Source organism: Aethalodelphis obliquidens, unplaced genomic scaffold, assembly GCF_003676395.1.
Source record: "Aethalodelphis obliquidens isolate GAN/ISIS:26980383/991018 unplaced genomic scaffold, ASM367639v1 scaffold26, whole genome shotgun sequence".
Taxonomy (NCBI): domain Eukaryota; kingdom Metazoa; phylum Chordata; class Mammalia; order Artiodactyla; family Delphinidae; genus Aethalodelphis; species Aethalodelphis obliquidens.
Genome location: NW_020837970.1, coordinates 20,733,773 through 20,800,624, shown reverse-complemented (window position 1 = coordinate 20,800,624; position 66,852 = coordinate 20,733,773). Strand labels below are relative to the sequence as shown.

At 53.9% G+C, this 66,852-nt stretch overlaps 5 protein-coding genes across 15 annotated transcripts in view; 3 read left to right on the top strand and 2 right to left on the bottom strand.

Annotated features, from left to right (window-relative positions):
• Positions 1-4,026, top strand: part of FAM219B (family with sequence similarity 219 member B) — a 4,149-nt gene extending 123 nt beyond the window's left edge. Inside the window, exons 1-5 of one of the 2 annotated variants that reach the window (XM_027123634.1) lie at positions 1-103; positions 307-394; positions 1,103-1,180; positions 1,621-1,669; positions 3,156-4,026. The exon at positions 1-103 is cut by the window's left edge and continues 123 nt beyond it. In XM_027123634.1, coding sequence (XP_026979435.1) covers positions 1-103; positions 307-394; positions 1,103-1,180; positions 1,621-1,669; positions 3,156-3,320 — 483 coding nt within the window. In that variant the 3' untranslated portion in view covers positions 3,321-4,026. Of the gene's footprint in view, positions 104-306; positions 395-1,102; positions 1,181-1,620; positions 1,670-3,152 lie in introns of both variants that reach the window. The other variant, XM_027123633.1, reaches the window with a different exon arrangement.
• Positions 4,027-6,782: 2,756 nt separating this feature from the next.
• MPI (mannose phosphate isomerase) lies at positions 6,783-14,451 on the bottom strand. 6 transcript variants are annotated; one of them, XM_027123629.1, is made up of 8 exons: positions 14,383-14,451; positions 13,771-13,898; positions 12,259-12,459; positions 11,374-11,515; positions 10,846-11,028; positions 8,954-9,127; positions 7,839-8,047; positions 6,783-7,500 (listed from the first exon to the last, which is right to left on the bottom strand). In XM_027123629.1, the coding sequence occupies exons 1-8, from the start codon at positions 14,396-14,398 to the stop codon at positions 7,282-7,284; spliced, it is 1,272 nt and encodes a 423-aa protein (XP_026979430.1). In that variant the 5' UTR covers positions 14,399-14,451; the 3' UTR covers positions 6,783-7,281. The 6 variants fall into 6 exon arrangements, with proteins under 6 accessions (XP_026979430.1, XP_026979431.1, XP_026979432.1 ...); XM_027123630.1 differs by having other exon boundaries at positions 12,259-12,475; positions 14,307-14,399; XM_027123631.1 differs by having other exon boundaries at positions 14,307-14,399.
• Positions 14,452-19,152: 4,701 nt separating this feature from the next.
• Positions 19,153-40,553, top strand: SCAMP2 (secretory carrier membrane protein 2). Of its 2 annotated transcripts, XM_027123624.1 has the most exons (10): positions 19,158-19,327; positions 30,343-30,411; positions 30,844-30,942; positions 31,513-31,641; positions 32,912-33,029; positions 33,560-33,688; positions 34,380-34,539; positions 35,660-35,761; positions 38,642-38,759; positions 39,016-40,553. In XM_027123624.1, the coding sequence occupies exons 1-10, from the start codon at positions 19,271-19,273 to the stop codon at positions 39,148-39,150; spliced, it is 1,116 nt and encodes a 371-aa protein (XP_026979425.1). In that variant the 5' UTR covers positions 19,158-19,270; the 3' UTR covers positions 39,151-40,553. The 2 variants fall into 2 exon arrangements, with proteins under 2 accessions (XP_026979424.1, XP_026979425.1); XM_027123623.1 differs by lacking the exon at positions 31,513-31,641 and having other exon boundaries at positions 19,153-19,327.
• A 103-nt stretch (positions 40,554-40,656) lies between these two features.
• ULK3 (unc-51 like kinase 3) lies at positions 40,657-47,845 on the top strand. Of its 4 annotated transcripts, XM_027123622.1 has the most exons (16): positions 41,130-41,342; positions 42,022-42,162; positions 42,247-42,367; positions 42,931-43,035; positions 43,537-43,680; positions 43,860-43,942; positions 44,471-44,626; positions 44,797-44,902; positions 45,107-45,147; positions 45,365-45,467; positions 45,604-45,668; positions 45,755-45,833; positions 45,909-45,949; positions 46,316-46,363; positions 46,519-46,585; positions 46,706-47,071. In XM_027123622.1, exons 1-16 carry the CDS (start codon positions 41,241-41,243, stop codon positions 46,720-46,722), a joined length of 1,419 nt encoding a protein of 472 aa, XP_026979423.1. In that variant the 5' UTR covers positions 41,130-41,240; the 3' UTR covers positions 46,723-47,071. The 4 variants fall into 4 exon arrangements, 3 of the variants coding, with proteins under 3 accessions (XP_026979422.1, XP_026979423.1, XP_026979421.1); XM_027123621.1 differs by having other exon boundaries at positions 40,657-41,342; positions 45,755-45,949; positions 46,706-47,845; XM_027123620.1 differs by lacking the exon at positions 41,130-41,342 and adding an exon at positions 41,371-41,911 and having other exon boundaries at positions 45,755-45,949; positions 46,706-47,845.
• A 3,184-nt stretch (positions 47,846-51,029) lies between these two features.
• Positions 51,030-55,432, bottom strand: CPLX3 (complexin 3). The gene is made up of 3 exons (XM_027123625.1): positions 55,165-55,432; positions 53,896-53,983; positions 51,030-52,179 (listed from the first exon to the last, which is right to left on the bottom strand). The coding sequence occupies exons 1-3, from the start codon at positions 55,326-55,328 to the stop codon at positions 51,955-51,957; spliced, it is 477 nt and encodes a 158-aa protein (XP_026979426.1). The 5' UTR covers positions 55,329-55,432; the 3' UTR covers positions 51,030-51,954.
• Positions 55,433-66,852: the final 11,420 nt, after the last annotated feature.

Sequence of the window (66,852 nt, the reverse complement as noted above, 5' to 3'; positions counted from 1 at the left end):
AGCGGCATTGGAGTCCCCTGGCTGGGGAAGCGGACCCCGGCGGCTGTGGAGAAGCGGGGGCCGTACATGGTGGCGCGCGCGCCTTCCAGTCAGGCCAAGCTGCGTGAGTGCGGCCCGATGAGGGGTCTCTGCTTGGGCGGGCTGCCGCGTCCCGGGCGGGCTCCGGAGCGCCGCTGGGTCGACCCCGGAGGGGCTCCTACAGCCCGCTCCCGCACCCGGAAGTCTGTTCGGAGAGCGGGCTCCTGGCGTTTGGGAGGCACGGCGGAGTGGGGAACACTCCGCTGACCCGGTCCCTTTGACTTCCAGAGAAGCACCGGGACCTGGCTAAGGCAGTTCTGCGGAGAAAAGGCATGCTGGGGGCCGCGCCGAACCGCCCCGACTCTTCAGGGAAAAGGTCTCAGCAGGCGCCACCTCCTCTGTGCAAGCGTTTCCAGAGAAGGCCTTAGTGTAGTCTGGGAGACAGAGTACCCACGCTTAAGGCCCAGCTAGTGATGCTCCTAAGGCCAACCTGTCCGGTTCACTGTTTTAAAACGGGAAGAGGAACGACCTTGTCTTTCCCTTCCAGGATGTGATGACGTCAGGGAAGGAGCTTTGGAATAAGAGTTTTCGTCAGTGCCTAGGATCATTCATTGTCTAAATTAGGGGGGAGCATAGTGGCTGGGATCCCCAGAAGTGAGGATGGAGAGCAGTGTGGAAACAGCCAGGGCTGTATTTTCTTCTTAACAGACGGTAAACTCTGAGGGCTGGATGGGACCTTATCCAGGGCCTCTTTCACAAAGAAGAGCTAAAGCAGGTGAAGGAATTTGTCTAAGGACTTTGGATTTTCTGTTCTCTGGTTAAATAAGGTGGGGAGATGGGGCTTTTCCTGATTCATGAAAGAGGTGTGCTTTTGCTCAGGAGCAGCAGGGGGAGTGGTGTGGGGAAGTGCACATTCTGAGGAGCTGTGCCCAGATACATGGCAGGCAGTGGTGGCTGTCCAGACAGAAGGCAAGTCAGGAGTAGTGCAGTTTTTTTTTTTTTCCATAAGGGCGAGGACTCTGGCTTTCCTTGTGAAATGCTGGCGTTTCATCTATGCTTGGTCTGTCCCCCCATCTCCCCTCAGGTCAGTGAAGTTTAACAAGGGCTATACTGCTCTTAGTCAGAGTCCAGATGAAAACCTGGTGTCCCTCGACTCTGACAGGTGAGTGCCCTCCTTGAAAATACCCCCTGGGGAGTGACTTGGATAAAATTTCAGATCACTTGCTTCGCTTATTCCCTGTCTCTTCCAAGACCTTTTGTGCATGTTCCAGGGCTGCTGCTTCAGAGCACTATCTCTTCCCAGGATGGCTTGCTTAGAGGACTCATAGGTGATCTTGCTGCTCTTGGATTTGAAGCACCAACCTTGTCTGGGGGAATCATCCTGCCCTATTATGTCTGCACTGTTAGTGACAGTGACCCTGTCCCTGCTGGAGCCAATGGAAGGAGCCATTTATACTCATGGCAGATTATGGGTTTGAGTTCTATGGTGTGTGGTCTTTGCTTCACAAGTCCTCCAGACTCCTTTGCATGCTGTGCACCTTGCCATTTGTAGCTGTGCTCCACGGGCATCTCCCCGAACTGACTGTCTTCCTTTTCTCCTAGTGATGGGGAGCTGGAATCCAGATACTCCTCCGGGTATTCCTCTGCAGAGGCAAGTCCAGAGCACCTTTCTGTGGTGGGGCCAGGCTGCAGGCAGTGTCACTGCCGCTGCCAAATGCTTGTCTGGTTCCTGCTGTATGCATGGCACTGTGCTAGACTTCCAGTCTGTTCTCCAATCTTCTACTCTGCCCTCTTCTTCCAGCAGAAGTTTAGGTGTCTGAGGAGTGCTGTTGAAAGTCCAGGAGACCATAGACCCTTAGGGATGGAAATGACCTCACTAGTCTTCTAATCCAGGCCACCACTTAGAAAAGGAATCCTCTTGATAAATCCCAGCTAAGTGTTTACCATCCTCTGCTTGTTTGAATGCTTCTTGTAATTGGGTAGTGAGTAGTGAGTACTACCTTCAAGAAACCTTGCTGCCTGTCTTCCCCCACCGGCACACACAATTCAGGTAGCTCGTAGAGAAGTCTTCCTTGTTAATTGGAAGTGTCTCCTGCAGCCTGGACTTAGCGGTCCTAGTCCTGCCTCCAGCATCACACAGTAATTCTAGTCTCCCTTCTTTTGATTGTCTTTTATCTGAGATTAGCATTTCTGTCCCTCCCCTGGCCATCCTCCACCAAGCTTGCTTTCTTCCAGGCCGACTTCTGTTCCTTCAGTTGTTCCATCTATGGGAACTGAGACAGAGATAGATACTCCTGGGCTGGCCTTTTGGACAGTTTCCAGAGTGACTGGCCCAGACAGAAACACGGGGACGTAAAGTTCTGGCACGTGCGGCTTACTGCCTTTGACAGAGATGAAGTGCTGGGGACCTGACTGTATACCACTGGTATTTCTTCCTTATTCTCCTGGAAACCCTTGGCCGCCCCCTGAGTTTCTGCCAGAGAATACAGGCAGTTTGAAAACTGTATCCTCCTTGAACCTCTGGGTGCCTAAGATTGTTAAAAAAAAAAAGAAAAAAAAAATTAGCCAAGAACCAGAGAAAGTCCTACACTCTGCAGTCTCATTTTCCTTCTGCTCAGTGGAATTGGTGAAGCCGGGCTGACAGATGCCACTTTGCAAGGAATGAGCTCTGTTGGCATCAAAGGATGACATGGCTAACTGGCAGTGCAGAATAAGCTATTCCCCACCCCGTTCAACTCTAACCCATATTCCTCTACCCTTCTACCCGATTATTCTGTTATCATTGTTCCATATTCTTCAGCCTTCATAGGGACCAGTCTGGGTTCCCAGTGGGAATGGTCAGGTCTTGACTTTCAAACATAATCTGTAATCTGATATTTATATCAGCTTTCTCAGGATTCTTTAGTGAGGGCAGCTGCCCTGGCAGCTAGTGACAATGCAGCCTGGATAGTACTGGCTCAGGCCCCTGGATGTCCCTCCCTGCTGGGTGAGGCACTTCTTCCTGTAATCCCGGGTTGTGTGGGCTTGGCCTGAGGGTGGAGCATGCATAGTAAGGAAATGCGGGTCTGCCTTTTGGGCAGCAGTTATTTCTGCCTTGTAGCCTGGCTTATAGTTCTCTCCTCTCCTGCTCTTAGCAGGTGAACCAGGATGTGAGCCGGCAGCTGCTCCAGGATGGGTACCACCTGGATGAGATTCCAGATGATGAGGACTTGGACCTCATTCCCCCCAAGCCTATGACTTCCTCCACATGCTCCTGCTGCTGGTGCTGTCTTAGGGATGCTTCCTCCTGTACCCTCCAGTAGACATAACCCCCTAAGATGGGCCCTGCTCACCATGACTGCAGAGTCCTGTTGGCCCTTCATTGGTCACAGAGTGCAGTGGGAACTGCTGTCAACCCCCGAATCACTGGAGACACTGACCCTCTGGGAAAGTCAGTGACCGCAGTTACCCCATACCTGGTGCTTCTCAGGCCAGAGGCCCCCATCTGGGCCACAGGGGATAGGTGGGATTCTGCAGTTTTCCTCTGCTGTTGGAATGGTTGGAGAAACCACTTTAATAAGGGAAGGAACAGAGGAATTCTGGTTCTTATGGTGAGTGACAAAGTTGGCTAAGAGAAAAACTTGCAGACATCTTTGTCACCATGCCGTATGGAGGGGAAAGGAGAGCTCCTGCGCCCAGGTTGTGCTGGATATGTTGTGTGGAGGCAGAGAACAGCACTTTATGGCTTGCAGCTGGGAGTCTCTGAAAAAGAATTTAACTATTTGGGACCAATCCAGTTCAAGAAATTCCATATGCTCTCCTCCTCTTCCTAGCTCCAAGATGGGTTACCTATTTGACCTTCAAGAGAACATAAAGCAGGGCCCTTTGAAGGCCCTCTTCCAGTTGTTCCTGTTTGACTGTTCAGCAGGTTGCTTAATGGCACAACCTGATCAAGGCTTCCAGAATCCCTGGAAGCACAGCATTCCCATCTGGTCCAACTGTCTGGGTGAGCTTAGTAACTTGGTCCGTCCATCCTTAGAGAAAAACTGCTCTACTGTGTAGACAAAATTTGTCTTTCCTTGGTTGCCATTCTTCACCTTGGTCTTAGCTAGTATCTTCACCCAGTCCTTGAGCTAAGGTTGGGTGAAGGTTCTGGAGCTCGCCCCGGAAGCCTGCACTTTTTGCTTACCAGCAGAGGGAGCTGCAGGAGTAGTTAGGTGCCTTCCCATTTGTTTAACTTTATATTTTCCCCCACCCCCGCCGCACTGCGGCTTGTGGCAGTGTTGGTTCCCCGTCCAGGGAGGGATGAAACCCAGGCCCCTGCAGTGGAAGCGCGGAGTCCTAACCACTGGACCGCCAGGGAATTCCCCTATTTAACTTTTTACACTTGAGTAGCAGCAATGGGTGAAAAGTATACTGGTGCAGGGCTTCCCTGGTGGCGCAATGGTTGAGAGTCCACCTGCTGATGCAGGGGACACAGGTTCGTGCCCCGGTCCGGGAGGATCCCACATGCCACGGAGCGGCTGGTCCCGTGAGCCATGGCCGCTGAGCCTGCGCATCCGGAGCCTGTGCTCTGCAATGGGAGAGGCCACAGCAGTGAGAGGCCCGCGTACCGCAAAAAAAAAAAAAAAAAAAAAAAAAAAAAAAAAAAAAAAAAAAAAAAGTATACTGGTGCAGATATGTGGGCTTTGACAGAGACAGAGACTCACAGACAGGATGAGGAGGAGGGACCTGGGAAAGCTCCCACGCCCCCCCCCCCCCCCAGGAAATAACCTTGCCATTGCAGAGGGCCTCCCTTCACCCTAGGGAAAGCCATTCTGTTGCATCCAGATTCCTCTGACCACAGCATGGGCCTCACAGTGGATACTCAGGATTGGGCTTTACAGTAAACCTCTGGGTTCAATACAGCCTTTCAGTCCCCAGTATGAAAACACCAAAAGGCCGGCATCATCTCCTGTGACCCCCAGTAGATAGCATCTCTTGCTATACCAGACCTCTCTCTGGAATTTAATTTTTTAGTGGTTCTCTTTTTTTTTTTTGGCCTTACCTACAACCAAATGGGACTGAATGGACGTGGACAGGGTTCCCAGCCTAAGGGGTAGGGTAGTCAGGATTGAGGTGTGACCCCAACTTGGGAACTTGCCCAGTCTGTTGCTTCATTTGGTTAGGACAGAGTAGCCTGAGTGTTTGACAGCTGCTGGGGGTGAGGATGGCAGCAGGACCCCAAGAACCAGGCCCTCCGGTGGTTGCTGTCGTAAAGCCACACTGGTGTATTTGGCCACACCTCTCCCCCGGAATGTTTCAGAGCTGGTTGACCCTGTGTGGAAGGCATTACCGTCGTAGAAAAAGTTGCAGGAACATTGTACAGCAAGGAAGGGTAGAAATGGTCGATTGCTTGGGGCTAGAAGCCACGAATGTCACGAATAAAGGCACCAAGGTGTCTAGAACCAGACTGCCTTAATTAAAAGTGCTGGGTGTGTTGCAGGTGACAGCGCTCTGAGGAGACAGGGAGGTATTCAGGCTTACCTCACAGATGGGAGTGGTACTGTATGGTGTTTACTCTACAGAACTCTTGGCTTAGGCTTCTATAGCTCTGTAAGTTTGTAAGAATAAATACAATCATGCTAGTTGAGCCTGAGTCTCTTGTGTTGCAATAGGATTTTTAACAAAGGCCTAGACCAGGGTCATTGCCCCTTCTGAATTCTGAAATGAAGAAATAGCCTAATAGCCCCAACCGTTCTTCTGAGGACTGCCTCTCCTTTCTCTTGTTCCCAATAGGCATAGTTTTCAGGCCTGCTCATTGGAGACCACGGATGGAATAGGCCTTTGCATATCACTTCTCATTAGAATGAATTCCCTTTGGCAGACCCTTTCTTCCCAGGTTTTGTTTTGTTTTTCAGGGTTTTTTTTCAGCTGAAGAAAATTTACTGGAAGCCAGAAAAAGCCGAACAGATTGGCTAGAACTTTTTTGAAGGTAGTTTCCTGGAATTCCATTGTACAGGTTTAGTGTGGGCAGCAGCCCAGAAAGATTCTTTTGTGTGAGATTAATCCGTTACCTACAGGAAGGAGCTACTAGCCTGGGTCTCTGCTTAGTCTGGGGTGATAGCATCTAAGACTGCTAGTCAGAAACTTCAGTGGCAAAACACACAGCTGTGCAACCTCCTGGGTGTGTCCCACCTCTAGAGGGTAGGCATAGGGAGAGTAGATGCTCTCATAGATACTTCCTGCCCTTGTAGGAAAAAAGTAGCTTGATTTCTCTTCACAACACTAATTAGATTGTCCTGTCCTTTAGTCCCTGTATCTACAGTGACTTAATGTGCTCTAGAGAAGTGATTGACAACCTTTGTGAAGGGCCAGTCAGTACATTTGGCTTTGCAGGCCATACAGTTCGGTGCACCTACTCAACTTTGCCATTGTAGCCTGAATGGAGCTGGACGGTATGTAAATGAAAGGGCGTGGCCAGATCCAGCCTGCTGGCCTTAGCCTGATGATCCCTGCCCTAAAGCCAACTAAAGCACTGGAGAGAAGAACCTCTGCACTGACAATGCCTTTCTTTAGACCCATATTCCACTGTGTGCAGGGCTGGAGGGCCCAAGGTTTGCCTGCAAGCTCTGCAGCTGAAGCTACAGCAGGCTATCTCTCCCACACCTTCCTTTATAAGGCCTCTGGAGTCTAGCCTGCCTACCTCAGGAAGCTGTCTGAAACAGGAATAAAGCAAAAACTGGACAACATCCAGGGAGGGCTCTTTCAGCCCGCTTCAGGGACTGGAATGGCAAAGGCTGAGCACTCTTTAGCCCACAGGCCTCAACACGGGTGATCTTTAATTGCTTTGACACAGCAACATTAGTCCACAGGCCTACCCTTTTCCCTCCTTCTCTGCACTGAGGAAATGGGCAGTCCTGGGGCCAGAACCCTGTTCTTCCAAATTAATTACCTATCTTGCCGTGACTGATATTGAGCTAATCATAGATTTCACCACCCTGCCTAACGCTATACGCTGGAACAGCTGCAGCTTCGTGCATCGGGGAGAGCCTGGCTCAAGGGTGGCAAGAATACAAGGGGAGTATTAGCCCTCAGTTCTCACGTGGGCCCCTCCTACCAGGAAGAAGACGGTTCAGCCTAGGCCTGTTCAGGAGTCACTGACTTCAAGCTCTTCTACCCCAGCTCTTTCAGGGTATACCCAAAGAGCCCGGAACAGGGAAGGGATTTGGGCTGGGCCTGAGGAGGTGAGGCTGGCCAGGATGTAGGGTGACTGGCAGAGAAGAGCCAGGAAGGCTGTGGCCTCTACAGCAGGCAGCAGGCACGGAACATCAGCAGGTCCTTAGGCAGCGTGAGCTTCAGTGAGACACTCTCATTGGCCCCAATGAAGAGCACCCCGCCACGCTCCAGGGAGATTGTGGCCTGGGCTGTGCGGGTGCTGGCTGTCACTGTCCCCTGCACCATCAGGAGGATACTTGCAGAGTCCAGCGCCAAGACCCTATATTCAGTGACGGAGCCAGGCACCTGGGCAGAAAGAAACAGCAAGATGGAGCAGGGTTTGAGCTGCTGTTAGCTCACAGGGGTCCCAGGACAACCCCAAGGACAGTGAGAGGGAGAGCTCTGCCACCTTCTCCCCCACGGCTCGGGCTTTTGTCAGCACGGAGGCCCTTGTCTGGTCCCTGGTGCAGAAAGCCACAGACAGGCCCTGTGGCCATTCTCCCATCACGCGAGCTTGGCAGAAAGGAAACCCAGCCCCAGGTATACTCCACATTGTGGCCCTTGCCAGTGTTCTTCATGCCACACAAAAAACACCCACCACAAAAAAAAAAAAAAAAAAAACACCCACCACAGCCCTCACTCACCTCCATCTTCATAACGGTGAAGTCTGGAACAGGGGGATCATAGATAGAGAGGTAGGGGTCTTCCTGACTCCGTGCTGGAGGAAAAAGCCTGTCCTGGCTGGGGCTGGGGATATAGCTGAGCATTTCACACAAAGTTGGCACATCGATGAACTTGGGCGTCAGGCCAGCACGCACCGTGTTGTCCGAACATGCCATGCACTCCACGCAGTCTGGGGACAGACAGTTGTCATGTGGTAAGCTAATGAAGGATGCCTTGGAATTTGGCTCTCCAGGGCAGGGCCTTCTAACTTGAGTGCCATGAGCTCTCTGTAGAATTAGATAAAAATATGTGAATTGCGTCTTCTGTGAGAATGGGCTGAGATAACAGATACCAAAACAGGTGACACGTCACCCACCATTGTCAAGGGGAGTCATGTTTATCCCCTGGAGGAGCCCCAACCCTCTAGAGATTTTATAATTTCCCTTTCTACCACAGAATCCTGTCCACGAGTAGATAAATGGCCAACAGTCAAAATGTGACACCGTTCTGTGGCAATGTGTTTTTTTGGGTTTTTTGTTTTTTTTGCGGTACGCGGGCCTCTCCCTGTTGTGGCCTCTCCACAGGCTCTGGACGCGCAGGCTCAGCGGCCATGGCTCACGGGTTCAGCCGTTCCGCGGCATGTGGGATCTTCCCGGACCGGGGCACAAACCCGTGTCCCCTGCATCAGCAGGCGGACTCTCAACCACTGCGCCACCAGGGAAGCCCGGCAATGTGTTTTTTAACATAAAATCTCTGCAAAGACCGGACAGACATGTGAAGGCAGGGAAGAGAACAATGCCCTTGATCCAATATAGCCTGGATTCAAACTGTGGTTCCCACACATATTGACAGGTCTTAACATGAGGGCATCATGACCTCACAGGGGTGGTGTGAGGATCCAAGCAGTTGTCCAACTGAAGCTGGCATTCATCGTCCCTATTGGTCACTTCCCTGCTGACCCCAGGAACCTTGGGAGGTCAGAGCTGGATGGGACTTTAAAAGTGGTCTCCTCGACCACCCCCTCCTGTTTTGTCCAGATGGTGAAACAAGGCCTGAGGCGGATGGCAGTGGGGCTCACTGCTGAAATGCGGCTCACCTCCTTTCAGGTAGGCATGGGGCACGTTGGCCTCCAGAAACATGGCCTCCCCCGGCTTCAGGGTAAGCAGGTTCAGGAAGTAGATGGCAAAGCATCCGATATCACCTGGGTACTGCTGGTGCAGCTGCAGCAAGAGTTCCCCATAGATGTCCTCCATGTTGTTTCCAGCAGCCACTGAGGGTCACAGAGCAACCCAAGGCCACTTAGGAACCCTCAGTGGTGTTCACAGCCCCACCCTGGCCAAGGAGAGTCCTAGAGAAGATCCTACCCAAGGAATCCAGAAACTGGTGGGCATATTCTCCTCGTCACATCCTCCACCCTTTGGGGGCCAGCCTTCCTTGATATTCCAGCCTACACAGATGGCCGTTTTCCCCATTTTGACTATCTATATAGTCATATGCCCACCACTCTACTAGGCACTAAAAGGGCTAGAGTGTAGTCCTTTTAGACAGTGTTTCTCAACCTCAGCATTACTGACATTTGGGGACAGGTAATTCTTTGTTGTGGGGACTGTCCTGTGCATTGCAGAATGTTCAGTAGCATCCCTGGCCTCCACCCACGAGATACCACTGGCACCCCAAACCTGGGTTTGACAACCAAAAATGTCTCCAGACTGTCAGTGTCCCCTGGTTCATAACCTCTGCTCTAGGAGTTTAAAATCTAGTTAGGAGATAACCCAAGGGTTCCATGTGGGGTGACCAACTGTCCCAGTTAGCCCAGGCCCTTCCCTTAACACTGAAAATCACTCAGTCCCAGGCAAACTGACATGGTTGGTCACCCCAGATAGCATGAGGCAGGATGCAACCAAGGGCTAAAATGTGTCCTGGAGGCTGAGCAGGGGAGATGAGCTCAGCCTGATCAAGAGTGGTGGCAGTGGGAACTGGGGGGAGGAGGGGAGGGTGGTGAGCTGGGCTTCCTTGACTGTGGAGAGAAGGGGGAGGGTGTCTCTAAGTAAAAGCAGAGTGTGTCAGTGCCACAATGAAGAGACCAGTTGGTCTGGATTGGAGGGTTGTTTCGAGTCTTCATACAGACACGTGCTGAATGCCTACTCTGTGCTAAGCACTGTGGGGACACACGAAGGTCAAGGAGACAGGTCCCTGGCCTAGAGAAAACTCCAGTTTTAACAGGTGTGCATGTGATGATATCTACACACAGGTGTTAAGGGCTATACCTGACGTATGAACAGGGTGCTATGGGAGCTCTGAGCAGAAGTAATCAGCTCTACTGTGAGTGCAAGAAGCCCTAAAGGGAGAGGCATGCAAGCAGAGAAGACAGCAAAAAACAAAACAAAACAAAACAAAACGTAGGATATGCTTGGGTAAAATAAATAGTTCCCTGTGGGTCAAAGGTAGTAGGGGAAATGGGGAGAAACAGAACCAGAAGAGCTCTGGGCTTGCCTGGAAAAGGAGCTGGGGCCTCAGCACATGTGCCATATATGCTCCCAGCAGAAGAGTCCATTCTGCCTTGTTTTTCACTGCTTGTATTGACTCTCCAACCCAAAGGTGACACAACCATACCCATCACAGTCATTTCCTGAACTCTCCTTAGTTAGCACAAGGTTGGGCACAGAGCAGGTATTTAAGGAAAGATCTACTGGTTGAGAGCTCTGGACTTCAGGCCTTTGGAGGAGAGAGAGGATCCCTTCATCTCCTTCCTGCTCTCTAGCCCCAAAGTATAAAACACTCCATGGAGAGCAGCTAGAAGCAGCACTCAACCTAGGGCCTTGTTCCACAAAGACTGCGAAAGAAATGCTAAGTCACTAACAGGCCATCTAAGTCAGGCCCGTTTTGGTGCTGTACTTGAACAAAGGGGTTGAGAACCCTATCCCCACAGCCTAGTGTCTGTGCCAGAGGCCCAGGACGGAGCGTTGCACCCAGGCCTGAGACACCTACCGTGCTGGGAGATCCGCTTCACCAACAGGTTGAGCTGCTCCACCACTACCTTCTTCTCGCTCTTCATCAGGTGGGAGAAACAGCTCTGCAGAGCAGAGGCCACAGTCTGGGAGTCACGGCTCAGGCTCTGCTTCAGCTGTGTTGCTGCATTATCTCCAATTAGAAATTGGAACTCGGGCACCTCTGCAGGAAGGTCAGGCCGGGGCCCATATCAGGAATGGTAAAGATGGAACGGGCAAAAGTGGGAAGCTGGAGGAGGCCTCCCCATCTCATCCCTAACCAAGGAGCCAGGCAATGCTATGCAAGCTTTGCAGTGAAAAGCGACTGCTCACCACCAACCCTCAGCAATCACACCTGAGCCTGGTCTCATGGGCCTGCCCTCGGAGTGTCAAGAATTCATGAGGCCAACCAGCCCCTCAGTTCCTGTGACATGCAGCCTCTGTTCTCTGCCACTGTTCCAGCTCTGCCCTGAGCTGCCCATGCATCCTAGGCCAATATGCATGCTCTCAGCATTTTGCCCAACCTTACTTGTCAGAAAGGTCACAATCTCCTCAATTGGCCGGAAGCCACATAAGCCCTGGAAGGGGGTGAGGGCAATGGCCATCTCTGGCTTATGGTTGGCATCGGGGTAGTGCTGTGGAGCCTGGAGGTGCAGCTTCTCTGCCAGCTCCTGTGGGATGGCCAGGGAAGAGGAGAATGGTTAAGGTGCAGCCATCATCTAGGAAGACACCAGTCTCACCCAGACCTTGCTCTCGACACTCCCCAGTCAGCTTCCTACCTCTGGCACTGAGCCCAGTCAAGGCATAATTCAGAAACTCAGGGCTCAGCCAACCCAAGGCAGGCATGTGGACCAACTGTGGGGGAGAGGTGGAGCAGGCTTTAAGAGGACTGCGAATCAGGAAACCCAAACACCAAGCCAAGCTCTGACACTAACAAGCTGTGTGACTTTGGGTAAATCCCTCTCTTCTCTGGGTCTGACTTTGCTCATCTAGAAATGAGGAGTTTGGACACACAAATGCTTAGGCTGTGACTCACAGGCTTGTGCAGAAAGACATGGGAGTGGAGCTGAGGCAATGACTAGGGTACTTGCCCTGCCTTGGAAGGTAAACTCTTTGAGAGAGCCAGGTGGAAAAATGGCAGATATGAATAGTCCTGGGTTAGCTGAGGGGAGCCCAGGTACAAGTGTGGAGAAGCTCTCCTGGCACAGGCTGGTCAGCTGTCCACTTAAACTTAGCTGCCACATGTGTCACCAGCAATTGGCTTGGCAGAGCTAAATTGGGAGTTGAAGGCTTGGATTTAATTTGGGGCTGGAGCCTGGCATGGGCAGGGTAAAAGCAGCAGTAAATGTTGTGGGAGGGCCTTGACATAAGTTCTTCTCTACCCTGACCTCTGTGCCCTACCCTGATCCTGTACCTTGTTAGGGTGTGCCTGGATAGACAGGGCCGTTTCGACTGAGAGCACTTTGAAGAGAAAGGGCAGCTTGCCATTAAAGGTGTCCTTGACCTTCGAACCCAAGCAGTCCTGGTTCTCAGCAATCCACTGGCCTAGGGTCTTCTGCAAGATGCTGTTGTCAAGGATCTTGGCATCTCCCCGGGGGTGGGCCCCCATCCACAGCTGTAAAAACAGGAAACTTGGGAGGGAAAAAGGAAGAAGCTGGCACCACCCACTGGCCTGCCCCAATCCGTTACCCTGTGCTATCCACAGGGCAGCCAAGTTCTGAAATGGGACTCCCAAGACCGGGTATAAATGCTCATACCATCACAGACATACATGAGGGCAGCAGACCCAGAACACCAGGAGTCAGGAGACCCAAGCTCTAGTCCAGGCTCTGCCTCCAACCAGCTGTGGAGGCTTGGGCTAGTTATTTCCTGTCTCTGGGTATCAGTTTCTCCATCTGTCCAGTGAGGAGAATGAAACCTGCATTGTCAATGTCACTGAAAAGCTCTGACTCTCGGGTGGCTCTGTGAGGGGTTAACATTCATTTATTCTAGTCTCAGAAGTAGAGGCTAAGCCTTCCTGTGCTTTGGCTTTTTCTCTACTAAATGGGCAGGAAAAAAATATATTTTAGGTTATTAAAAATGTCAAACTTGGGCTTCCCTGGTGGCACAGTGGTTGAGAGTCTGCCTGCCAATGCAGGGGACACGGGTTCGTGCCCAGGTCCCGGAAGATCCCACATGCCGGGGAGCGGCTGGGCCCGTGAGCCATGGCTGCTGAGCCTGCGCGTCCAGAGCCTGTGCTCCGCAACGGGAGAGGCCACAACAGTGAGAGGCCCGCGTACCACAAAAAAAAAAAAAAAAGTCAAACTTAGTCAAAGTAAATTGTCAAGGAGGGCTGAATTAAAATTCAGTAAGTGCTGGGACTTCCCTGGTGGTGCAGTGGTTAAGAATCCGTCTCCATCCAGGGGATGTGGGTTCGATCCCTGGTCTGGGAAGATGCCACATGCCACGGAGCAACTAAGCCTGTGCGCCACAACTACTGAGCCTGTGCTCTAGAGCCCGCGAGCTACAACTACTGAAGCCCGCGTGCCTAGAGCCCGTGCTCCGCAACAAGAGAAGCCACCGAAATGAGAAGCCCGTGCACCACAACGAAGAGTAGCCCCCACTCACTGCAACTAGAGAAAGCCCGCGCAGCAACGAAGACCCAATGTAGCCATAAATAAATAAATAAAATATAATAAAATAAAAGTCAGTAAGTGCTGACAGTTCTTGGGAAATTCCAGTCTATTATGACAAAACCTCACTTCTTCTAGTGCTACCATGTGGGTTCATCAACCCGCACAGATCTCAAAAGCCAAGGAGGCCTCCTCTCTCTTTCCTGTCTTCCCTTCCCAGCTGATTCACATGACTTGCCTGGGGCCCCTTGAGTGGAGGAGTACCTTGGTCCCACCTGCTGGTAAAGTAGGCTAAAATACAGCCCGGGTCTCACCTCTGCATATGGTTTGTCCTCTGAGATCTGGGCCAGTGGGTCACTGCTAGCCAGCAGCCGAGCCACTTCACTGTTGGAACCCATCTTCCCCCAGGCATACTGCTGCACCACACAGGAAAGTGGGAATACTGGGGGTACAGACAGAGCGTCAGTTTCCACTCCACTCCTGAGGCCTGACCCTCCTGTCGCGGGGAAACTACACCCTAGCTGAGGGATCTGTCTGGGGGATAGCGTCAAATGAGGGGTTTGTAGGTTGTTAGTTGAGACCCTTCTGCAGGCCTCGATGTTCCCATCTCTAAGACCGGCAGTAAAGATATTCTGCCGACGTGAGGCAGATAGTTGCGTTAAGGTGACGGGGAGAGGGTGGCAGGAATCTATTTCCACCGCACCGGGTCTCGAAGTAACCCACGCGCAGCCCCCTCCCCTCAAGACCCTCCTTCGAGGGCTGCAATTACGGCTCAATTCCCATCGCAGGTGCCCTCTCCTCTGCCCGGCGCCCATCCATCTTTCCGCAGAGCCCCGCGGGTGGGTTCTACCTGGTATATCAAGGCGGGAAGGGTCCGAGGACGCGACCCACCCCCACGCTCGCTGGCACCCCAGCCAACAGCCCACCTCTCTGAGCGGCCATCTTCGCGGCACCAGCCCTGGCTTCTAGCACGTATACTTTTCCCGGCAGCACCCTCGGCCCCTCTGCCCCCAGACCTTCATGGGAAATGTAGTTTCTCGAGAGCCTTTTCGGAGACCCGTGCGCCCGTTGTGGCCACTCCCTGCACTCTGAATCCCTCTCCCACCCTCCAGCTCTCAGAACGAATACCCTCCAGTCCAGAGGCTTCCAGCCCGCAATCTTAGGTCTCAGTATTCATTTATTCATTCATTCACCAGGCACACATTTATTGAGAACCTGGTAAATGCCACGGACTGTTCTGAGGGCTGGAGATACATCCGAGAACGAGATGACGATTACCTTGCCTTTGTAGAGCTTACATTCTTGTGAAGGAAAAACAAAGGCCCTAAGGTGGGAACGTGGAAATGTGCCTGTCATTTTACGGAGTAAATAGCAAAGAGGCCAGAGTGGCTGGAGCAGAGTGAGCAGGAAGGGTGGAAGTGAGGTGGTTAGAGAGGAAAGGCAATGGGCAGAACTTCGTAGGCTATTGTCACGACTTCAGGTTTTCATTAGCCGGTTTGAGCAAAGAATTGTTATGATCTAATCAGGAACTCACTAATGCTTGATGATGATGGCAAATGTCACATGCAAGGCCCTTAATCTGAGTTTCAGTTTCTTTCTCTGTAAAATGGGGATAATAATGCTGGACTGACAGGCTTGTTGGAGGGTGAGATGGGATGATGTGGGACTCCGGAAGGCAGTCAGTGCTTGGTGCTCCTCTGATTCTTCCTGCCCTAAGTACTGCAGGACTCAGAACCCTAGCTTCTCCTCCAAGCTGAGCTGTTCACAAGTCACACAGAAGTCAAGGGAAGTCACCAGGAGTCCTGCATTGTGAAGGCTGGGCTTGGCCTTGGCTGTGGAGTAATCTTGCTATATTCTGGACAGAAAGGCTCTGACATACGGATCTCCTCAGTCAACAGCCCAGGAAGAGGGCAGCCAGCTGGAGGGGCCCAGGAGCATAGCAGCCAAAGCTCCAGGGAACCTGGAGTAAGGGCCTATAATCCTGACTCTGCCTCCTCTTTCCTCCCACACTGATTCCCATGGCCTCTACCACACATGTCCAGGGGAAAGAGGGGTACTGTTTTCTCTGCAATGTTCTGCCCAGCTATGGACATCGACCTCCCTAACGGTCCCCTGGCTCAGATAAATCAGCCTGCATTTCAAAGGAAGCTTCACCATACACTAAGGAATAAGAAAATGAACCATACAAACAGCACATCTCACATACCTCCTAACTTTGAATACCTCTCCTTCCTCTCATCCCCACTCCTCCAGCAATATGAACCTTCTGGGAGAAGAATGAGGGATCAGTCTAGGCATAGGGAGTTCTTAGAGCACCTCCCACTATCACCATCACTGAAGTCAAGTTAGAGTCCCTTCCTCACAGTACCTCTGCACAGGGAAGGAAGAACTTAGATTGTTGGGACAGAGCCCCCACCCCTTACCACCCTCCCTACACACAGAAAAATATATCTAGAAGGGAAACTAGGGTGTTTGGAGAACCTAGAACCTTTCACCCTTAACTCTTGCTTGTCTACCTCTAATAGAACTGATCACACTTTGTTATCTAGCGATGATCTGCTTTCCTCTCTCTCCTTCTAGACCATACGTCTAATTCAGCTTCTCATTTCTGCCAGTGCCCAGCTGATGCTCAAGCAATAATAGCAGCTAACATTTATTTGTTATGTACTAACGATTATGCTAGCCCTTTTCAAGAATTCTCAGGACAACCCTATGAGATAGGTACTGTCATTAGCCCCATTTTCGAGATGAGAAAAATGGGTCTTGGAGAGTTAACAGGTCCAAGAGCATAGAGTTCCAATCTGCTATACCTCCTCCCTTGTTAAACAAGTTAATGACTGAATAAATGTATGATGTCTCTCTCAGAGGGAAGTAGACAGATCCCAGGGGTCTTCAGAGATAGATGGGTGGACAAGCTTCATGTTGGTGATATCAAATTACATTCTTTCTTCAACAGTCCAGCAATGTACAAGGCTGGGCAGACAAGGAGGAGGCAGGACAGCCTCATGTTGTGTGGACTGCTCTCCTCTCAGGCTGAAGACAGCAAAGATCTCTATGTGTTGCCTGTGATACTGTGATAGAATAACTGGCTCCTGGCGAGAGTTCCTAAAACCTTTATAATTTCCTAAGCAGTAAGAGTACTAGGGGCATCTTTTGTTCTAATGCTTGGTCTTTGACCCTGGTTCCTGACACGGAGCTCCTAAATCCCTTTGAATTTCCTGGGTGATCAGAGCATCTTTTATCCTAATGAGACAACTGTTGGTGGCCTCCTGGATAGCATCAGGATGGGGGCTGGTCACTAGAAAGACTAAGCCACAATTAGAAGCTTGGAACTTTCAGCCACACCTCCCATCTTACAGAGAAGGGAGAGATCGAATTAACAGTTGATCACGCCTACATGATGATGCCTCCATAAAAATACCTGAGGGCTTCCCTGGTGGCGCAGTGGTTGAGAGTCCGCCTGCCGATGCAGGGGATATGCGTTCGTGCCCCGGTCTGAAAGATTCCACATGCCGTGGAGCGGCTAAGCCCGTGAGCCATGGCCGCTGAGCCTGCGCGTCCGGAGCCTGTGCTCCACAACGAGAGAGGCCACAACAGTGAGAGGCCCGCGTACCGCCAAAAAACCCCAAAAACCCAAAAAAACCTGAACTACTGGTTTAGAGAGCTTCCCTGTTGAACACATCTCCTTACCAGAAGGGTGGCAAACCCCAGTTCTACAAGGACAGAAGCTCCTGCGCTCAGAGCCCAGACCTCACCCTATGTATCTCTTCAACTGGCCATTCATCTGAATTCTTTATCATCTCCTTTATTATATAATAAGCCAGTAAATGTGTTTCTCTGAGTTCTGGAAGCTATTCTAGCAAATTATTGAACCTAAGGAGGGGGTAGTGGGAACCCAGGTTTATAGAGGTACAGGTGATGACATGACACCCGGACTTGTAATTGACCTCTGAAGTGGAGGCAATCTTGTGAGACTGAGTGCTTACTTAACTTGTGGGATCTGACCTTAACTCCAGGTAGATAGTGTCAGACTAAATTGAATGACACCCAGCTGGTATCAGAAAATTGATTAGTGTGGGGAAAAAAACTCCACATGTCTGGTCACAGAAATGTCCTGTGTGACCAGTAAAGGAGAAACATGAGAGGTTTTCCTTATACTGCCCTAAAAGGGGTAGCCATGGTGGTGGTGGTGGGGGGTTATGGGTAAGTAGTTTCTAAGGGGACACAAACATAGATCCCTACCATTCCCCCACTTCAGGACATTTCCTGAAAAAATCTTGAGCTGGACCCTAAGAAAAGTGGATGAGGGAAATAGTAAAATATTTACTAAATGCTTATCATCTGCTTGGTACTATGTTAGTGCCAGAAATACAACAGTGAGCAAAACAGATGCTGCTTCTGCGCTTGTGGAGATTACAATCTGGTGGGAGGGACAGACATAAATAACCACCTTTACAAGCATGTAATTACAACCTGCAATAGGTATTATGAGGGAAAAGCACGGGGTAATAGAAGAGCTTATGTTGTGGGGGAAGAGTGCTCTAATCTATGGTGGAGAGAGACCGCTCCTGAGCAAGGGGCCTGTATGCCTAGATTTGAAAGATAAGCAGGTGTTAACTAGGGGTTGAGGAGGGCATGGGCTAGGAGCATATCAGGAAGAGGGAAAGGCCAGTACAAAGGCCCTGAGGCAGGGAGGAACAAGGGAAGTTTGAGGAACTGAAAAGCCACTAGCAGAGCTAGAATGCACAGCAGTGTGGGATGTGGTGGTGGGGTAGGCACAAGAAGGAATAGGAAGGATTGATAGGTGGGGCACAGATCTTGCAAGTCCTAGAGGCCAAACGAGGAATTTGGGCCTTCATGGAAAATAACTGAAGGATTTTAAACAGAAAGTTCCGTAGTAATTTTGCCCCCTTTGAATGGATCTCTAGTTACAACATGAACAACAATAGACCAATTAGCAGCCCTGTACTTGTCCAGGGTAAGGGATGACAGTGGCTGGATTCAGAGGCCGCAGAAATATACAAAGATATGAATAAATAACATGGGTTTGCAGAGAGTGAATCAGCCCCCATGCTTGATGGTTCTACTGCTGAACTCCCTCATTCACTTAATAAATGCTTGATGCCCAGGTTAATCCCAGCTCAGGCCCTAAACCTGTCTGGGCTCAGGGATCCTCATCCCTAAAACGATAAAACTTGACATCCGGGGGCAAGGCCTAAGACAGGCAGGGCTCAGCTAGTGTGGGGGACAGCTGCACGGTCGGTTCTTCCGAAAAGAACCTCTCTGCTCGGCCCCTACCACCAGAACCGTTTCCTAGCCTGGCGAAGTCCTCTCGAGTCAGGAACTCCATTCCCCGCTCCCGCCGTTGGCTCGAACTTCTGTCCCCTGCCTGAACCAGTGCGTGCTTCCCAAACTTGCCCTCCAAGAAAGCAAAGGGGTTAAGTTTCCAACTTCACTTAGGGAGTTCCCAATACCATGTTGGAACCTATCTGACCGAGAGGCTGTTGGGAACGGCTCCAGCCCCTCCTCAGTCTCCCAAATCCCTCGGGGGCTCCCCAACCCCTGAAGCACAGGCACAGCGAAAAAGCCGATGGAAGCGGAACGCCCTCCCGCAGCTCCACAGTGGGCTGAGCAGGAGGGCGGAGCGGACTTCTGTGATGTCACATGACCACGCCCCTCTGAGAGGACGCTGCGCCTGCGCTAGAACGGCTGCCTCGCTCCCGGAAGTGGAGGGTCTACACGCAGAGCGCCGCTGGGTCTGGGTGCCCGGAGGCAGAAGTGCTCTCGGAGCTTCCCCGTCGGTCCCCGACCGCCATGTCGTCTTTCGACACCAACCCCTTCGCGGACCCAGTGGACGTAAACCCCTTCCAGGTAGAGCCCTCATCTTACAGCGCTGTCTAGTGCCGAAGGCCGCCGCCCGGGCCTCTTCGCCACAGCCGGGAGACGTGGCGTAGGAGGGACGGGCCATCTGCCCAATGGGAGAGCGGGCTTTGAGGGATGGCCTATCGTAGCGTCTGGGGGGCGGGACTAGCAGCAGGTGGACTAGCGGAGGGGGCGGGGTGCTGTACTCGGGGAAGAGGTGGGACTGTCTAGCTCCCGGGAAGTAGCCCCTCTAACTGGACACTGCTGGGGAAGGGGACTGGCGCAGGCACGATCAGGGAGACCCCCAGCTTCAGGGAGAGAAGCGACTTCACCTGAGGGGGATGTGTGGCTACCATGTCCCGCAGTCTTGGAGAGACACCAGCCTTGAGTCACTTTAGGAGAGGGGGTGACAGCAACATAATGAGGAGGTGGAACCCTCTAGTGGGATGGAGAAATGTGAGAAAATCCCAAGAACATCACCCCCCGCAACATACACACACAGCCAACTAGTCTATAAGGTATAGGAGAGCCCCTGAGATTTGTCAGGAAAGGAAGGCTGGTAACCCAAGCTGAAATACGGCCTTGATAACAATTTTACACCTTGGCCATGGATCTAGTTTGGACTGGGTTTTGGCTAGATGTGAGAGCCCAGGTTAGGGAGGGAGGAGAGGGTGTTGAAGTGCAATGAATGTTGGTCTGATGGCCCTCTGTATGGTGGCAGGGTAGTTGAGATGCACTGACCTATGAGCTGGCCTCACCTTTTGAACAATAGACCGAGGAAGAAAGAGACTTCCTATTTAAAGCCAAAACTCTTCCGCCTTTGAGCTAAGAGCACAAGGCTATTCTTCTCCATGATGAAGGATTGGGACTCCTGTTAGCTCCACAGTTCCTATGCCTCTTGTTTCATGTCTGCTCAAAACCAGTTCTAGGGAAGCTTGCTTGTGCTGACTGGTGATTTATGAGCCCTGAGCTTTCTGCTTTGTCAGGATGTCACCAGGCACATGAACTCATCCTGCTTGTACTTTATTTTGGTCACTGGCAACTGTAAGTTTCCTGCAGGTGTAGGGGAAGTTCTTGGAGGGGTCCTTCCTGCAACTCACAGCATGAGCTTTCCCACCTTGAATCCCTTCAGGAGTTAGAACAAACAAAGGAGACTAGAATGAATGTCTGAGAGTAAAAACTTTATGTCTCTTTCTTGGTCTCAAGGTGACTTAGACACTGGGAGCCTTCAAGGCAAATTTTGATAGCTTTGTAACCTCAGGGAATTCCTAACATTCCTCATGTAGCTTAATGCTTCTTTACAGAACTATTTGGAGGACTTTATCTCTTATGTAATGCAGTCATCTCTATTTCAGTAAAGAAAGAACATTTGCATTTTTTTCCTTCTGTCAGTGTCTTCAGGTAACTGTTTTGCTTTAGTTATAAAACTGCTGTATGTTACTGGAGTTTGAGTTTTAGTGAGGATCTAGTAGCCTTTTGGTATGTGTGCTGTGTAATGATGTGCCTTTTTCTTTCTTCCTTTTTTTTTTTTTGTCCTCTCAGAATCAGAAATAAAATGTCTGCTGCCATCTGACAGAGGCAGTCAGCTGTCCAAAGATGCAGAGAGCTTGTCTTCAGTGCTAGCAGTGGGACAAATAGTTGGCCTAAATTCTGCCCTGTATAAATAGCAGCTTGAAAGTCTTAAACCGTATCTCCAACCCCAGAAATGATTGTGCAAACTGTGGTAGAAGTAACTTCTGCATTCAAGCAAGACAGTCTGTCCATCAGGCAGCCCCAGGATATGGCAGGACAGGAAGCAGCTGTGGTCCTGTAAAGAGCAACATCTGGAGGGGAAGCCTGTGTGGGAAGAAGAGAGCTGGCTGGCTGCGATTCTGCTCCTCCTGCCCTGGGTTGGGTTTTCCCTCTTGGCGCACAGCTGTGTGGGGAGAAGGAGATTAGGGTGTGAGGCCCCAGATCTCCTTCTCCTGGAAAGCTGCCCTCCCTCTCCTTGTGATGGTAGTGTCTGCTTCCCTGACGGCCAGAGCTGGGACATTGGGAGGGTGTAGCCCTTGGGTGACTGGGTGTGAACCCAGCTTCATTTACCTAGGGTGTTGGCACAGAGCTCAGGAGAGAGCAGGTGGAGAGGAGATAGGCTCAGAAACTGTCACACCTAGCCGGCCCTCAGAGCAGAGCCTTTTTGTTTTTCTCCATGGTGGATTACAAAAATGTACTTAGTGTTTGGAGTCCATGGTTGACTTTTAGAGCTGGGACATCCTCAGAAATCTCTTCTAACCCTTTAGTTTAGAGATGAGGAAACCAAGAACCCAGGGAGGATGGGACATACCAGAGTCACCAGCTAATTTGAAGCAGGAAGGGACTCAGATCCAGGTCTCATTCTCAGGACAGTGCTGTTTTAAAAGTTTTAAACTGCCTTGGTGTTACTTAGTCCAACAAATTAATATTAAGTAAGCTTTTTTGTTGTTGTTCAGTGGGTGGGGCTGGAATAATATGGATTGTATTGTGCTTTTTTAAGATGGTACTTTAATGCAGCATGTGTTCTGAGTAATACCAGTCCTGAAAGGTGCTCAGGGTTCTGTGGTCCAGTACGTTTAGGAATCATTTTTCTTGAAACTTGACCAGGCTTTTTAGTTTGTTAAAGGCTCCAAGAAATCCTACAATAAAGATATTTGCTCAACTTTGTTTGACCCAGCCTTTCTCAGAGTTATTCAGCCATGAAATCCTTTTTCTGCTAACTCTTGTAATATCCCCTGAAGCTCCTGGTGCGCCTTTAAGCTGACTTCCTTATAAATGTTCTTTAGGTATACCCTACTCTCATCCCCACCCCAAACTGTGGGCATGGGTTTTTATGATCCCCTCCTTGTGTATAGTTACAGTGGGATTATTAGAAAACTTCCTGCACAGTAACACTGTGAGTGGAAAATTGTCACAAGAGTGCAGAAGAGGTTTTACCAAACTCCTAGGAGGAAGCAGGAAACTGCAAGCCAAGTGTGGCTGATTTCCCAACCTCCACTGGCACTGCCTAATCCCTCTGTGAATTATGGCACATCTGCTTTGTACCATCTGGGTATGCAGGTCCTTCTTTCCAGCATGTCTGTTGCCAAAATTTTCTCAGAAAGTCTTGGGTGATGAAGAGGTTGAGGGCTACAGGTAGGCATTGTACTCCCCGTTTTCTTTTTCAGCAGTCCACTAACAAGCAGCTCACCCAGGCAAATGCCTGGGCTGCTTTCCTACTTGGCGTATCTGCCAGGTTACCCCAGGCAGTCGGCATTGATCTCAAGGAGGGGGAGTGGACTAGCTGGTGGTGCTGAACAGAGAAAGCCTTTCAGCGTTCATGAGCTGCCAAATCACACCATATCACTTTCACACGTTGCCTCCTTGCAGTTAAAAGATAATCTCAGTGGTGTGGCTGCTTCCAAGGATTTAAAACGTTTCTCTCCTGTGGGAGGAGAAAGTGGTGGCAGAAACGTGATTTGGGTGTGAACAGAGTTACATGAAGTTCCCTGCACAGACACTGAGGGCTTTGTCACTTCCCAGAGAGGGTGGGCTCCAGCTTGACTGTACCTTTGGGAATTCTCAAAACCACCAGTTGGACCTGGTAGAACTTTCCTGTGGAACAGGAGCATTGTCTCGAGAAATTTGAAAATGGCAAGCTTCATATAGTTTAACTGTCCCCAGACAGCTGCCCAGATGGGGGTGGGGGGGTGAGGGCGGTGTCCCTGACTTTATGGTTGGCGCCTGGAGCCAGGCTGGGTGTTCGAAAGCACTTGGCCAGAGACACAGCTGAACTTTGACCCTACACTATTAAGTTTTCTTTGGAGCCACTTGGTGTAGGATGATCCTGGGTTCAGAGAAATGGTAATATTTAACCAGGACAAACAAGGGGTACCTGCTGCGTCTTCAAGAAAAGAGTGCCATGCACATTAATTAGCAAGGTGTGACCCGTCCAGCAGTGCTCCTTTGAGATGCTGACATGTTTTTGCACATCACTGAGCCACTGCTGCTCCAAGATCCTGTGCAGGTGACCAAGATAAATGGGCACATGGTCTGTCAGAGCTTGTAATCTGGCAGGAGAGCTAAGAAATGCTCGCTGTTCATGACAGCATGCCGTGGTGCGTAAAGGGCAGTCAAACTTGCCAAAAGGATCTGTGAGGGATCTGAGGAGGAACGAGGCAGAGTCCCGTGGTAGGAAGGGCTTGAGCTGAGAGCAGAAAGCCTGGCATATGGCAAGAGAGGGTATCTCAGGTGAAGGAGCGCCAAGAACTTAAAGTCGCTTCCACGCACTGTCACCCCCGCAGTCCCAGGCGCCTCCTCACTCTTGGATCCTGTGGTCTCTCTGGGAGCCATGGGCCCACGATATGCCTGCTGCTTGTGATGCGCAAGCTCATTTGGCCAGTCTCTCTTGAAATTCTCTCTGTCCTTGGCCTTTTTACACTGGTAACTCTCACCTCCTTCCGCCTGTTTTCTCTTCCTGTCTTATACCTTTAAGGGTGTCCTGGAGTTCTGTCCTTGACTTTGTTCTCGCTGTATACCTTTCCAAGTAAGTCTTTCCACTTTTATGGCTTCAGAATAGCATCTGCATACCAGCAGTCCCAGATCTAGAACTCTAGCCCTCACCATTCTCCTGAGCTTCAAACCAGTACTTCCAACTCTCACCTGGACATTTTTACCCATTCCACCCAGATGCATTTTTAAAAATTAATTTATTAATTTATTTATTTTATTTATTTTTTGTCTGTGTTGGGTCTTTGTTTTTGCGTGTTAGCTTTCTCTAGTTGCGGTGAGCAGGGACTACTCTTCATTGCAGTGCGTGGGCTTCTCGTTGCGGTGGCTTCTAGGTGCGCGGGCTTCAGTATTTGTGGCACGTGGGCTCAGTAGTTGTGGCGCATGGGCTTAGTTGCTCCGCAGCATGTGGGATCTTCCTGGACCAGGGCTCAAACCCGTGTCCCCTGCATTGGCAGGTGGATTCTTAACCACTGCGCCACCAGGGAAGTCCCGAGATACATTTTATACGTCTCTCCAGTGTGACACAGTACCTTCTCAGATCCTCTCCCCACTCCCACACACCTGCTCCTGAAAATCCTGTTCCTCTTCTCCCATGACCGCCTTGTTCAGTGGCCCCCTCCCCTCCCCTCCCCTCCCCCCCCCCTCCCCTCCCCCTCCCCCCTCGCCCTCCCCTCCCCTCCCCTCCCCTCCCCATCTTGTCTTGTCCTGCAGTAACTCCATACCTCGACCATCCCGGGGAGTGGCCGAGCCTGTGCCACCTACCTGAGAAGGGTCTCTGGAGCCCGTACCCTCTTCTCCATCTCCAGAGTCATCCCTTAGTTCAGGCCTTATTATCACCCACGTGGATTCTTGTGTCCCAGCCAGTCTTCCCACCATCCTCCTTCCCTACACATCACACTCTCCTCACTGCTGGCAGAGGTGATCACTGCTCACAATCTCTAGTTGTCCACGTTGCCCACAGGGTGAAGTCTGAACTCCTGCAGTATGGCCTGACCTCTTCTGCAGGCTGGGTCCCTGGTGCTCCTCTCTGTATATACGCACTTCGCCCCACTGCCTCCAGAACCTTCTCCCTGAACACACGCAAGCTCTTTTTAAAGATGCTGTGTCTTTGCAAATGCTGTTCTTCTCTTCCTCTTTAGTGCTTGCTAAATTTCTTTCCTCTTTCAAGATCCAGTTCAGATGCCACCTCAGTGACGCCTTCCCTGAGTCTCCAGACAGCTTCCTCACTCCCTCCTCTGCGAGCCTATTGCACTTGCCTGCACCTTGTTCAGCACTGATAACGTGCTGTCGCTTCTTGCCCTGGCTTCTGTTGTGTTCTCTGTGCTATTTGCTTCTTGGGGGCAGGAACCAAGGCTTTTTCTTTGTGCCCTTGCCCTGTGCTGGTGTGGAATGGTTTGTGTAGGGAGTAAACAGACCGAGGTGGAAGGAGATGGCGGGGGCTCCGTTTGATTGAGGACAGGCTGTGCCGAGAGGAGAGCTGGTGCCAGGTCAGGGAGGGCCTCAACGCCAGGCCGGGGACTTAGACTCACTATTTTGGGTGCTTCTGTACATCACTGCTGTGGCAGGGAGGGAGGCCCCAAGGTGCATGTTGCTTATTTGGTGGGTTCTCAGGCTCTCTTTTTAAAAATAAGTGTGTACGTGGTGTACGTGTGTGTTTAACGTAAACATAACATAATCACATTATAGAAAATTGGTAAAACAAAGTAAATCATCCATATTTCTACCAGTCTTTTACAACCGTTGTTATTTTGATGTATTTTCTATATGAGTACTTCTGACAGAATTGTCATTTGATATTCATATAACCAGGCCTTTTCTCTATTGCTGCCCTGTGTTCATAGCTGTGATTTTTAGTGTCTGTTTAGGCCATTGAGGGGATGTGCACCAAAATGCACTTGTGCTTGCTGTCACTGGATATTTAAGTCGTTCCCTGCTTTTTTTCCCCTGTTGTAAATACTGGTGCAATGAATACATTTGCAGATACAGATTTTTACATATTTTCCTCATGTTTCCTTTGGATGGCTTCTCAGGCTCTGGCTCAGAGAGTACCAAGGTTAACTGTGGCTCTTTGTACACCTGGGACCCAGCCAGCCGATCCGGCAATGACTGCCCCTTCTTGTTCTATGACACACAGCCTTGGCGCTAACGCAAATAGGACTTCACAGAGGTTCCAAAGTATTGGTGACTCTCTGCCTCCCAGAGAAAGTGGCCGAGTTTCTTTTAGTCCATGAGGTATTTATTTAATGTATTTATTTGGAGCCTGAAATAAATCTCACATTGGGAGCCTGGGTGGAGTGTAGGGTGGGAAAGCAAGTAAGAGTCACAGTAAACTCGAGCACAGCCAGGACCTGGGAGATGCATGGAAAGGGGTTGCCAAACTAGTGAAAGCAAGTGTGTTTTTCAAGGCCCTTCCCCGGCAGAGTTGCAGCCTAGCTGTGCTGCGTCTTTTTCTCAGTCCCTCACACCCCAGCTCCACGGAGTGTTCCTTTGCCCCGCAGCTGTGGTGGCCTGAGCTTTCTGACTGGGCCTTTGCTCCCCTTCCTCCCCTCCTCTTGGAACTGTGCCTTTCTCCAAGCCCGCCTGGGCCTCCTCTCCCCTCCCCTCCCCTCCTGTTTTTACTCCCGTGCTGTGTGCACGTGTCTCAGCTACCAGATTTTGGTCTCCGGAAGGGCAATAGCCGCGTCCTTTTCCTCTTGGTGTGTCCCTCACACTGTTTGTGACTGCTTGCTGAGTGAAAAGAACTGAGATCAGGAGCATTCTGTTTGTTATAAATTCAGTAAAGGGCATTAACCAGTTTGAGTCCTTTGGGCACTGAGGGAGTGTCAGGTTACTTCTTTGTAGTTGAAACTTAGCTCTCACCATGCTTTTAAATAACTACTTGACCCACTTGTGAGCCAGCTGATGCTGGGTGAGGGGGAAGTAAGGTTGCTGCTGTTGACTTCTTACTTGTGACTTGGAGTAAAATCTGAGGGTCCTCATTCAGGCCAGTCAGTGTGGTCCTTACTTGCAAGATTCTCTGCCTGTGTCCCACCAGGGGTGTTCGCTAGGAAAGACTGCTCTGAAGTCTGGGAATAAAGAGCCGAGCAGAAGCAGTCGTCCCAGTCACTCACGGTGCCCTTGTCAGCATCCCTCGACCCCTCAACCCCACGTTGACTGAACACCTTCCGTTGGTCAGCCCCCAAGCCAGGCTTTGGGGACGCACTGCCCACTCAGGTTTACCACTCGTGTCTTTGGAGACAGACAGACTTGGATTCAAAATTGGGCTCAGAGACTTCCCTGGTGGCGCAGTAGTTAAGAATCCGCCTGCCAGTGCAGGGGACACGGGTTCGAGCCCTGGTCTGGGAAGATCCCGCATGCTGCGGAGCAACTAAGCCTGTGTGCCACAACTACTGAGCCTGCGCTCTAGAGCCCTTGAGTCACAACTACTGAATCGCGCACCTTAGAGCCCGTGCTCCACAACAAGGGAAGCCACTGCAATGAGAAGCCTGTGCACCACAACAAAGAGTAGCCCCCGCTCGCCACAACTAGAGAAAGCCCCAACGCGACCATAACTAACTAACTAACTAACAAAAACAAAATCTGGCTCAGCCACTACAGTCCCTGAGGTCTTGGATGAGCTACTTCCCCTCTCTGAGCTGGGAACTTCCCCTCACAACAGGATGGTTGTGAGGTTGAATGAGGAGGTGCGTTGTAGCTTTTCTCAGCCAGTGCTGCTCAGCTGGGCTGTGGAACACAGAAGCTGAGTGGAGCTAGTGTTTTCTCCATTCTCCCAAGGATGGAACATAACCAGGACTGTTCTAGATGTGCAGGAGAGAAGTCAAGTCACTGCAGACAGTGGATACCTTGGGGCAGTGGGGCTTAATTCTGTCGAGGAACCAGGTTGAAAAAGAACCTGGTAGAACCTTCTTTTCTGGTGGCTTGACACAGTGGCCAGTTCTGGGATGACTAGAATTCCACAGTAGCATCGCTGTGCGATGAGCCTGGCACATGGTAGACACTCAGTAAATGTCTGCTCCCTTGTCTGTCCCTCTTCTTCCCTCCCTCTCTCACCAGGCCTCAGCCTCTCTTGAAGCCATATACATCTTTCAGAAAGAGCCTAGGTCTCCTCAGGTGGAAAGTACCATGTCTCCCAGAGTGTTCCAGGCTCCTTTTCCCAGGCAAGGTGCCTCTGGGCCCCAGGGCTGCTGCTGTGATGCAAGTGGCCCTCCCCTTCTGTGTGCCCTAGCATTTGGGCAGTAGCTCCTGGAGAAAGCAGAGGAGGGCCTGCAGCATCTAGCACTTATTCTCAGACATTACCTGAGCTTCTGCTTGCATCAGGCTCTCTTCACCAAGCACTGGGGAGCCAGAAATATGAACTAGATCCAGAAACACCTGGTTACAGAGTTTATAGCCTGCTAGAGGAGACAGGATTTGTTTGTGGTGAGCCTGGTGAGGGTCCAGGGCCGATTTTTTTAAGATTTTAGAGAAAGGAGGAGGGGTCACTATGGATAGGGTAGTCAGTCCCCCTGCCTCCCAGAATCCTCTTCTGGCTGACCTTGGTAAAGGAAATGACATCTCTTCATGGCTCTGGAGGCTGCCTATTAAACATGCGTACCACAGCCAGGCGTGTACGCTGGCTCCTGAAACTGCTGCCAGAGCTGCCCTGCTGTCCTTGTCCTGTAGTGACAGACTCAAGTTCCTTGGACAGTGGATCTGATTTCAGTGACTTCAGCTCACTTTCTCTGCTGTGGCTTGATGTCTGTAGAGTCTGAAAGGGGAACAGATACTGAGCCCCAGATCTTTCATGCAGGAAGGCAGCTCAGTAATTCTGGGATAAATCTGCTAGATGTTCAGCCAACAACCTCAAGGCCAGTTCGCCAACTTCAGGTGGCCTCTCAGGCCTCACCTTGTCACTTTGTCGAAGTTGCAGGAGCCACCAGGCAGGGATGGTGTCCAGCAGAAAGGACACAGCCACACTGCCTCTTTGCAGAGGAGACTGGGTGAGGTGCAGAGGACAAGGACCATCCAGAGACGGGAAGTGAGTTGGGGCTGGGCTAGGCCCTGGGGCCCTGCAGACACAGGCTCACCTTCTAGGAGCTGATGGCCTTGGTAGGAAGTTAGTGTGTGTGAAAAAGGTATGTTCGGTGCTGACCCGTGACTCTATAAATGTTCAGAATAGCGAGCCAGCTCCCATTTTGAGACCTAGGACAAGTACTGCACTGTGGCGAGTATCCGTTTCCACATCTAAAAATTGAGGGGTGGTTCTCTGAGGGTCTGTCTGTTGTTAACGTTGTGTTTAAGAATCCAATCTATGGAGGCTTCCTGCTGGAGGGGAAGCTGGGCATGAAGGACAGGAGCATCCGGACCAGTAGTGAGGGACTAGGGGTGAGGTGTACAGACAGGGGAGCCTAGGTGAGGCCTTATAACGGGGACCTTGGCAGAGTCTGGTGGCAGCTGTTTCCCTCAGAGGCATCTCTGTCCAGCTGGACCTGAGCCCCATGCTATTTTGTATGGGGAAGGGGAGGGAGTGTACAGGAGCTTTGTTGGGTGAGGGGCAGGATGAAGACAGCCCAGCCTCAGGCCAGCACGGAAGCTGCTCTGGTGGAGAGGGTGGCGGAGATCCCTGCGTGAGGCCCTCAGCATGAAGGGTTGGCCTCGGCAGAGATCAGATGGGAAAGAGAAGATTGAAAACTCGGGAAAAGGCTGTGTTCTGAGGACATTTTTGCATTTTCTGAAAAGAATCTGGAAAAAAAAAAACCCAAAACAATTTCTTGGCTTTTCATCTGCGTCCTTCATATCTGTATTCCTAGCAAGTGTGCATGATTTAATAAAATTAGCACTGGCAGCCAGCAGCATGTTTTTGTTCCAGAATCTTAAACTGTCCTTTAAAAAATAAGAGGAATAAATGTTTTCTGTAAAATAATAAATAAAACAGTACAGAGAGGTTAGAAAGTGAAAAGTACATATCCATCCACACCACCTCATTTACCCGCCTCCCCCACCTGCTTCCCCTCCAAAAAAAAAAACAAACCCTCCCTGGAGGTAAATACTATAAACCATTTTAAATTTCTTTGTTTTCTTTTTTTTTTTTGGCTGTGCTGTGTGGCTTGTGGGATCTTAGTTCCCCGATCTTAGTTCACTGGCTTGAACCCGGGCCCCGGCAGTGAAAGCGCCAAGTCCCAACCACTGGAGTGCCAGGGAATTCCCTAACCGTTTTGAATTTCTAAAGGGCACTAATAGGAACTTGTGTGGTGTCTATTCCCATGCCTCAGAGTGTAGACCTTACTCTGGGTCTCTTCCGGGAAGTCATCTGGGCTGAACCGCTCCTTTTCCAGAAAGGGAAAAGCGATTGCAGCTGTGGTGTGGCAGAGGCTGGGCACAGGAGCCTTCGGGAGAGGCTTTCCAGGGCACTAGGAAGGGCCATCAGCAGCCTTACTTCAGCCAGGTGTCCCTGGGAGGGGCCAAGAGATGGTGATCTCCCTCTGCCTCACCAAGGTTCTCCCTTTTCCCTAGCGTCTAATGGCTCTTTTTCACCTTCTCAGGATCCCTCTGTGACCCAGCTGACCAGTGCGCCACAGGGAGGCCTGGCTGAATTCAACCCCTTCTCCGAGGTTGGTGAGCATGCCCTCTTTCTGAGTCCCTGGGTCCTCTGGGTGGTGCTGGCGTCTCTGGGGTAAGGATACTTGGCAGAGACAGAATAGCTGCAATCCTCAAAGGGACAGTCCTAATGTGAACTCAGGGGGGTGGGGTAAGGATGAGGAACTCATCCATTCACCCCCTGGGGTCCGTGATCTGGGCCCCTCACAGAACAGGGCCAGGCCATGCTGGGGAGCTCTGGATCCAGCAAGGGTCTGGGTTAGGCATCACATCGTCCAGAGCCTGAGGCTCGTTGGCCAAGAAGCTGCAGAAGGAGGCCCAGGGAAGGCCCAGAGGGAGTGCCCCTCACAGGCAGGGGCATATCACTCACCCTGCTGTGGGTTTGTCCCCACATGGCCAACTAGTGGAGGCCCACTCACCTCTGTCCTCTGATCTGCCCCGTGCAGACAAATGCAGCGACAACGGTTCCTGTCACACAGCACCCCGGGCCCTCGCAGCCGGCAGTTCTCCAGCCCTCAGTGGAGCCAACACAGCCAACACCCCAGGTACTGTTGACAGGATCCCTGTGACCGCTCCTTTCCAGAAAGGGACACACCCAGACCAGTAGCTGAGCCCTGAGATTGAGGGGTGGGCAGAGGGCTTTCATCCCTGGCTTCCCTTTCAGGGCCCTTTGGATCATCTCTTGGAAGTTGGTCACTTGCAGATGGAGAGTCTGCTCTGCCAACCTATATCCTCTCCCAATATCCTCTCCCCCACCCTACTTCCACCACCCAAAATAAGCTCTACTCACCAGGCCAGGGTCCTTGGTGTCAGAGAGAGCATTTGATCCTGTTGTGCCATTCCACATCCTCCTTGGGCCTTTGGTTTGTTCTCTCTTACACAGGGCCCAGAATCTCTCTTCTCTCCCTCCCTTCCTCTCTCTCTCTCTCTCCTCCTCCTTTTTTTTTTTAACCTCATTTATTCCTGCCCACCTTCCTGTTTTCCTTTGTCCCTTCACCAAATACTGTGAATCTTTCTGCTTTGTGCCCGACACTCCCCTCCATGCCTCACTGCCCTACCCCACGCTCCTCACTGCCCCCGGTGAGTATGGCCCACAGTGGAGTTGTATGTTGCAGCTCCTGCTTAGACAGGCCAGCAAGTTCCTGCCTACCAGATTCCTGGCAGTGAGCGAGCTCTCAGAGAGGCAGATGCTACTAGGAGGAGATAGTATTCTCAGAGACAGCTACATGCGAAACCTTCCGAAGGTAGGCAAAGTATAGATGAGCAAGAGTGAGGGCAAGGCCCCTGGAGCCTGCCCAAGCTGGGCTGTGGGCTCTAGCGGGCCCCAGGCTGCCCCTACCGTCTGACTGGACTTGCTCTGAATGTTCTGCCCTGCCTGGGCCCTTGAGCCCCACCCATGGCCCTAGAACCCTGTGGAGGTGAGGCAAGGCTTAGGGGCAGGGGTGACTTTGCTGTTCGGCTGGGTGGTGGGCCGTAGGGACCTGGTCCTACTCAGCTGAAGTTGCAGACTTGGGAGAGGAGGCTAAGCCCCTCCACGTGGTCTCGGGTGGTCAATTCTTCCGCCCCCACTGCTTGAAGTTTACCTCTTGAAGGTAGCCTTAGGTCTTTGGAGAACGCCTTTTGGAGAGAGAGCGCACCCGCGTAGCTACGTGTTTACAGGTATGCCTGCCTTGTCATCCTGTGAGATGACCTGTTTGATACCTGCTCCCTAAAGAGGACTGTAGACTTCAGGAGGAACCAGGTCCCAACAGGGGGAGCAGGGCCCTGGGCTGGAACACCAGACCCAAGCCCAGCCGTATTCAGCCTCACGTGTAGTATCCTAGCTGCCTCACTCAGAGGCCCAGCTCTGCCTGGGGAGGGAGAAAGCTTGGACTCTTCATGCCATGAAAGCCAGGCGAGGCAGGGCCACACCTAAAGGGCTGTCCTGGGTTATACTGGGTAACAGTTCAGGTGGACCTCTGGGCAGCTCCTGGGGGTGGGGCAGGGGGTGGTGCTTAAACATAGATCCCCGAGGCTCTGGGTACCCAAGGCTGCGCTCGAGTATCTCCCTTCCCCTCGCACTGCTGGCAGGATTGCACTGTTTCCCCTTCACACACACACACACACACACAAACACACACACACACACTTCAAGTGAGGTTGGGTCTCTGGGTTTCTGGCTGTAGGTTAGTTTCTTGTGAGGTCTTTTTCCCTTTGCCGTTACTCCAGAAATCACTTTAACTGAACGTTGCCTGGACTCCAATATGGGAAATAACCCTAACCCTAACTCAGGCTCAGGGATGAAGGGGAGAGAAGAGCCCTGGTAATGGCTAAGGGGCCAGAGGTGGTATAGAGGTGGTAGGGGGCAGGTCACCTTGGCCTCTCTACGGTGGTCTCAGGTACCCAAGACACCCTGGGGCTAGGACTCTGGGCTCTCCCTGCATGGGGGCAAGGCCCCTCTGACTTCTGCTCATGCTGACACTGTCTCACTGTCTCTTGTGTCTGGCCACCCGCCACCTCCTCTGTTCCCTCCAGGCTGTGGCCTCTGCAGCCCAGGCAAGCCTGCTCCGGCAGCAGGAAGAACTGGACAGGAAAGCAGCTGAGCTGGAACGCAAGGAGCGGGAGCTGCAGAGCACTGTAACCAACTTACACAGTAAGGGAGGCCACCGTGCTTGGCTTAGGGAGTTCCCCAAGCCCTCTTGTTCTGGGGCAGCCTCGGAGCTTTGCTGAACTCCTGTTCATCTTAGAATGGCATTGGCCTTGGGGAATACCAAGTAAGGTGGAGGTTAGGAGACTTGCCATGTACTCCTAATGGATATAGATTATTTCTACACTCCTTCCCAGCTCTAGAATTCTTAGATAGAGTGGGGGCACTGGTCCCAGGATTCCTTACTCATGACGAGGACCCTTTGCGCTTATGGTCTGGTTGTTAATGAAAATAATCACTTAGGCTGTTGAGCTCTGTGTTTCCCAGTACATTTGGGGTCCATTATCTTGGAGTGAGCTCATGGGTATTTGTGTCCCATCACCCTTTTCCCATCCCACTCCGTATCCATAGACCCCGAGCCCCGCCTGCTGGTGCCGCTCTGGGAGCCCTGGTTTGACCCATGAATGAGGCCAGTGTGTGCATTCCGCCAAGCTGCTGCTGAGGCTGGGCTCACGTCCTCACCTCTTTCCACACAGTGAGAGAGAACAACTGGCCGCCCCTGCCCGTGTGGTGCCCTGTCAAGCCCTGCTTCTATCAGGATTTCTCCACAGAGATCCCTGCCGACTACCAGCGGATATGCAAGATGCTCTACTATCTCTGGATGTGTGAGTCCCGCTCCTGCCCCTTTGAGCTCCAGGGTGAAATGGGCTGTGACTCAAGAGCCCTATCTCTGCTCTGGCGGCTCCTCTCTGGCGGGCTCCAGCCTTTCTCAGTGCTGGGCTGGGGGGTGCCTTCTGCCCACATAATTGGCCTTCTACAGTCTGCTGCCTGTCCTAGGAACCTCCCCTCAAGGGCCAGTCCAGACCATGGATCGGGTAGAGTGGGACTAGCTGGAGGCTTCTGAGTTCCTGCAGAGCTCACTACACTAAAGGACCCTCCTTAGGTGAAGGCCTCCCCTCCCCACAGTCCCCTCAGCTCCTAGGAGTGAGGATAAAAGACTTCCTGTAGCTCCATTGTGGGCTGTGCAGGACCAGGGGAAAGAGTTGCTGAGAGAAAGACTTCATTCCCCAAGGGTCAGCCCTTGGGTCTGCATCTGCCCCTCCACTGCCATTCCTCATATACCTATGCTGTCCCATCGTCTCTTAGGAACTTGGTTTGGTCCCTGGTTTTAAGGTCGCAGAAAACCAGGATTTGGGAACTAACCCCGCCAGTGTACAGACTGAGGTCCTCTAGTATTTCTGCAGCTGCCCTTATAGCCTGGACTTCTTTTCCTCTGCAGGGGGTGGTTTGCCTTGTTGGGGAAGCCTTCAGTCACCTTGGTACAAGCCTCTCTATCTCTCCCCTCTCCTTTCCCAGTGCATTCAGTGACCCTGTTTTTGAACCTGCTTGCCTGCCTGGCCTGGTTCTTAGTCGACACCTCCAAGGGAGTAGACTTTGGCCTCTCGATCTTGTGGTTTGTGATCTTCACCCCCTGTGCCTTCCTTTGTTGGTACCGACCCGTCTACAAGGCTTTTAGGTGAGTGGGGCTGGGGCAAGGGGTGAAGCTGGCATCCCCGGTCGCAGGCCAAGGGCCATAAGCCCTGGGGCCCCATCCCAGTCTTAGAGCAGAATGGATTGGTGGGGAAATTCACTTTCCCATTTCCACCCATAGTGAGAGCAGACAGGAAAGCTGTTTTCCTCAGTTGTACCTGAGGTCTGCTCTGGGCCCTGTCCTTGGACTAGACACAGGAGACCTAGAGAGGAAATCAGGAGCCTTACTTGCCTTCCCCCTGCTCCCAGTTTGTCTGGTTCGGTGGGATTTTAGTCACTGGGAAGAGGGTGTGCTTCTCTGTTAGAAGTGGGACTTCTCTGATAGTCAGAGTCTGACAGATTCGGATAAGCTCTCAATGGCTTACCCCTCCATGCTCATTTCTGCTCCTCCCCCACCTCCCCAATAACTCATGAGCATCGCTGAGTGCCAGTATTTGACCGGTTGACCTAGAGTCGATTCTGTGGACATGAATGAATCCACCTCACAACCCCCTAGGGCTTTAGAATTGTGCCTCAGAGTTGATGCTTTCATGACAGAGAGCCCAGCAGGCCCCTGGAAGAGGGGGCGGGGCAAGTGGCTGAACCCTCCCATGCACTCAGCAGGGTTGCACTCACTGAATATGCACTCACTGTATTCTTGCCCCCCAGGACACCGAGATGGAAGTACTCAAAACACCAGTTTTGTCTGATATTCCCTACTCCCCAAATACCTTTTCTTCTGCCCAGGACTACAGTTCTATTATAAAAGATTTATCATCTTTATAACAGGCTTAGATTTTCTTCCCTGTTACAATGCAAATAAGTACTCCAGGAAATGGACTGTTAGGCTGTTTACATTGTCCTTGGGGTGAGCAACTTTATTAGTTCTTTGAGGAAGCAGTCAAGCACTGACCCCTTAAATTGGAAGGCAGTGGAAGGCAAGCCCTTTTTGATTATGGTGGTGAGTGCCTGTGTCCTTATGGACAGTGTGGCTGGCCTGCTGGAGCTCTTTCTACTAGCATCCTACCTCCTGGCTCCTAGCGAGGAAGGTGTCATAGCAAGTGAGGAAGGCTGAGGAATGAGCCCCAAACCCTCTTGTGACTTCTCGTTTCCCCCTCTCTCCACAGGTCTGACAACTCTTTCAGCTTCTTCGTGTTCTTCTTTGTATTCTTTTGTCAAATAGGGATCTACATCATCCAGTTGATCGGCATCCCTAGCTTGGGGGACAGGTGAGAGCTGGGGTAGCACAGAGGGAGTGGTGCCCTGTTTCTCTGCTCCTAGAAAGCCCCCACAGATGACCCATCTTCCACCGTGGCAGGGAGAGGGGACGGTGGGTCAGCTGGGGTCTGCCTTTGTGCCCCCGTCCACTTCTTCACTGGTAACCTACACTCACTGTCTTGCCTTGCTCACCACTTTCTGGGGCATTGTGAGTGGACTTGGCCTGAATCCTTAGGCTACCAGGGCTGTGTCCTGCCCGGGATGGCCTCCTCCTCCTTTTCTCCTGCCATGCCCTCCTAGAGGCTGGTGCTACTCTCATAGGCCCCAGACAAGCCCTGAGGTTTGGGCAGCTGCTGATGGGTGTCCTGGCCTTTGCAAACTGTGAGCTGTGACTTTTTGCAGAGGCCCTGTCATCTCAGGAGATGGAGCCCTTGCCCCTTGTGAATCGGGCTCCTTCTGGCTGCTCTCCTTGAGCACAGCTGGCTTGAGTGTCCTGGCTACTGCAGTCTTCAGCTCAGAATTAGTCTCAAAAAGAAAAGCCAATGGCTGATGTTTTCCTTTCTGCTCCAGTGCACAGGGAACATTACAGAAAGGTCAGGCTGGCACTTGGCTGAAAGCCTGAGCCTGGAAGGGCTGTACTATTTTGGTCCCCTCCCTCCAGTGGAGCTGGCAAGTCCAGAGTGGTGGGGAGGGGTGACTCAGCTCGCACTCGGAGCAAGTGCACGCTGCCCTCCCCCCACCCCTCTTCCTTCTCACCTTGCTGTTTCTAATCTGGCCCCTTTTCTCTTTGACTGGTGACCCAGTTTCATTACTCATTACCCTAAGTGAGGTCCTGGTAAAAGGCTGTGATTAATAACTGCTGTTTATACCCCAGACTGGGAGCCAGAAGGCTTGAGTTCTGGTCCTGGCTCAGCCACTCACTGCCCTGCCTGGATGAGCTCTGCAGCCTCCAGCCTCCCAGTGCCTTTCTCATCTCACCTCAGAACCCCCCCCCCCATTGGGTGGATATAATCCCCCCTCCCTTTTTTGTTATTGATTATAAAATACACATGACATAAAATTTATCATTTTATTTACCACTTAAACCATTTTAAAATGTACAATTCAGTGGCATTTAGTACATTCACAGTGTTGTGCAAACATCACCACTGTCTAGTTCCAAAACATTTGCTTCACCCCATAAGGAAACTCCATGCCCATTAAGCAATCACTCCTCATTCCCTCGTTCCCTTGTTCCCTGAGCCCCTGGCAACCACTGAGCTGCTTTCTGTCTCTCTGGATTTGCCTATTCTGAACATCTCATATAAATGGAATCATACATGTGGCTTTTTGTGCCTGGCTTCTTTCACTTAGCATAATGTTTTCAAGGTTCATGTTATTACTTCATTCCATTTTATGGCTAAATAATATTACATTGTTTTTGGAGATACTGCATTTTGTTTATCCACTCATCGCTTGATAAACATTTGGGTTTCCACCTGTTTGCTGTTGTGAATAGTGCTGCTGTGAACATTTGTGTACAGGTTTTTGAGTACCTGTTTTCAGTTCTTTTGGGTATGTATCCTGGGGTGAAATTGCTGGGTCATATGGTAATTCTGTGTGTAATTTATTGAGGAACTGCCAAACTGCTTCCCACAGAGGCTGAACCATTTCACGTTCCCAATAGCAATGTATGAGAGTTCCGGTCCCTCCATATCCTCACCAGCATTTGTTATTTTCCTCTTTTTTTTCCTTTTTTCTATTATAGCCAGTCAAGAAGTGTGGTAATTCATTGTGGTTTTGATTGCTGTTTCCTGAATGATTGTGATGTTGGCCATCTTTTATATGCTTGCTTGGCCATTTGTATATTTTCTTTGGAGAAATGTCTATTCATATCGTTTGCTAATTTAGTAATTGGGTTGTCTATTGTTGAGTTCTTTATATATTCAGCATTGTAGCTGCTTATCAGATATAAATTTTTTTCCTTTCTGTGTGTTGTTTTTCACTCTTGATAGTATCCTTTGATGTACAAAGGTTTTAAATTTTGATGAAATCCAATAGTTTTAGTTATTATTAGGTTTGAGTTAATTTTTGTATGTGGTCAAAGTAGGGTCCCCCGTCATTGTTTTGCATGTGGATATCCAGTTGTCCCTGCACCATTTGTTGAAGAGGCCATTCTTTCCCCATTCAGTGGTCTTGGCATACTTGTCAAAAATCAGTTGACGATTGGGATTTCCCTGGCGGTCCAGTGGTTGGGACTCCACACTTCCGGGGAACTAAGATCCCACATGCCACGTGGCCAAAAAAAAAAAAAAAATCAGTTGACGATAATATATAGGTTTGTTTCTGGGCTCTCAATTCTATTCCGTTGATCTATACATCTGTCCTGATGCCAGTACCGTACTGTTTTGATAGCTATAGCTTTGTAGTAAGTTTTAAAATCAGAAAATGTGAGGACATCCCCTTTATAGATGAGGACACTGGGGCTCAGGAAGGAGACATGACTGGCTGGAGGCAGAGGGGCTGTCCCTGGGCTGCAGTGGCAGGAGCTGAGGTGAGAGGATGAATGTAGTGGGTTGGCCAGTGGTCCTCCTTCTCAGAGAGGGGCCCTCAGGAGTGAGTAGCCAGGCTTTCCATGTCCCCCCTAACCCCCAGAGCAGCAGGAAAAGGCTCTACCCAGGGCTATTCCTGACTGTGAAGACAGCAGCCACATCCTCCCTTCCAGACCTCACATGGCCCAAAGATTCCCAGTGGGCAGTGTGGGGCCTGATGGCCTTCACAGAGGCATGGCCTCTGCAGGGAGATGCCTGGGCGGTGTTCAGCACGCAGTGGCCATTTGGAGAAGAGCCCCTCACGGGGAGCTCTGGGGCCCAATCCCACTACACTCCCTACGGCCTCTTCCTCCCTTGCAGTGGTTGGATCGCAGCCCTGTCTATACTGAAGCAAGACTTGGCTGTGTCGATCATCATGATGGTGGTGGCTGGCTTCTTCACCCTCTGTGCCGTGCTCTCACTCTTCCTCCTAAAGCGGGTGAGTGGTGGGTGCTGGGCCAGCTGCAAGCCCAAGGAAGCAGGCACCTCTCTCCTGCCTTCTCCATGGGGGTGTTCACCACTACAGCAGTTGGGCCTCCTGGGTCCTCAAAGGTCCAGCAGCTTCCTCCAAGGTTCTGGGTGGGAGGTCAGGCAGGCTGGGGTTTGTGGTGGCTCCCTTGGGAATATAACCTGGATGACTTGGTTCCTGGTGGCCCACAGGGCGGGGCTTCTCTCACCACAGCCTCTTTCCGCAGGTGCACTCCCTGTACCGCCGGACGGGGGCCAGCTTCCAGCAGGCCCAAGAGGAGTTTTCCCAGGGCATCTTCAGTAACAGGACCTTCCGCAGCGCCGCCTCATCTGCTGCCCGAGGAGCCTTCCAGGGGAATTAGTCCTCCTGACTCTCTTCCTCTGCCCTGGCCTTTTCTCTCACCTGCCTTCTGAGCTGCACTTTCCGTGGGTGCCTTAAGCAGTGGCTATGCCCAGCACAGACCTGGGGAGGGTCTTGCCCGTGGCTCTTCCTCCTTCCTCAGCAACCAGCTCTCCCTTCCACCCGAGGAAAGTGGCGGGAGGGACAGGGACTGTTTTTAACACAAGAGGAAAAAAAACAGCTGTCTTTCCTTCTCTGGTGGTGGTTTGGTAGGATTTTTTTGTCTCTCTGGAAGCAGCGGGACTGAAGTTCTCTTCTCCCTACACACATACACACACATGTACTCACACACATACAGACACACATGTAAACACTTGGGGTCACTGGCAGCCCTGGGCCCACCCCAGCTGGAGTTTTATTTCTGCTGGAGTCCTGAGATTCCACTCTTTCCCCAACAGGCCTGGCCTGAATCTGGTGTCACAGACCCAGCCTGTGGCTCCCACAGTCCTGCCCTTCTTTCCTGCCCAGGCTGGGGTAGCCTCCTAAGGGCTCCCCTTTAGATGAGCTGCAGTCTGAACTCTGTTCCTCAGATCACTGGAGTGGTCTCCGGGCTTCCAGAGCCTCTAACCTGGTTGCCCCAGCCTCTTTTCCTGCCTCATGTTTCTCACAAACAGTTTCATAGCCCTTTAGGCCCCCTGCACCCTCCCAGTGTGCCCTCTGGGGCCCTTCCCTCTTTAGACTTACTGAACGTGCAATGGGGTTGGTAGGGATTTGCGGATGGAGAGGGATAGAGGACGCCGACCCAAAGTTGTCCTGGCCAGCCTTTGGCTGTCTTCTAGGAAGGTGGGTTTGACTGTTTGCTTGTGGTTTATTTGGTCCTGTCTGTTTTGATTTCTTCTCTTCCGGAGAGATAGCTGCCCTTTCCCTTGGCCTCAGATTCTGCCCCCCCCACCCTGCCCCCCACCATCAGCAATATCTAGCTTGTATGACTTAGAGGGAGGGCAGGGGGAATCAGTTCAGAACTGCATCCTACAGGCCACCTTTCTGAGGGTTCCAGACTAATCCTCTAGGGTTCTCCCATACTCCCAAGTAGAGTCTAGGTCACCTTCCACTAGTCCTGGGGATTCCCAAGGAGGTGTGTCACTGTGATGGGTGCTTAGGAGTTCATGGTGAAAACCTGTACCCTGTCCTCCAGAGGCGGTAGGAGTCGGTGGGTGGACTGAGGGGACTTCTCAAAAAGCCGGCCAACCTGCTACCCAGAGACAGCCCTCAAGCTGCCAGCTTACACAGCCCCAGAGCCACTGAATGATAATGGCAGTGACCAAGGTTTTGTAAACTCCTTTCTGGTATTTTTTTCTCTGTGTATAAATGTATATGTTATGTCTCAATTTTGTCCTTAAATAAAAACAAGACATTTTCAGACAATACTGGTCCTCATGTCTGCTGGACTTGGGAGGATGGGAGTGGCCCATAGGGTAGGGGCTGAGGCACGCCAGCCATAGGTGAGAGGAGACAGTGAAGACTCTGCGTCTGGCTGCTCTACTCCCTGGCTGGCCCCGTACTGAGATTGCTTGTTGTCTTACATGGTACTTTCTCGTCCCAGTACTTCCACTTTCAGAGCTGCTGGTCTTGGGTCAGACCTGGTCAGACCTCTTTGAACCCCCCCTCCCCGTCTTACACACCTGCTCAGCCGGGCTTCTCTCTTATCGCCCCTTCACGTGGGCGATCTCTAGGATGCTGTCTGAGCCTGGATGGGATTCCCTAGGTGACCTCGTCTGCCGGCCTCCACTAACTCCCGTTAGGCCCGCGAGCTCCTCAGTATCCCCAAACGGATCTTGCGGGTACTGGCGGGTCATGTGATTTCCAGTGCGGGTGGGGGCGGTGGAGGCGCCCAGGAGCAGCCACTGGAGCCCCTGGAGGGGGCGGGGCTCGGGGGCGGTGGGGAGCCGGCGCCCCGCCCCGCCCCGCCCGCCGCGCTGCACTTTCGGCGGGCTCCGCTGGGGGCAGCGTGGAGTTCTGTCCTACAGCCGCGCGCTGTCCGTTCTGGGCTTCTGGCCGGAACCTGGCGCCGGAAATCAGGAAGCGCCCGGCAGCGGGCGTGCGGCGGTCGGGATGGCGGGCCCTGGCTGGGGCCCCCCGCGGCTGGACGGTTTCATTCTCACCGAGCGCCTGGGCAGTGGCACGTACGCCACGGTGTACAAGGCCTACGCCAAGGTGGGTGCGGGGCGCCCTGGGGCTTCTGTGCGAGGCAGGAATCGGGGGCACGAGAACTTTTGAGGGCCTGGCCCCGGTGCCCGCCAGACCTTGAGCAAGCCCAGGCGGGTGCCGGGCCGGGAAACTAGAAAGGGTTAGAGAGGGTGTGAGAGCCGTTAGCGGCCCACGGCCTGCCCCGTCCCAGGCCGACCTTCCGTGGAGGAGGTGGGTGGTGACCGCCACCAATAGGTTTTCAAAACAAACACACATACACACACCCCTGTTGTGTGAAGAGACAGGTGGAGACCTCGATGGAGCCTCGGTGTCAGTGGCTGAAGAACAGGCTCAAAACAGGGAGGATACCTATGGTCTGGGAGGAGTATGGGGCAGGGTTCTAGAAGGCTGGACCCACTTAGGAAGCAGAGTGGGCAGTTTAGAACAGTGAATAACATGCTTTAACAGGGGCACTCCAGAATACAATGAAAGGGATTGTGGAGCAGAGAACACCAGGCTGGTGGGGAAGCCGGGATTCCAGAATCCGGGTGCCTCATTGGCCTGAGAAGGGGCAGCTGGGAAGCCTGGATGCTAGTGTGAGTGGGTAGGCCCTGTGAGGGGGAGAGGGGCAGAGGGAACCAGAGCCCTTCTGGCCACACATAGTCCCTGGTACCCTCAAGGCAGAGCCGTCAAATCTTCCCCACAGAAGGATACTCGTGAGGTGGTAGCCATAAAGTGCGTGGCCAAGAAGAGTCTGAACAAGGCATCTGTGGAAAACCTCCTGACAGAGATTGAGATCCTCAAGGGCATTCGACACCGCCACATCGTACAGCTGAAAGACTTCCAGGTGTGGGCCTGGGATGGGGCCACCCCTAAAGGGGGCTGGAGAAGAGACACTCTCCTCAAGCCTCCTCTCTGCCTTTGACCACAGTGGGACAGTGACAACATCTACCTCATCATGGAGTTCTGTGCAGGAGGTGACCTGTCTCGCTTCATCCATACCCGCAGGATTCTGCCTGAGAAGGTGGCTCGGGTCTTCATGCAGCAGTTGGGTAAAAGCCTCTGACCCCAGCCTGACACCCCTTCCCATGATCTCTGCCCTCTCACACTACCCCTGCCCCAGGCTTAGTGCTCTGACACTCTTAGCAGTCGTCTCCCAGCCCAGCTTGGATTTTTAGGGCCCATCCTTCCTATGTGCCCATCCCTGGCTTAAGGATGCTGTGAGAGAGACGGGGAGGAGCCTGATCTGTGGGGAGTGCAGGCTTCCACACGTGGAATGTAATGCAAAGACCTTATAGAACATACCAAAGACCCAAGTGCTTTGCTAAAGAAGAGAGCAAGGACCTAAAGGGCTGGGGCATCTAGGGAAGCTTCTAGGAGGATGGGAGACTTGTGAAGGGGTACAAGGGAGGAAGGAGGTTACTTGAGGTGGGGGTGGGGAAAATTCTTAGCAGAAGGGGGAGCCTGGTGCTTGTATGTAAAGCATTTGGTAGACCAGCCAGGTCAGAACTGGGGTTGTGCAGGCTTGAAGGGGCAGATATAAGGCTGGGGAGGTGAGAGGGTGGGGGAGATGGGCTTCTCTGACCTGTCTCTCTGCATGGGTCCTACTCCCCAGCTAGTGCCCTGCAGTTCCTGCATGAACGGAACATCTCTCACCTGGACCTGAAGCCACAGAACATTCTGCTGAGCTCCTTGGAGAAGCCCCACCTTAAACTGGCAGGTATGAGTCTGGAACAAAAGGCATGGAGGTTTGGAGGGTGGCTCTCATGGAGCCCTCTACTCAGTCATCAAACAGTGACAGACTGGGGAGGTCCAGGGATGGGCCCCATCACCAAAAGGTAGGGCCTTTCTCAGGCTACCCAGGCTCGACTCCAGCAGTGTCATGGGCGGGCTCAGGGCTCAGTGTGTGACCAGAGTCAGGTTTCAGAGTGTGACCAGGGTTAGTACTTTATCTGTCACCAAGATTGGGGCTCAAAGTATGACTCAATCTGTGGTGGCAGTGTTGGAGAGTGTGAGGTGGGAAAGCAGTGGTTGTGGCCCCTGATAAAATTTGGAGGAGAACTGACTTGAAACTGGAGGCCAGAGAGGCACCTTAACCTGAAACTGGAGGTCAGAGAGGCCCATTAACCTGAAACTGCACTGGAGCCCAGGGTGAGGCTGTAAAGGCCAGGAGCAGAAGCAGCTGGAATCTGAGCCCTGCTGCCTGGCCTCTTGCCTGCAGACTTTGGCTTTGCACAGCACATGTCCCCCTGGGATGAGAAGCATGTGCTCCGTGGCTCTCCCCTCTACATGGCTCCCGAGATGGTGTGTCAGCGGCAGTACGATGCCCGTGTGGACCTCTGGTCCGTGGGGGTCATCCTGTATGGTGAGAGCGCTGTCCCCTGCCCCCATCTGGAGGCCTGCGCTGCAAGGCCTCTCTGGGCCACTCCTGAAGCGTTTTAATGAGAACGCTGACTCTCCTGGTCTGGGGCTGCTCCCCAGGAGTGGGCCAGGCCAGGCTTGACCCTATCCCCTCCCAGCCTCCCCTCTGCCTCCCTTCCACAGAAGCCCTCTTCGGGCAGCCCCCCTTTGCCTCCAGGTCGTTCTCGGAGCTGGAAGAGAAGATCCGGAGCAACCGGATTATTGAGGTAGGTCTAGCAGGGCCTCGGCATCTGCTGCGGGGCGGAGAGAGTCAGGGCCCTGAGGTAGGAGACCTCACTGCCACCTGCACAGACTGGGGTGTGGTCTCCAGGCCACCTTCGTGGAGCTGGGGCACACTCTAGCCTGGAAGTCGGCTCCATTCAGTTCCAGGGACCCAGATCAGCCACAACAGGGAGCAAAGCCCGCTGCAGGCCCCCCATGGGGAGAAGGCCAAAGCAGACCTAGGCCCAGCCTTCCCCGAAACATATTCCAGAGAGGGGAAAAGGATCTGGAAACAGGCTTCCATGACAGCTACGGGTTCCAGTGAGGGCGTGGACAGGAGCCTGGGGGAGGAGGCTTGGCTCTCACTGGCTGCGACACTTTGACCCATCACTGTTCTTCCTGGTCTCACTTTCTCTATCTGTCAAATGTGTATCTCTGGGTCCTCCCAGGACAGGGTGGTCCTGACCGGCGCCTGGGACTGGGGGCCGAGGTGCCGGAGCCCAGTGTGATCTGTACCTCCCCCACCCCCGCAGCTCCCCCTGCGTCCCGCCCTCTCCCAGGACTGCCGGGACCTGCTGCAGCGGCTTCTGGAGCGGGACCCCAGCCGCCGCATCTCCTTCCAGGACTTCTTTGCCCACCCTTGGGTGGACCTGGAGCACATGCCGAGTGGGGAGAGCCTGGCACAAGCAGTGAGCAACCAGTGGAGATGGGTGGGCTGAGGGCAGGTTGGGGTTTCATCTACCCCTTTCAGTGGTGACCAGGTGACTTGCCCAGCAGGAGGCAGAGGGTGGGCTCAGGGCATCGCCCCTTGTGGTGAGTATGGGGGGTGGGCATGACTTCTTACCTGTCTGTCCCCCAGACCGCCTTGGTGGTGCAGGCTGTGAAGAAGGACCAGGAGGGGGACGCCGCGGCCGCCTTATCTCTCTACTGCAAGGCTCTGGACTTCTTCGTGCCTGCCCTGCACTGTGAGTGCCAGGCCGGGTGCAGCAGGGGTGGGGTCAGCCATAGCTGCAGTGCCTGGATTCCAGAAGCAGCTCCCCTTCCAGAATTTTGTGGGAGACAAGGCAGAGGGTAAATCTGGAACTTAGTGCTTTGGGGGATTCCGGAGGGTTTGGTGTGGGGCAGCCGTCTCCTCGCTCTAGACTCGTATAAACCCGCACTTTCTGCAGATGAAGTGGACACCCAGCGGAAGGAGGCAATTAAGGCAAAGGTGAATGAGAGTCCCCTGAGGAAATGGGTGAGGGATCCCAGGGCCTCTGGGGATTGGCTCTTAGAGGAACCTCTCTCCCTGGGAAGGGGGTCAGGCCAGCCTCAGTTAACTGCTGACGTTACAGTTTGGGGCGGTCCCTGAGGGAGAACCTGGAGGTGGGTGCTGGCGAGGCAGGCAAGGTGAGAGAGCCCTTCCTCGGCCCCTTGCCCTCCTGCAGGTGGGACAGTACGTGTCCCGGGCTGAGGAGCTCAAGGCCATCGTCTCCTCCTCCAATCGGGCCCTGTTGAGGCAGGGGACCTCTGCCCGAGACCTGCTCAGAGGTAGGCCCCAATCCTGGCTGACCACCAGTTCCCAGCAACTTCCCTCCAGCCTGAGGGGGAGGCAGGTTGGGGTCGGCATCCTGAGATGAGAAAGCAGGCTGCTCCCCTCACCCCGAGCCTTTGCGCCTCGTCCCAGAGATGGCCCGGGACAAGCCGCGCCTCCTAGCTGCCCTGGAAGTGGCTTCAGCTGCCATGGCTAAGGTTTGTAGCCAGGGGGAGGGGTCTGGGCAGGGCAGGGAGGAATCCAAGTCATGCCCCTAAATGACCTGGTGTCCCTGTGGCTGCAGGAGGACGAGGCTGGCGGGGAGCAGGATGCTCTGGCCCTGTACCAGCACGGCCTGGGGGAGCTGCTTCTACTGCTGGCAGGTGAGGCCCCATCACCGTACTCCCCTAAGCCTCTGGCTGCCCTGCCCTCACCACGTGCCCTCCCTCTCTCTGCAGCGGAGCCCCCAGGCCGGAGGCGGGAGCTGCTTCACACTGAGGTGCCCACTGGGGTCGGGAGGCTTGGGGGGCTTCCTCTTCCCCGTTTGCCCCGCTCCCATTTGTGGGGACCTCCTTGAATTCCCTCAGGGTGCTCCAAGTCTGGGAGTTAGACCACATAGACTTGCTAAGTTGGTGGCCCCTCGCACTCTGTCAGGACTTGGGTGCTCAGGTCAGGGCAAGGGGACAGGCAGGATCTGGGAACTCAGCAGCAATAGGGAGGCTTCCTGGAGGAAGGAGCAGATAAGGACTCAGCGGCAAGTTGTTCTAATGAGGCAGAGGGTTCTGGAGAGCATCGGGAGTGAGGAGGAGCTCAATTTGGAGGCCTCTCCTCACCCCACGTCCATGGGCATGTCTTCCCTTGGCAGGTTCAGAATCTCATGGCTCGAGCTGAATACCTGAAGGAGCAGGTCAAGGTGGGCACATGGGGGCCCACACTGGGATGAAGCTGTATGTGTTCTGTTCCTCTCTGCCTGTGGCTGTCTGTCCCCTGCTCCCCGCTGTGTATGTCTTCCTCTCGTCTCTGTCTGAAGGCCTCTCCATCACTGTCTCTGCCCTTTATGTTCCGCAGATGAGGGAGTCTCATTGGGAAGCTGAGACCCTGGACAAAGAGGGGCTGTCGGAGTCTGTTCGTAGCTGTGAGTCCTGCCCTGGGGTCTGACCCTCCCCGCAAGGAGGGGTGAGAGCTGGGGCAGCCCTGGATTCTGCCTCTTTTGCCAGAGACCTGAGACTGACGCTCCCCACTTTCCCCTCCACAGCTTGTACTCTGCAGTGACGCTGCAGGATGATTGGACAGGTCACTGGGAATTGGGGACACGCTCACCCCAGCTGACCCTCAGAATTCTGTGGCCCTCTGCCACCCTGCGGAGCAGGCTTCCTGGATGGGCAACTCTGGGACACCCCACATCCCAGCATCCCCAGCACCACTTGAAAGACTCTTAACCCCCTACCCGCTGTGTGTACTGGGAGCACTGGGGTGGGGAGGACTCTGGGAGAAGAGTGTTTCTTTCACGTGACTTCTGTTATTTGGTGGTTGCTGAGCCCTGAGCCTGTTGATTTCTGTTTTTGCTCTGAGACGATCAGGGAGCCCTCTGCAGGGCACTTGTTCTCTTTCCCCTCCTTGCCAGGAGGCAGCTGTGCCCACCCCTTTCCTTCCTGGGAGCCTTTATTGCAACTTACCTCCCACCTTGCAGTGGAGCAGGGCACTCCAAGACCCCTCAGGGAGCACCCATCCCACCATATGCACTCAGCCCCACAGAACTCACCAGTCTTCCTGGGAGCTGATCCCTGCCCACCCTCTCAATATTTTAAGATAATCCTTCATGCATGAAAATAATATCTTTTGTAGAGGTGAGGCAAATGTGAGAAATCCCATGCCTTGTTCTTGCCCTGGCCTGGGGGGTACAAGGGGAGGGGTCCTCAGTCATTCCTCCCACCTTCATCCCTCTGTGGGGAATGCCCCTACTGGCCTCGGAGCTGGTCCTGGCCTGGGATGGGGAGGCATGGGGGCTGCCTGGCCTTTCAGGCTCCAGGGGACCCAGTGATCCAGGAGACTTGATTCTAGGTCTGACACTGCTGCTACTCCAGTGTGTGACCCCGGGCAAGCTCCTTCCCCTTTCTGGGCCTGGGTCTCCCCATCTCTCCAATGGGACTGCTACTATCTCCTCAACCGCCTACATGGGCTTTCAGGAGAACAAAGTGACTTTAATCTGGAAAGAATATATACACCTAGAGTTATTTAGGGGTTTCTTTTCTAAAAAGTCAGAGAGGGTGTTAGTGATTTCTAACCCTTCTGCCCTGAAATGCCTCCTTGGGGCAGGAGTTGTCTGCCTTCCCTATAGGAAGCTGGGTGTAAAGAATGTAATTCATTGTTTTTCTATTAAATTATTTTCTAAACTTGTTCTTCTCTTCTTGACCTGGGAAAAGCTGGAGGTAGCCCCTATTCACAGGCTGGGACTAGAGGAGCCCCAGGAAAAGCTGGGTAACATGAGGGAGGGCTGGGGAGGCCCCAGGGTGGGCGAGTGAGAGCCACATCTGCCTCCTGCCCTTAGCCCCTGGGAGATCTGGGAGAGTCAGGTGGACCAGCCACCAGTCCTCCCACCACCCAGGAGACCAGCACAGGCCTGGGAGCCCAGGCAAGGCCCTTCCTCTCTGCACGTGGAGGAGGGCTCAATGGCAAGAGTGCAGTCCTGTTACCCTCTGTGCTCTGCACTGCACACTCCCTCACCCCAGTCGCTACCCGCTCTTACCCTGGGCCAGTGAGTGGGCAGTGAGCTAGATCGGGGAAAGGGCATCCTCTAGGGTGTCCTGTGTTCATGCTCAGCTCCCCAGACCCCCCAAGTTGGGGTGGTTTCCAGCAGCCCTCACCCCAGCCACTGATGGGGTCTTGGCCTGAATGGTGGCACTCAGGAGCATCTTTGGGGACTTAGGGGAAGGGGAGCTCACCCCCTGGACAGCCACCAAGGCTGCTCAGCCTTCCGTGCAGACCTTAAAGGGCTGCTGTACAGGGAAGGAAACGTTAGGAGGGACCTAATTTCCCTGAAGCCTGGCTGTTGGGAGGCAGTGTAGAGCAGTGGCCCAGAGGGCAGGAGGCATAGCTAAAATTCTGGCCTTGCCATTTGGCCCTGAAGCTTGGGACCCACTGATTAGCCTGTTTCTCAGTAAAATGAGGATGAAGATAAACGCCCCGTGGGAATGTTAAGGATTAAATGAGTCACCGTACATGAGCCTGGCACACAGAATTCAATAAATGTTATTTTCAGATGGGGAACGGGCTGGACGAAAAAGCCTCAGTGAGTAAAATGAGGGGAAGGAAGGAGGAGAATGAATGGACCCAGCTGGGTGGGTGAGTGGAGAAGAATGGGTGGGAGGGAGAGTGGGAGTGAGGAGGACAGGGTTTGTGAAAGACTAATTGAATAGAAGGAGGATGGGATGAAAGGTTGGCCCCTCAGACCCCAGTTGTTTGTTTGTGATGTTTGCATTGGCTGTCTGAGAACAGGGGCCTGGTATTATGATACATGTGGATGTGGAGAGGAGTGGGCCCCCATGGGGGCACTGGGTACAGGAAAGGCCTGGGAGGCTGAGGCAGGTGGAGGAGGCCCTGGGGAAGGGCCCTTCCTGGGCAAGACATTTAGATGTGTCTAAGCCACCTGCCAAGGAGGGAGACAGCCCAGCCAGAGGAGGTGGGGCTCCCTAGGGCTTTCTTTGAATGACAGAGGCCTATGGGAAATATGCTAATCTGCTGTTTTAATAATATGGTTTTTCTCCTAGGAGTGAGAGTTGTTTCTGTCTCTCACCTTTAAAACCTTGAAAGTGCCCAAGTAATGTTTGTGATGTATTTATGGTTCTTGACTACCAGTTAGAACTAGGTCTGTAAAAAAAAAAAAAAAAGTGCCCAAGGCAGGGCAGGCCTCCTCCACCCCCTGCTGCCCACCGCCCCCTCCAGCATCTGGGCGCTTACTCTGCCCTGTCCTACCTCCACTAAGTCCCCCAAGCCCAGCCAGCGTTGGGCCCTTCTCCCAAAGGACCAACCCTGGGAGAAGAGCAGGGGAAGGAAGCGGGAGGCGGGGAAGGCCAGCAGAGCCTGGGGACCCCTCAGACTGCCCTCCATGCCCATCTCTGCCTGAGCCCCAGAGCCAGCTCCTGCCCCAGAGCCTCCACTACCCACCCCCCACCCCGATTCCAGGGACGTGCAGACAGGTCAGAGCTGCTCAGGGTTCTCAGGCTGTGAGGAAGGAACCTGCTGCTCCCTAACCCCAGGCCCCAGCCAGCCCACTGTGTGAGGGTTCAGTGAGTGCTCACCCCCCAGCCTCCCCATGGCCCACATTCCTGCCTCTTTTGCTCTTGGTCCTGAAAACCACTGAGGGGAAAGGGGTCTGTCCAATCCCATTAGGCAGAAGGCCCCGGAGGGTGGAGTGCTGACGTGAGCCTTGCTGCTGACGCTGCCAAGGAGGCCCATGCCCGCCCCCCACACACAGCCTGGGGCCGGGACTTGGTCTCCTCCAGCTCCAGGAAGATCAGGAGGGGTTTTTGTCCAGTGACTACCCTGGGGGGCAGCCTAGGAGCAGCTCAGAGGCCCAGACCCCTTCCCCTGGGATGCTCAAGAGAGAAGGCCCAGCGTGACAGCCTGAGCAGCAGTGCCCAGCTCCTGGGCCTGCGTCCTTCCCTGCCTCCACCCTCCTAACTCTTCGTCCTCTCTCCTCCACCTGTCCCTCCCCACATTACCTATTGCACAGGTTTTATGTTCCTTGTTCTTATTTTACAAAGGAGGCCTAACAGAAGCTTTGCCCTTGAAACCAAACCCTCAGCTCTTCCACCTGTAAATCTTGGCTGGCTTCTCCACAGGCTGGTGTCAAGTGGGGGCACCAGGGTCAGCCTGTAGCACCTTGTTCCTCTCAAGCCCCTGGGGTGGCCTGCTTGTGGACCCTCCTGGTTGGTCTCCTGGATACCCCCCCCCCCCACACACACACCAGTGAGCAGGATGAGAGGATGAGATTTGGACTCTTCACTTTTTTTTAAAGAATGGGTTACCATTTATTGATATGGTCCATCATGTGCCAAGGGCTTTACAAATGGTCACCTTTTGAAAGGTATTATTATTGGGTGGGGTGGGGCTCTTAATTTCACAGGGGGGAAAACAGGTTCAGAGAAGGAAAGGGACCTGCTCAAAGTCACACAGCAGTGCCTGGGCTGGAACACAGTTGTCCTGCCTTCTTTTTGTTACACCTTCCATTTCCAAGGTGTGGAGGGGGATATAGGCACAGGTGCCAGAGACAGCTGTGGTTGAGCCTCAGCCCCTCCTACAGTCTCAGGTAGTGACCCAGCCTTCCTGAGGTGCCGCCCATCCAGATGGCTGCCACAGCCTCCTCAAAGCCCAGAGTTATTTCATCGGGCCACAGGCTGAACCTGGTGCTCAGTCAGTGCGGGGACCCCGCCCCAGCCCAGGGCCCTGAGAGGGCAGAGCTTGAATATCCTATAGGAGCTGGCACTCCTGTGAAGCTGTGGGTGGGAGGGAGAGGACACCCCTCCAAGGGCAGGGTTAGGGGCCTGTGAAACCCAAGACTCCTGGAGGTCAGTAAGAAGTGGGAGAATAGGCAGGTCATCTGGAATTTTTATTTTTCACTGAGCTGAGAGAGGAAATCCAGCTATGGAATCCAGAGAGAGTTCTACAGGAACAGAACAGAAATTGGCTGGGCCCTGGGCCCAGAGAAGGCCCGGAGCCACCTGGGCTGCTGTTCAGTGCCAGCTTCATCCTTGGCACTAGGCCCCTCACAGCATCACTCAGCTTCCGAGAGCCAGAGCCCACGGTGGCAGCCGCTTAAGGCTGTGGCTGCAGCTGCTGCCCTACCCAACGAGGGCTGTGGGGTTGACTCTTAGGGGCCGGGGAGGCCAAGCTAGAAAGTCTTAGAAATCACCCAGTCCGTTCCCATGTTACAGATGATGAAATAAGGCCCAGAAAGGACACTGGGTTTTAAGGAGAATAAATGTGGAGACTTGAACTCAGGCCTCCTGACTGCTGAGGGTGTCTGCCTCAAGCCCCTCTCTAAGCGCATCTGAATGTCGGTGTCTAGAGGAGCTAGGCACCCAGGGGAGCTGGCCTGTGTTTGTGTTTGCGTGGGCCAGGATGCATCTGCGGCATATCCCTCTGCACATGCAGGGTCTCTGTGTCCCTCTGTGTGTCCCTCTATGTGTACTTCTATGTTCAGGAACTTGGGGCCATGGCCAGAGAGGGTCGGGCCTATTCTTACAATCTTGGGAGGCCTTCCCAGGCTGAGTAGGGAGGGTGGGTCCTGAGGGGTAGGGTGAGGAATGGAGACTTGGGTCTCATGGGAGAGGGAGAAAGCAGAAGGCAGATTGGAGCCATGGATGAGAAGGGTCCTGGGGCTGGCCTGGGGCAGGGAAACAAAGCCAAGATGGGCTATGGGTCCCTGGAATTTGAGGCATGCTGTTAGCACTTACGTGGGGCCAGCCCTCTGGTCACCCCCGTGGGCAACCCCAGAGGAAGTAGTCACATGATGCGGCACTTCTCAGCTGATTGCTTGAGGCCCCCCAGTGTGGTCTGGGCCTTGTCCTTAAGTGAGCCAAGGTCCAAGCCAGGGAGACTGGGCAGCTGCCCAAGGACCGAGGCCCTTTCCTCCTCCTCCTCTGTGTCCTCCTCAATCATCTTGGCCAGCTCCCGGGGCAGCTCCACGTCTCCACCTGCCATCTGGATCTGGCTCTCATCTGTCTCATTCTGAAGGGAAGAGGAAAAGGGGTGGGGTGGGGTTGGAGCTCTGTGAGAACCCAGAGTTGAGCGGCAGGGAGGAGGCCTGGGCTGGGTTCCAGGCCCCAAGATTCTGGAGCTCCATGTTCCAGTGAGCTCAGTCCCCCTCCCCCATCCCAGCATCAAGCTTTTGACGCTTGGATATGGAGACCTTGCACTTTTACACCACCTCACTTCACTCTGAGATGCTGAAGGTAAGGACACTAGCATAGTGAGTAATGACAACATGAAAATCCTTCAGAGGCAGACTGAGTCAGCTAAGTCGTGTGTTGACTATCATTAACTACACTGAAGGATGTTACCAATCACAGTGAGGGGTTCCATTCACCAAACACCTATCCTGTGGCTGACACTGAGCTGAGTGCTTTTAATTCTCACAACAACCCTGTGAGGTAGGTATTGTTTTTCCCATTTTACAAAAAAGGAAATTGAGGCTCAGATAACTTAAGTAACTTGCCCAAGGTCACACCACTAGGAAGTGAGGGAGCTAGATTTAAACCTATGTCCCTGATTCCAACATCTGTGCTCTCCTTACACAGCACCTGCCTACTGATTGTCATTGCACTTCCCTGTCCCTTTGGGGGCCCTGGGGCTTTCCACTTTATGTCCTACTGAGTTACAGCCAAGTCTGCTCTCTCCTCCTGGACTCAGCATTCCCCGATGGCAGAGTTGTGTCTCTTATACGCTTAGTGCGAGCACTGGAGGAATGACTCCATTCCTAGCTGAGTTTAACTCTCCCTTTGAGAGATTTTCAAAAGACTAGTGTGCTCTGGGGAGTCAGAGGCAGCCACGGGCTCAGTGAACATTTGTTGAGTGAGTGAATGTGACATTCACATATCTGATCTTCCAATTCAAGTGGAAGATCAAGGTCAGGTGTACCGCAGCCTGTGCTTCTGTATCTCTTCAGAGTCTAGCACAATTCTGGGCACGGGGAGTGGCTTGTGCCTCAGTTCCCTCCTTAGGCAACAGGAGTAGAACACTTACATGGTCCTCTGATGCTGCAGTACCTAGGGGAGACATCCTCCTGGCTGCTTGGCCAACCAAAGGGGTTCCTTTGCTCTCTGCAGACAGACTTCATACTCTGGAAGGCAGCAAGGGGTCCGGGAGCAAGTGCAGGCTCAGCATGCAGAGGCTTGATCTCTGATCCCGGTTCCATCACTCGCTGGCTGTATGGCCTTAGCCAAGTCCCTTAATTTCTCTGAGCCTCAGTTTCCTTATTTGTAGGTGTGGGTAGTAGCTACCTGGCAGAGTCACTGAGGGGTTAGGTAAGGGTGTGAAGGTCAAGTGCCTGGCCCACAGAAGGTGCTGCCTTCTTTCCACCCACCTCCCTCCCTGGGTGTTCAGAAGCCCCAAGAGATTTCACCTGTGGTAAAATCTACTGCCTTCCAACCCTCCATCTGCCTAGGCCTGACTCTGGGTTGGGTGAGTGGGGGTTGGAGGAGAGAAGGGCCTGGAATGGCTCCAGAAACACAAACCTATCAGTCCCCCGAGGACTGGACTACCCCTCAGCGCCAAGCCCTGGCTTGGCGGGCTCCAGTTAACAGTGAATGAATGAACGAGTGAGAGAACCCATGATTTAATCAAACACTCCCTGAGAGCTGCGGCGCCGGGAGCAGGGCAAAGGAGTTCGGGGCCCAGAGCTCAGGGGTCCCGGTGGTGCCTTACAGCCCGGGCTCCTAAGCTTACCTTGGGCAGCCGGTATTTGTCTCGGAAGTGGCTCCGCAGCGTGGCCCGCTCTGCCTTCCTCTGAGTGAACTGCGCGTCCCGCTCCATCCTGTGGGGGCACCGGGGGCGGAATCACTGCCCGGGCTGTGAAAATGGGCGGGGTCTGCGAGGAAGGGGCGGGAAGGGTCTCTGGGTCCTGGCGGCAGTTTGCATCCCTCCTGCCCGAGGGCCTGTATTTTGGGTGCTCGGTGCTCTGACCAGCCGGGATTAGTCTTTACTGCCTCTCCCAGCTATCACAGAGCCCTTTATCGCTTCCGTACCCGTCGCTGGACGGGAGCTATCGGTGCGGGGGTGTCTGTCTGTCTGTCTCTGCGGACCCTAACATATGTCCCTCGCGGTCTCCGACTCGGTCTTTTCCTTTCCTGACAGGTTGTGTCGTGTGGGGCGAAGTATTCAGGACAGACATGGGTTCGCGTCCTGAATCCACTACCACTTTATGTCTTTGAGTAAGTCACTTACCTTCCTCTTTTGTAAAATGGGGATAAGACTTTGCAACTCACAAAACTGTTATCACGATTAAGTGAAATAATAGCTAACATTTAATGATTTGCCATGTTCCAGGCGCTCCGCTAAGCAGTTTATGTGCATTAAGTAATTTAACCCTCATAAATACATAAGGCATGTTTTATTACCATTGCCATTTTACAGAAGAAGAAACCGAGGCACAGAAAGGTTAAGTAACTTGCCTAGGGTCACCCAGATAAAAAGAAACGAAGCCAGGATCTGACCCAAACAGCTTAGCTGTGGAGTTCAGCCCCTAACGCCACCCCAGCTCCCTCTCTGTCCCAGCGTCGTCCTCACACAAGTAGCCTCAATTATCTATGAGTGCCCCCATCTCAGGATCTGTCTCCATGACTGATTGCGCCTCAGCTGCACCGCTTTTCTCAGAGCCTCAGGCTCAGAGGAGCTCCAGCTGGAAGACACAGACGGCTGGGACCAGATCGGATTAAGGGATTACTTGTTTCGTCAGAAACAAGTAATGCACGTGCCCTCACCTTGTCCCAAGCCCCTATCTCCCCGTCCCCCACTCCTTCTGGGCCCGAGTGTGGAGCGGGGTTCTGGGTTTGAGATGGGATGGCTCTGGGGGCAGCCTAGAGGGCGCATCCCAGCCTCTCACCTCGTCTAGAAAAGTAGGGGAGGGGCTCGGGGTCTGAGATTGCCCTAAGGGTGGGCCGCGCGGCCCTTGGGGGGTGGGGAGGGCTGCTGGAGCCAGGAAGGGATCCCACTCACTTCTCTTCCACCAGTTGCTTCTGGTACTCCTCATACTCCTCTCGGCTCATGCCCTGCGCTTCGGCGGCCGACTTGTCCCCGTCCCCCTTGTCCTCGCCGCCCCCCAGGCTCCCAGTAAGGTTCTTCAGCTGGCCGCCCACCATGGTCTTCACCATGAACGCCATGGTCTTCTCTGGCCCGGGCACCGGGCGCCGGGTACCACGCGGCGGGCACCCAAGCACGTCCGCGCCTACTTCAGCACTAGGGCTTACGGACAGCTCCTGCCTGCGGCAGGAGCCCCACGCTCTGCACCGCCCACCGCCCGCCCCTGTCCGGGCCCGCCTCCACCTCCCCAAACCCCTCCTCACAGGAGGCGGGGGGCATGCACGGGGCTGAGGAGGCGGGACCACGTGCTCGCTCCTCACACCCGCCTCCCCCACGTGCCTCCTTCAATGCCAAGCTCCTCTGGGCACTGCTGCCAACGGATTGGGGCCGGCCGCGAGGGGTTCGGGGAGGGGGTCGCTCCCCAGGGGAACGAGCTGTGCTGTTATACGCCCAGCACACAGCTCCCTATTCTCCCGCCCACTTCCTCCTCCCCGGGTAGCCAGGATTTCAGCTGGGAATGCGAGTAGCCGTGGTCCCTCCCCAACCTTCTTTCCAACCCACTGCCCCAGCAGCTGCCCAGAGAGCTTGACACTGGGAAAGGCAGGGAGATCAGAGAGCAGGGAATACCAATTATGGCTCCATGGGTTGCCTCTCAGAGTTCTGGGTCACACGCCTGCCCTGCTGACCCCTGGAGCTACAGGGAGCATCGAGAGAGAGTTGTTCGTGGTGATGCTGCCTGGGCTGGACCAGGAGGCACCACTCCTTGTTCTGGCTGAATTTGGGGACAGAATTATACACAGCTGTGACTCCATCTCCCACCATAGCCCAGGGTTCAAGGCCTGTGGGGTAACTGGTCTTTTGTCAGTCAAGCCAGTCCTTGGCCTCCTTGCCTGCTTGGAGCCCACGCTCAGCTACCATCTAGAAGAGGTTGCCTTCAGAGAGATTAAGGTGAAGCTGGAAGGTAAATGACCATATCAAAGCTTGAGGAGAGGGAAATCACCTTTAATAAGGTTGGAGCTCCCCAAAAGCTAAGGTGTGGGTAAGAGCTGGGTACCCAGAGGCAGAGGACACTGGCCAAGCTCTCCACCTCCCAGACATAGAGTGACTTCCTAATAATGAGAAGTGGACATTTCTTCAGGGCATTGAGGTAGGTCACCCATGTATGCTGGGGGAGAGGGGCTGCCTCCTCAGAGCCCCCAGGGTCCTAGGGACTTGTGGTGCAGGACTCAAAGGAAGGCTGCCTGTGGACAAATAGTCCTGAAGGTTCTTGTCCAGCCCCTGCTTGCTGCCAGGGAGAGAAGAAGTTTACTTGGGCTTCTCCCTTCTGGGCTCTTGAGACCAGTCTCCTTATATTTACTACACCCACCTCCCTGCACTCACTGCACCATAGCACCCCCTGCTCTGGGGCCTTCTATGGCTCTCTTGGCCTGCTCCATCAGTACCACACTTTCCTCCTGGCATTCAAGGTCTGTCCAGGTCGTTCCAGCCTTATGGCCACCATTGCACTCATATATAACACATAAGCCTGTCATCATTTCCACCTCATACCTTTGCTGTTCTCCACATCTGCCGGCCATCCCCTCTCCCACTGTGCTTTTAAAACAGCACACTTCACTCCTCCTCCAGGACCACCCGAGCGCGCACTGATTCTTCTCGTCTTGAAATACCACCACCAAGGACTGTCCCGTTTCTAAGCTCCTTAGCACACCTTACATCTCTAAGCGTTTCATTCATTTACGAACACTCATTAAGCAGAAACGGTGACCTCCCCCCAACCTTTTAAATTCTCTTTGCCCAGTTTCACAAACTGGTCCCACCCTTTGCTCTACAGTATTGAACTTGCCACTTTTTCTCCAGAAGATATATTTTTTCATGCTTCCATGCCTTTTCTCATGCTTTTTCCTCTATATCAATGCCTTTACTTATCTTGTCAGGCTGGAAATCTCCTAGTGGCCTTGAGGACCCATATCAAATGTCCCTTCCAGGTGATTCCCTGATCTCCCCAAGCTGGCTCAAGTACTTTTTCCTGCACTCTGATAGCCCCTGAGCTTCCTGCCATCATGGCATTGACCACAAAGGACATGACTGTCAGTTACTTGTCAGTTTCTCACATTAGAGAGTGAGTTCTGTGAGGGTAGGACCTAGATGGGACCAGGAGATGAGCAGTCAGTCAGTAGTCTCTATTGAAAAAAATGGGTCCTAACTTGGGCGCTGCTTCTTGCCAGCTGGGGGACCATGCAGGTCCCCCGCTGGGCCTCAGTACCCCCTCTCTCAAATTGAAGTGGCTATGGCCCAGACCCAAGAGATGCTAGGTAGGTGTGGGAAGTCCTGCCATGGGAAGGCCCACCTGAAGTGTACATAGCAGAAGAAGCCTGCAGTCTGGATGAGGAGGAAGAACAGGAAGATTCCAGGCTGCAGACACGAGGAAACCCCTGGGGGCCGACCAGGTGGGCAGGAGTCCTTGGCTGCCGCTTTCTGAAAGGAGGAGGGAGGAGGGAGGGGACCTAGAATCTGGGCCACTGTTGGCTTTGTTTCCCTCTCCCAGTGTTGGGGTACCTTGACTCTCATCCAGGGTACTTGGAGAGAGGGCAGAGTACAAAGCTGCCTCCCCACCCCAGATCCCATGGCTCCATCTGTGGGAACAGCTGGGAGGGCCTGGGGCCTGGGATCTCCAGGGGGCCGAAGTCTCTAGAGATAAACAAGAGAGAGAAGTAGAGAGCAAAAGACAGAGTGATGGAGAGGGCAAGGAAAAGAGCAAGATGGGGAGGGGCACAAGGAAGAGTGGACTTCACTGCGAAGCTTTGAATGATCTTGGGCACAGCCCATTCCCGTTTATCTTCTGGTCATTGTGGAAGCTGGGCCAAGTGGTCTCCAGGGCCCTGCTGGTACTGAGAGTCTGTGGGACTCTCCAGAGAGCAGAGAAGGCAGAGAGAAGATGATATCTGTGGGCCTGCATGCCTGTGTGCATGCACACACAGACAGACACAGGTGTGCCTGACAGGAGTCCCAGGAGGGGAGGGCAAAGGCAGGAGGGGCCTGGGGCTGCAGAAGTGCTGGAAGAAGGGGGCTGAGCCCCACGGCCCCCGCTTCCTTGCCCCTCACCACTGGACCCCGCAGGTCCTTCTGCAGAAGGCTCAGGATCTGGGCCAGCTCTAAGAAATGATGCTTGGTGCCCACAGGCAGATAGAAGACCTGGGCTCTTGAGGCCATGTGAGCAGCTGCATCCCTGGTGCAGGGTGAAAACCAAGGGAAAGAGCTCATTATCCCCTCTGATTGCGCCCAAACTGCCTAACCATTTCTCATAATCCCCAAAGGCAGCACCTGGGTGAGAAACAGACGCCATCCATATGGCTCCTTTTGGGGACTGGTCTTTTTAACCCCAGAGCTTCTCCTCAAGACAGCTTTAGCTCAGAGAAGCATCTCCCTAAAGCTGTCTGTCTCCACCCCAGGCTCCCTGGGCTCTGCCTTCAGTCTCTGGCCCCCAGGGATTTAGATCCTCTTCCTCATCCCATCTTCCCTCCCCCAGGCATCTAGATGTAGGGAGGAGGGCTGGGGTTGGGGTGCAGCCACAGCATACAACCTGAAGCCATCCTCCTCCCATGGCATCAAGGTGACCCCCTGCCCCCAGGGCTCTATGGGTAACTCCAGAGGCCTGGCCTAGAGAGGGCTGCTGGGAGGCCGGAGGAGGGTAAAATGAAGTCATGGACTGCCCACCCCCCAGCTGGGCCTGATTTTGGTTGTGCTCCCTCCAAGAACCCCATCAAAATGTTCCCTGCTGGGACTTCCCTGGCAGTCCAGTGGTTAAGACTCCGTGCTGCCAGTGCAAGGGGCGCGGGTTCGATCCCGCGTGCCACGTGGAGTGGCCAAAAAAAAAAGTTCCCTCCTTCCAGAAGCTATCACTGAAGGAAGGCTCAAATTTACTAACCCTCCTGGGGTGAGAATGTCTCAGGGAGTTGTGCTTAAACTAGGAGTTTCAAAATTTTAACTTGATTCAGTTAATTTCAGGTCAGTTCAACAAACCTAACTCGGCCCCTAGCCCCTCGCTATGCTGCAGACTTTGTGCTGGGTGCTCGGGAAATGATGAAAGGAATAAAGGATTAATGGGGGGGACGGTCTTCAGGCAGAGAAGCCAAGTTGGTGGATGGAGACTTCTCCTTCCTCTCCCCCAGGATCCTCATCTCCCTGTGCCCTTACCTCATCTCTTGCAGGTCTTGGAGCAGAGTCCGCTGTCCATGGAGTAGGGCACTGACCTTAGCTGAGTCCTGCAGGAGTGCCAGCCTCTTCTCTAGGGCCCAGGGCACAGCCCCTCTCTTCTCAGAGTTCACCTTCCCCCGGGATTTGCAGCCCTCTTCCTTCTAGAGGCCTTACCCCATTACCTGGGCCCTCCTCGTTTGGGATACATTAGGTTTCTCTAACCCTCTCCACCTGGGCTTCTGACTCCCGCCTCCTCTCAAAGCCTCTCCTTGAGGATGGTGGTTTCCCCCTTGACAGTGGCCAATTGGGAGCTTTCTCAAAGTCCCTCCCCTTTCCGGTAGCGGTTCTCCCCCGAAAGGAGGCCAGTCCTCTCCTCCCCACTTCCCCCAGGGCACAGTCAACTCCCGGTGCTTGGGTCATCGGCCACCTCTCTCAGGGGTGGGTAGAACCTGGCAGGGGGAGTCCTGGGCCTGGCCTTGGCGTGTGGCCTCCCTCCCCTCTGCCCGACTCCAGCAGCCCAGCCTCAGCTGCTCTGTCCTGAGGACATGATTCAAACCTAGAGCTGCCAGAGCCCAGCAAAGCTCACAGGAGCCGCTGGCCTCTTCTGCCCAGAGTCTAACATCTTGACTGAGCTCCGCTCTCAGGCCCCAGGCTGGGTCTGCCATGGGACATGACTCCCCAGGGGAGAAACCAGGATGGCAGTGGAGGGGAAATGAGGATTCTGAGCATTAAGCAAGCGTATGTGAATCAAATCACACGTGGAGCTACATGCAAATAAACACCCGGTCTATTTCTGTCACTTGTCTGGAGACCCACATCTAAATACGCGGCAACTCGTTTCCCCAGCCCCAGCCGTGGGGCTCTGTGAGCCTTCGCTTGTGCAGAGCCGCCCTCCTGCCCATTCCCCTGCCTGGCAGGTCCACCCCATCGTGCGACCTGCAGCATTTCACCCCTGCCCTCCGTTCCCTCCAGACCCTGGGGGAGACTAGTTCCCCAGTACGGTGCTTGCTCCTCTTTCTGGACAGAGGGGGCGCACCGGTGCCATCAGACCCAGTGCCTGCGGGGCTCGGCTTCTCCAGGCCTGCAGGCAGCCCCTTGGATGCCTGAGGGGCCACTCACCCAGGCTTCCTCCGGCCTGGCTTGGCCTGGGGACACCAGCTGCTTCTTCCGTTGCCTCTCAGCCTGTGCCAAGTGCTTGGAGAGACCCTGGAGAGCCTGCAGAATCTGGCTGTGTCTGTGCAGTGTCTCCTCCAGGGCAAAGCTTCTTCCCCCTGGGGATAGGGGCAGAGCTGGGACAGGCAGCCGGCAGCTGGGGTGGGGCAACAGATCCTATCTTTCGAAGGCTTCTTGAGGGCCAGAAAGGTGTGGCTTCTGCCTCCAAGACTCTCCCCTGGAAAGAGGTGTTTGGGTGGTGGGGCAGGGACAGGACACATCACCTGGGCCCCAGAGCCTGCTTACATATGGCCTCCTCGGGCCTCCGTGTCCCCACTGGTTAAAGGACTCCTGGTTCGAAGGGAAGAGGATCCTGTGACCCTCAATCGAGCCCTTGCCCCACCTGCCCGTTCCCTGGGTCCCTACCCTCTTCCTGGACTTCACAGTTCGGCTTTGGAATCATGTCCTCCTTGGTGCCCAGGACCAGCCTTGCCCGCAGCCCTTCCAGCTGCCTTGCCAGGCGGAGCTGCTCTGTCTCCAGGAAGGGCTGCGGGGGAGGCTGGAGGAAGAAGATGAAAACTTAGGCCCCAAACCCGTGGGAGATCTGGGGGCCGGGGAGTCTCCTCACAGGGCCTCCCACAAGCCCAGTCCCCCTCCCTGACCAAACATTCATCCCAGGATGGGAAGACACCCCCACCCCGCTTGTTCTCTTTCCCATACAGCTGGTTCTCCTTCTGCCACCAGGCCCAGAACATTCCAGTCCTCCCAGGCCCACTGCACTGCCGACCCTCACACCCTTCTCTCCTGCTGCAGCCCAGACCCCAGCAGCTCTCTCAGGCCTCAGGCCTTGGTCCATGCCACTCCCTGTGTTCTTCCAAGCTCATCTTTGCCATGCGGTCTTCCCTGCTCTCCTGGCTGGTTAGGATGCCTCTGTGCTCCCATAGCTCCTAGTCAGGCTGGGAGGTCCTTGAGGACAGACAGGGCCTGGCTCTGGGTCACCTCTGGTCCCCAGCACTGCCTAGCACAAGACTTGGCCTGAGCAGAGCTCCATGAGCCGGTAGAGATAAGGGTTGGAATGACAGGTCTGGTAGCTGGACATGAGAAGAGCATCCAGGGAGGGGAGGGATCCCTGGGCTGCCTCTCCCCCAGCCCTACCCCCAGGGAAGGCCCAGGGCCAGCGCTACCTCTGCACCCGGCTCACGCAGACTGAAGGTCAGGAAGGACATCATGGTCATCTGGAAAGGGGGGTAGAGAGGGAAGGTAGCTCCCACCCGGCAACTCACTCACTCAGCCCTCTCTCCCCAGCCTCCATTATGTTCCTGGCAGGCAAGAGATCTGGGTGACTTTGGGCAGCTCTGACCCTTGTCTTGTTCACTTCATGGGAAAGGTGTGAGGATCAGACCAGCAGATGGGTGGGCTGTGAGGGTTGACCCCCACACAGAGCCAGAGGGGGGCCGCCAGTGAGTGAGAAAACTGGACCGTCCTGACCTAGAGCCATGACCACAGGCCGAGCAGCACCCTCAGGCCACCACACAGAGGCCACCTCCTCCGCGTGGCTCTGACCATGTCACTGTCCTCCTCAGCAACCTTCCAGGGCTCCCCAGCTCCCAGAGTGTAAAGACCAAAGCCCTGTCATTCCAGGACTCCCACCTCTGGTTGCTCCCTGCTCCCCAGCTGAGTTCCTCCACGGATTCTCTGTTATATCACATCCTTTTGCTCCATTTCTCTAAATGTCCCTTGCGGCTGTCCCTCTTCCTCTTGCCACACAGCTCCCAGCTAGGGGCCCTCACCTGCCAGGGTGCTGGTGGCTGCCGAGACCCCAAAGAAACCTCCAGGGGCCAAAAGCAGGGGCCCCACATCGACACAGACCTCATCCGGGTCGCTGGGAGTGAGGTCACTGTTCAAGGACACCTGAGGGGCACAGAGGGCGCGGGCCCCTTGCAGAGGGAGCCCACTCCTCTCCCCTGACCCCGGCAAGGGGATCGTCCCCACCTGACTCACTGGCTCCCCTGGCCCGGAAGGCAGGCAGCAGCTTGGTGTCAGAGTGGTGCAGAGGGGCTCGAACACCCGGTCTCACGCCAGCCCTCCCAAGCATGTGCTCAGGGCCAGTTGGGGGTCTGTGTAGGGAGGAGGATCCCTGGGGTGCTGCCTGCATGGACCAGGGACAGTGTGTGGTGTCACAGGTATGTCTGTGGGGTCATGGGCATTCGTAAAGCTCGAGCCCTGTCATCTGCACTCCCTGCCTGGTGGACCCACAAAAGCAGGAGGGGAGACTCCCACGCAGCCTCTGCCCCCAGTAGGTGATCTGTGCTCTGAAGGGGTAAGGCCGGTTCCGGAAGTCCTGGTGGCAGGAGCCCAGCACCCGGCTGGCTCCATCCCTGTGGGCACTTGGAATCCAGCCAGGCCACACAGGACCCAAGGCCTAACCAGCAGGTGTGGTCCCAGAGGCCGTTCTTCCCAGGCCTGCAGTGCCAGCCACCCCCACTGGTGCAGGACCTGTCCTTGCTGTCTAGCTCGAGCCTCCCTTGCTGTCTTCTGCTCCTGTAGCAGAAGAGAGGGGAGCGGGGAAGCAGGCCTTGCCTGGCAGAATGCTGGGACTTGGCCCTCCCTGGGACTCCTCCCCAGGGGGCAGAGCCTGGACCAACAGTGGGGTTTCCACCCCCAGTCCCCCGGGCCTCGTCCCACGGGCTTCCCTCTGGGTACGGCTTCTCTTTCCTTTCCCTTCTGCCAAGCTTGGCCTGCAGCAGGACAGACAACACGAGACTCATCCTAGCAGCCAGGGACAGTGTGACCAGCCTGCCTCCCCCGCAGGGGCGGTGCCGCTAGCTCTGGGTGTTTGTTAGGAGTGTTGAGCCTGAGACGCCCTGAGTCTCTCTGGGCTCATGGACACGCAGAAGCTCTCACACCAGAGAGCCTGTCACCACTGCCTTCAGCCACGAGGGAGGCGGCGCGGGGCAGGGGAAGGGCCATGTGACCCGGGGCAAGTTACCTCAGCTTTCCAAACACTAGTTTCCCCACCTTTAAAATGAAGATAATAATTGAGATTCCCTCATAACATTGTTATGAGGGTCAACCAAGTAATGAATGTGAAGTACTTGGCGCTGTGCCTGGCGTACAGTAAGCTCAGGTCATAAACGTTAGCAATTACTCTAATTGTTACCAGCTAGGGGATGCCTGCCGAGAGACACTGACGAGCTGGCCCAGCTACTGAGGAGGCAGCCTGGCTCAGGAGCGATGGGCAGCCACGTCATCTGAGAGAAAGAGACGGTGCAGGCAGGCAGCTGGTGCGGGAAAGGCGTGGACACTCCATGGGCAAATCTGCCCTCGTATCTCAGCTCTGTGCACAACGGTGTGACCTGGGGCAAATCACTTCCCCTCTCTGGGCCTCGGTGTCCTCACCTGTAACTGGACACTAATGATCCCCACTTCTCAAGAGTGTCAATATGAGATGATGTGAGTGAAAACACTGAGCATGGGCCCCACCTCGCATCATTTCTCTGCTCCCGCTGCCTGGGGCTGTTGGGTTGAATGAGTTGAGGACTCAGTGGGGGGTTCCCAGGAACAGCAAGCAAACTCTGGTCCCAGGCCCCGGAGGAGGAGGCACCTCTGGGACCGAGTGGGAGGGAGTCCCAGGGCAGTGCCATCAGCTTAGATGAGAGACCAGAAAGGAGGGCACCGCCCTAGGAGTGGGGCTCCTCGCCAGAGGCCAGGGCAGGGGCATGGTGGGCAGAGTGGGTAACCGCCAAGCCCCTGGCAGCGCAGGAATGGGGTGCGGGGCAGGCCAGGCGGGGCCTTACCCAAGCGCCTCGTAGGGGTTGTGCCCATCACTGGCCAGCACACGGATGGCAGGGCTGTTCTGTGTGGGAGGCGACAAGCAGCCTGGGCCACGGGCACAGCGAGGAGGGTGAGGGTGTGGGCGGGACGGCGGGCAGGAGACCATGACTCACCTGGGTGTCCTCAGCTGAGGAGTCGAAGAGGGTCCCAATGCCGTCCCCCGAGTCCAGCGCCCCCAGGACAGAGCCTACTTGGCCCCTGCCCTGGGTGTACCACACGGCCTGCGGGTCCCCAGCTGCTCAGCTCAAGGGTCCCTGCAGGACACTGGAACCCTGGGCTCACCACCAGCCCCGCTGACTCACCACCTCTACTGGACCTCGGTGGGGCCACTCACCATGCCCTGGGCTCCCCGGCGCCCCGGCCCAGTCACCCTCATCTGCATGTCCACCTCCCAGGCAGAGAAGAGGACGGGGGTCCTGCTCCACACGGCACCATTCCAGTTCCGCATGGCTGGGGCCAGCCGTACCTCCTCCGGGCCTGGGATGGCATCTGCGGACCAGGGCAGCTCAGGGCCTGGGCCCCACCAGCCCCTGCTCCCCCATCATTCTCTCTCATTGGTCAAGGCTGGGCTCCAGGAGGAGGAAGGAGGTAACATCACAGCCATTAGATAACAGGCTGGCTAGTCCGACACAGGAATCCACTGGAGAAGTGAGACCCCAGCACGGCTGGATGGGCCTTTGCCAGGGGAGGGCAACGGAGGCCAAACCCACACAGAGCACTTGCCCCGCATTCTCATGTAGGCCTCACCACAGGTCTGTGTGGCCTGCTTTTATAAGACCCCCTTTTATAGATGAGGAAGCTGAGGCTCAGAAAAGTTAAGGAGCTAAGTGAATTGGAACTCAGCTCCGTCTGACTCCAAAGCACAAGCTTTTTCCACCATGAGACAGATTTGTGTCCAACCCTTTGTGTTTCTCAGATGAGGAAACAGAGGCCCTATGAGGGAAAGGACATGCCTGAGACCACAGAACACAGGGGATCACCTGGAGAGAATAACCACGTGGACGGTCAGAACTCCAGACCCTGAACAGACACTTGGGTGTGTCCAGACGCGGCTGGGCCTTCCTAATGGGGGCACCTAGGGGACATCTCAAGGTGGGGAAAGTATGAAAGCGAAGGTGGGAACTGGTCTGCGGGACTGAGGAAAGGGTGAGGGATGGAGTGAGTGTGAGAATTACCACTGGTGTGGGCGGGGTGGGGGAGGAGGGAAGAAAGGGGTGAGAAACTGAGGCAGGCTTGGCAGGAAAAGGAGAAGGGTGATCGGAGGCCCCGCCCCTGCTGGCTCCCCTCCTCTGCGGCCTGCCAGCCTGGAACGTGGCCCAGGGCCCAGTCCCTGCCAGCCGTCCTAGAGACTGATAATCCAGCCTGTTTGCTTGGCAAAGGCCAGAGCTGGGGGCAGGGAGGCTCAGAGGCTGCAAGGCCAGGAGTGCCTCTGGAGTGGCGGGCGGGAGGCAGAGATTGCCCACACCTGCCACCCTTCTGTGCCCTGCCTCATGTGGATTGTCCATGGGACCTCCCCCTAGACTGTGGGCTCCTTGAACCAGACTCAGCCCCGTGGCTCTGGGCTGGGCACACAGGGCATGGGGTGAGTCTGATACAAGGAGGAATGAATGAATGGACAGTGAGCATATCACTGGGTGGCCCTGAAGAATATACCTCTGCTCCCCTATATGGCCTGGGACACCCCAGACTTGGCATGGCCCAGAGCGTGAGTGTGGTATGGGCCTTGCCATCTTGGCCCTCGGGCATCCTGGCCCCGAGGCAGGGCCTGGCTCTGGGCTATGAGGAACAGCCCCCTCCTTGGCTTACCTCCTGTGTCTCTGCGAGGGAGGACTGGGCCTAAACCCTGCCGAGAGGGCCGGTCTTCTTAAAGGGATATTTGTTCTGGTCTCAGGAATCATGCTGTTTTTCAGAAATTTCATCTCACAGACACGGAAATACACAATGGATCTGCTCTCCCTCTTTGGTTTGTCTGCTAGGAGGCTCTGAACCAGATCCACGGCCCAACTCTGAAGGGTGGGCAGACTTCACAGCTTATGTTTTGGCAACAAGCCACATTCTTGGACTCATTTCAGGACTCAACCCTAAGTCTTATTCTTCTTGCTCACTCCTAATTTCAACTTCTCTGTATTGCATAGGTCCTTATAAGTCCTCCAGAATCTTTTTAGAACAAGACCAAGCAGAAGAGAGATTCTTCGTAGGTCTGGATTTAGAAGGCCCTGGATACAAAGTATGGGCTAAGATGCTCTCATGCTTGCTTCCACCCAACAAACATACAGGGCAGGGCTGGGGCCCTCTCTGGCAAAACAGCTGGCCATGGGGATGCCTCCCTCCAGGCAGCCCCCTAGTTCTCTTGGACAGCCACAGACCCAACAGCGTGGAGCCAAAGTGTAGGTTGCTGCTGGTCCAAGTTGCCTGGTGTCTGTG

Excerpts from the sequence above, each read along its gene's own strand:
- MPI (XM_027123626.1), bottom strand. The coding sequence starts at position 14,271 with ATGGGCGCCGGGCAGAGGAGAGGGCACCTGCGATGGGAATTGAGCCGT. Across the intron at positions 8,048-8,953 it reads CCATGCCTACCTGAAAGGAG|ACTGCGTGGAGTGCATGGCA; the intron begins GTGAGCCGCATT and ends GTCTGTCCCCAG. Across the intron at positions 7,501-7,838 it reads TCACCGTTATGAAGATGGAG|GTGCCTGGCTCCGTCACTGA; the intron begins GTGAGTGAGGGC and ends CTTTCTGCCCAG.
- SCAMP2 (XM_027123624.1), top strand. The coding sequence starts at position 19,271 with ATGTCGTCTTTCGACACCAACCCCTTCGCGGACCCAGTGGACGTAAAC. Across the intron at positions 19,328-30,342 it reads TGGACGTAAACCCCTTCCAG|GATCCCTCTGTGACCCAGCT; the intron begins GTAGAGCCCTCA and ends TCACCTTCTCAG. Across the intron at positions 31,642-32,911 it reads ACATGCGAAACCTTCCGAAG|GCTGTGGCCTCTGCAGCCCA; the intron begins GTAGGCAAAGTA and ends TGTTCCCTCCAG.
- ULK3 (XM_027123620.1), top strand. The coding sequence starts at position 41,801 with ATGAAAGGGATTGTGGAGCAGAGAACACCAGGCTGGTGGGGAAGCCGG. Across the intron at positions 44,627-44,796 it reads GGGAGAGCCTGGCACAAGCA|ACCGCCTTGGTGGTGCAGGC; the intron begins GTGAGCAACCAG and ends TCTGTCCCCCAG. Across the intron at positions 45,148-45,364 it reads AGGAGGCAATTAAGGCAAAG|GTGGGACAGTACGTGTCCCG; the intron begins GTGAATGAGAGT and ends GCCCTCCTGCAG.
- CPLX3 (XM_027123625.1), bottom strand. The coding sequence starts at position 55,328 with ATGGCGTTCATGGTGAAGACCATGGTGGGCGGCCAGCTGAAGAACCTT. Across the intron at positions 53,984-55,164 it reads AAGCAACTGGTGGAAGAGAA|GATGGAGCGGGACGCGCAGT; the intron begins GTGAGTGGGATC and ends GTGCCCCCACAG. Across the intron at positions 52,180-53,895 it reads ACAAATACCGGCTGCCCAAG|AATGAGACAGATGAGAGCCA; the intron begins GTAAGCTTAGGA and ends TCTTCCCTTCAG.